Source organism: Mobula birostris, chromosome 10, assembly GCF_030028105.1.
Source record: "Mobula birostris isolate sMobBir1 chromosome 10, sMobBir1.hap1, whole genome shotgun sequence".
Lineage (NCBI taxonomy): Eukaryota > Metazoa > Chordata > Chondrichthyes > Myliobatiformes > Myliobatidae > Mobula > Mobula birostris.
This window is the reverse complement of record NC_092379.1, coordinates 33,346,602-33,418,469: the sequence shown is the minus strand read 5'-3', so window position 1 is coordinate 33,418,469 and position 71,868 is coordinate 33,346,602. Positions and strand designations below refer to the sequence as shown.

The 71,868-nt window shown below is 50.4% G+C and overlaps 1 protein-coding gene across 1 annotated transcript; it reads right to left on the bottom strand.

Moving 5' to 3' along the window:
* Positions 1-28,575: 28,575 nt before the first annotated feature.
* LOC140203564 (homeodomain-interacting protein kinase 4-like) lies at positions 28,576-58,543 on the bottom strand. The gene is made up of 3 exons (XM_072269608.1): positions 58,027-58,543; positions 44,357-45,510; positions 28,576-28,755 (listed from the first exon to the last, which is right to left on the bottom strand). The coding sequence occupies exons 1-3, from the start codon at positions 58,541-58,543 to the stop codon at positions 28,576-28,578; spliced, it is 1,851 nt and encodes a 616-aa protein (XP_072125709.1).
* Positions 58,544-71,868: the final 13,325 nt, after the last annotated feature.

Here is a 71,868-nt window from a genome sequence, read left to right as displayed (position 1 = left end):
TGTGTGGCGAGACTGAGTGACGGAGGGTTCATTACCGTGTGGGGAGACTGGGTGACGGGGGTGTTCAGTGGGTGGGGAGACTGGGTGACGAAGGATTCGGTGTGTGGGGAGACTGGGTGACGCGTTGCTCGTTACCGTGCGGGGAGACTGGGTGACGGGGTGTTCGTTACCATGCGGGGAGACTGTGTGACGGAGGGTTCAGTGTGTAGGGAGACTGGGTGACAGAGTGTTCGTTACCGTGTGGGGACACTGGGTGACGATGGGTTTGGTGTCTGGGGAGACTGGGTGACGGGGGGTTCGTTACCATTTGGGGGGACTGGCTGACGGGATGTTCGGTGTGTGGGGAGACTTGGTGACGGGGGTTTCGTTACCATGTGCGGGGAGACTGGGTGACGAGGTGTTCGTTACCATGCGGGGAGACTGTGTGATGGAGTGTTCAGTGTGTAGGGAGACTGGGTGACCGAGGGTTCGTTACCGTGTGTGGAGACTGGGTGACCGAGGGTTCGTTACCATGTGTGGAGAGACTGCATGACGGAGTGTTCATAACAGCGTGTGGGGAGACTGGGTGACGGAGGGTTCGTTACTGTGTGGGGAGACCTGGTGACGGAGGGTTCGTTACCGTGTGTGGAGAGACTGGGTGACGGAGGGTTCGTAACAGCGTGTGGGGAGACTGGGTGACGGAGGGTTCGTTGCCGTGTGGGGAGACTGGGTGACGGAGGGTTTGTTACCGTCTGTGGGGAGACTGGGTGACGGGGGGTTCATTACCGATTGGGGGGACTGGGTGACGGGATGTTCGGTGTGTGTGGGGAGACTTGGGGACGGGGGTTTCGTTACCGTGTGTGGGGAGAATGGGTGATGGAGGGATCGTTACCGTGTGGGGAGTCTGGGTGATGGAGGGATCGTTACCGTGTAGGGAGTCTGGGTGACGGGGGATTCGTTACCGTGTGGGGAGACTGGGTGACGGGGATTTGTTACCGTGTGGGGAGACTGGGTGATGGGGGATTCGTTCCCTTTGGGGAGACTGAGTGACGGGGGGTTCATTACTGGGTGGGGAGACTGGGTGACGGGGGGGTTCGTTACCGGGTGGGGAGACTGGGTGATGGGGGGGTTCGTTACCGTGTGGGGAGACTGGGTGACGGGAGGTTCCATGTGCGCGGAGACTGGGTGACGGAGGGTTCGTTACCGTGTGGGGAGACTGGGTGACAGGGTGTTCGTTACCGTGTGGGGAGACTGGGTGACGGGAGTTCGTTACCCTGTGGTGAGACTGGGTGACGGAGGGTTCATTATCGTGTGGGGAGACTGGGTGACGGAGGGTTCATTACCGTCTGTGGGGATAATGGGTAACGGAGCATTCGTTACCGTGTGGGGAGACTGGGTGACGGAGGGTTTGTTACAGTGTGTGGCGAGACTGGGTGACGGAGGGTTCATTACCGTGTGGGGAGACTGGGTGACGGAGGGTTCATTACCGTCTGTGGGGATAATGGGTAACGGAGCATTCGTTACCGTGTGGGGAGACTGGGTGACGGTGGGTTGGTTACTGTGCGGAGACTGGGTGACGGATGGTTCGGTACCATGTGTGGCGAAACTGGGTGATGGTGGGTTCGTTACCGTTTGTGGCGAGACTGGGTGATGGTGGGTTCGTTACCGTGTGTGGCGAGACTGAGTGACGGAGGGTTCATTACCGTGTGGGGAGACTGGGTGACGGGGGTGTTCAGTGGGTGGGGAGACTGGGTGACGAAGGATTCGGTGTGTGGGGAGACTGGGTGACGCGTTGCTCGTTACCGTGCGGGGAGACTGGGTGACGGGGTGTTCGTTACCATGCGGGGAGACTGTGTGACGGAGGGTTCAGTGTGTAGGGAGACTGGGTGACAGAGTGTTCGTTACCGTGTGGGGACACTGGGTGACGATGGGTTTGGTGTCTGGGGAGACTGGGTGACGGGGGGTTCGTTACCATTTGGGGGGACTGGCTGACGGGATGTTCGGTGTGTGGGGAGACTTGGTGACGGGGGTTTCGTTACCATGTGCGGGGAGACTGGGTGACGAGGTGTTCGTTACCATGCGGGGAGACTGTGTGATGGAGTGTTCAGTGTGTAGGGAGACTGGGTGACCGAGGGTTCGTTACCGTGTGTGGAGACTGGGTGACCGAGGGTTCGTTACCATGTGTGGAGAGACTGCATGACGGAGTGTTCATAACAGCGTGTGGGGAGACTGGGTGACGGAGGGTTCGTTACTGTGTGGGGAGACCTGGTGACGGAGGGTTCGTTACCGTGTGTGGAGAGACTGGGTGACGGAGGGTTCGTAACAGCGTGTGGGGAGACTGGGTGACGGAGGGTTCGTTGCCGTGTGGGGAGACTGGGTGACGGAGGGTTTGTTACCGTCTGTGGGGAGACTGGGTGACGGGGGGTTCATTACCGATTGGGGGGACTGGGTGACGGGATGTTCGGTGTGTGTGGGGAGACTTGGGGACGGGGGTTTCGTTACCGTGTGTGGGGAGAATGGGTGATGGAGGGATCGTTACCGTGTGGGGAGTCTGGGTGATGGAGGGATCGTTACCGTGTAGGGAGTCTGGGTGACGGGGGATTCGTTACCGTGTGGGGAGACTGGGTGACGGGGATTTGTTACCGTGTGGGGAGACTGGGTGATGGGGGATTCGTTCCCTTTGGGGAGACTGAGTGACGGGGGGTTCATTACTGGGTGGGGAGACTGGGTGACGGGGGGGTTCGTTACCGGGTGGGGAGACTGGGTGATGGGGGGGTTCGTTACCGTGTGGGGAGACTGGGTGACGGGAGGTTCCATGTGCGCGGAGACTGGGTGACGGAGGGTTCGTTACCGTGTGGGGAGACTGGGTGACAGGGTGTTCGTTACCGTGTGGGGAGACTGGGTGACGGGAGTTCGTTACCCTGTGGTGAGACTGGGTGACGGAGGGTTCATTATCGTGTGGGGAGACTGGGTGACGGAGGGTTCATTACCGTCTGTGGGGATAATGGGTAACGGAGCATTCGTTACCGTGTGGGGAGACTGGGTGACGGAGGGTTTGTTACAGTGTGTGGCGAGACTGGGTGACGGAGGGTTCATTACCGTGTGGGGAGACTGGGTGACGGAGGGTTCATTACCGTCTGTGGGGATAATGGGTAACGGAGCATTCGTTACCGTGTGGGGAGACTGGGTGACGGTGGGTTGGTTACTGTGCGGAGACTGGGTGACGGATGGTTCGGTACCATGTGTGGCGAAACTGGGTGATGGTGGGTTCGTTACCGTTTGTGGCGAGACTGGGTGATGGAGGGTTCATTACCGTGTGGGGAGACTGGGTGACGGAGGGTTCGTTACCGTGTGGGGAGTCTGGGTGACGGGGGATTCGTTACCGTGTGGGGAGACTGGGTGACGGAGGGTTCGTTACCGTGTGGGGAGACTGGGTGACGGAGGGTTCGTTACTGTATGGGGAGACTGGGTGACGGAGGGTTTGTTACTGTGTGGGGAGACCGAATGACGGGGTGTTCGGTGTGTGGGGAGACTTGGTGACGGGGGATTCGTTACCATGTTGGGAGTCTGGGTGACGTAGGGTTCATTACCGTGTGTGGGGAGACTGGGTGACGGAGGGTTCATTACCGTGTGTGGGGAGACTGGGTGACGGAGGGTTCATTACCGTGTGTGGGGAGACTGGGTGATGGGGGGGGTTCTTTATCGTGTGGGGAGATTGGGTGATGGAGTTTTTGGTGTGTGGGCAGACTGGATGATGGAGGGTTTGTTATCCTGTGGGGAGACTGGGTGACGGAGGGTTCGTTACCGTGTGAGTAGACTGGGTGACGGAGGGCTCGTTATCGTGTGGGGAGACTGGGTGACGGAGGGCTCGTTACCATTTATGGTGACTGGGTGACGTAGGGTTCGTTACCGTGTTGGGAAACTGGGTGACGGAGGCTTCGATGTGGGAGGAGACTGAGTGACGGAGGCTTCGTTACCGTGTGGGGAGACCGGATGACGGAGGGCTTATTACCATGTCTGGTGACTGGGTGACATCGGGTTCGTTACCGTGTGGGGAGACTGGGTGATGGAGGGTTGGTTACCATGTGGAGAGACTGGGTGACGGAGGGTTTCTTACCGTGTGGGGAGACCGGGTGACGGGGTGTTCGGTGTGTGGAGAAACTTGGTGACGGGGGATTCGTTACTGTGTGGGGAGACTGGGTGACTGGGGGGTTTGTTGCCGGGTGGGGAGACTGGGTGATGGGGGGTTCGTTATCGTGTGGGTAGATTGGGTGACGGGGGTTCGTTACCATGTGGGTAGACTGGGTGACGGGGGTTTGGTTCCCTTTGGGGAGATTGGGTGATGGGGGGTTCGTTACCGGGTGGGGAGACTGGGTGACGGGGGTTTTGTTACCGGGTGAGGAGACTGGGTGATGGGGGGGGTGGGGTTCGTTACCAGTTGGGGATACTGGGTGACAGGTGGTTCCGTGTGCGGGGAGACTGTGTGACGGAGGGTTCATTACCGTGTGGGGAGACTGGGTGACGGAGGGTTCGTTACCATGTGGGGAGACTGGGTGACGGGGTGTTTGTTACTGCATGGGGGGACTGGGTGACGGGGGTTCGTTATCGTGTGGGGAGACTGGATGACAGGGTGTTCGTTACCATGTTGGGAGACTGGGAGACGGGGGATTCGTTACTGTCTGGGGAGACTGGGTGACGGAGGGTTCGTAACGGTGTGTGGGGAGACTGGGTGACGGAGGGTTTGTTACCGTCTGTGGGGAGACTGGGTGACGGGGGGTTCGTTACCGTGTGGGGAAACTGGGTGACGGAGGGTTCGTTACCGTGTGGGGAGACTGAGTGACGGAGGGTTTGGTTCCCTTTGGGGAGACTGGGTGACGGAGGGTTTGTTACTGTGTGGGGAGACTGGGTGACGGGGTGTTCGGTGTGTGGGGAGACTTGGTGACGGGGGATTCGTTACCATGTTGGGAGTCTGGGTGACGGGGGATTCGTTACTGTCTGGGGAGACTGGGTGACGGAGGGTTCGTAACGGTGTGTGGGGAGACTGGGTGACGGAGGGTTTGTTACCGTCTGTGGGGAGACTGGGTGACGGGGGGTTCGTTACCGTGTGGGGAAACTGGGTGACGGAGGGTTCGTTACCGTGTGGGGAGACTGAGTGACGGAGGGTTTGTTACCGTGTGGGGAGACTGGGTGACGGAGGGTTCGTTACCGTTTGGGCGGACTGGGTGACTGGCTGTTCGGTGTGTGGGGAGACTTGGTGACGGAGGCCTCGTTACCGTATCTGGTGACTGGGTGATGTAGGGTTCATTACTGTGTGTGGGGAGACTGGGTGACGGGGGATTCGTTACCATGTGGGGAGACTGGGTGACAGAGGGTTCGTTACCGTGTGGGGAGACTGGGTGACGGAGGGTTTGTTACTGTATGGGGAGACTGGGTGACGGAGGGTTTGTTACTGTGTGGGGAGACCGGGTGACGGGGTGTTCGGTGTGTGGGGAGACTTGGTGACGGGGGATTCGTTACCATGTTGGGAGTCTGGGTGACGGGGGATTCGTTACTGTCTGGGGAGACTGGGTGACGGAGGGTTCGTAACGGTGTGTGGGGAGACTGGGTGACGGAGGGTTTGTTACCGTCTGTGGGGAGACTGGGTGACGGGGGGTTCGTTACCGTGTGGGGAAACTGGGTGACGGAGGGTTCGTTACCGTGTGGGGAGTCTGAGTGACGCAGGGTTTGTTACCGTGTGGGGAGACTGGGTGACGGAGGGTTCGTTACCGTTTGGGCGGACTGGGTGACTGGCTGTTCGGTGTGTGGGGAGACTTGGTGACGGAGGTCTTGTTACCGTGTCTGGTGACTGGGTGACGTAGGGTTCATTACCGTGTTTGGGGAGACTGGGTGACGGAGGGATTGTTACCGTGTGTGGGGAGACTGGGTGATGGGAGGGTTTGTTATCGTGTGGGTAGATTGGGTGACGGGGGTTCGTTACCATGTGGGTAGACTGGGTGACAGCGGTTTGGTTCCCTTTGGGGAGACTGGGTGATGGGGGGTTCGTTACCGGGTGGGGAGACTGGGTGACAGGTGGTTCCGTGTGTGGGGAGACTGTGTGACGGAGGGTTCATTACCGTGTGGGGAGACTGGGTGACGGAGGGTTCGTTACCATGTGGGGAGACTGGGTGACGGGGTGTTTGTTACTGCATGGGTGGACTGGGTGACGGGGGTTCGTTATCATGTGGGGAGACTGGATGGCAGGGTGTTCGTTACCATGTTGGGAGACTGGGAGACGGGGGTTCGTTATCCTGTGGAGAGACTGGGTGACGGGGTGTTCGTTGTGTGGGGAGACTGGGTGACGGGGGGGTTCGTTACCGTGTGGGGAGACTGGGTGATGGGGGTTTCGTTCCCTTTGTGGAGACTGGGTGATGGGGGTTTCGTTCCCTTTGGGGAGACTGGGTGATGGGGGTTTCGTTCCCTTTGGGGAGACTGGGTGACGGGGTTTCATTCCCTTTGGGGAGACTGGGTGACGGGGGGTTCATTCCCTTTGGGGAGACTGGGTGATGGGGGGTTCATTACTGGGTGGGGAGACTGGGTGACGGGGGGATTCTTTACCAGTTGGGGAGACTGTGTGATGGGTGGTTCTGTGTGCGGGGAGACTGTGTGATGGAGGGTTCATTACCGTGTGGGGAGACTGGGTGACGGGGGGTTCCATGTGCGCGAAGACTGGGTGATGGAGGGTTCGTTACCGTGTGGGGAGACTGGGTGACAGGAGTTCGTTACCCTGTGGGGAGACTGGGTGACGGAGGGTTCATTACCGTGTGGGGAGACTGGGTGACGGAGGGTTCATTACCGTCTGTGGGGATAATGGGTAACGGAGCATTCGTTACCGTGTGGGGAGACTGGGTGACGGAGGGTTGGTTACTATGCGGAGACTGGGTGACGGAGGGTTGTTTACTGTGCGGAGACTGGGTGACGGAGGGTTCGTTACCATGTGTGGCGTGACTGGGTGATGGTGGGTTTGTTACCGTTTGTGGCGACACTGGGTGACGGAGGGTTGATTACTGTGTGGGGAGACTGGGTGACGGAGGGTTTGTTACCGTGTGGGGAGACTGGGTGACGGGGTGTTTGTTACTGCATGGGTGGACTGGGTGACGGGGGTTCGTTATCATGTGGGGAGACTGGATGGCAGGGTGTTCGTTACCATGTTGGGAGACTGGGAGACGGGGGTTCGTTATCCTGTGGAGAGACTGGGTGACGGGGTGTTCGTTGTGTGGGGAGACTGGGTGACGGGGGGGTTCGTTACCGTGTGGGGAGACTGGGTGATGGGGGTTTCGTTCCCTTTGGGGAGACTGGGTGATGGGGGTTTCGTTCCCTTTGGGGAGACTGGGTGACGGGGGGTTCATTCCCTTTGGGGAGACTGGGTGATGGGGGGTTCATTACTGGGTGGGGAGACTGGGTGACGGGGGGATTCTTTACCAGTTGGGGAAACTGTGTGATGGGTGTTTCTGTGTGCGGGGAGACTGTGTGACGGAGGGTTCATTACCGTGCGGGGAGACTGTGTGATGGAGGGTTCATTACCGTGTCGGGAGACTGGGTGACGGGGGGTTCCATGTGCGCGGAGACTGGGTGACGGAGGGTTCGTTACCATGTGGGGAGACTGGGTGACGGGGTGTTTGTTACTGCATGGGGGGACTGGGTGACGGGGGTTCGTTATCGTGTGGGGAGACTGGATGACAGGGTGTTCGTTACCATGTTGGGAGACTGGGAGACGGGGGTTCGTTATCCTGTGGAGAGACTGGGTGACGGGGTGTTCGTTGTGTGGGGAGACTGGGTGACGGGGGGGTTCGTTACCGTGTGGGGAGACTGGGTGATGGGGGTTTCGTTCCCTTTGGGGAGACTGGGTGATGGGGGTTTCGTTCCCTTTGGGGAGACTGGGTGATGGGGCTTTCGTTCCCTTTGGGGAGACTGGGTGATGGGGCTTTGGTTCCCTTTAGGGAGACTGGGTGACGGGGGGTTCATTACTGGGTGGGGAGACTGGGTGACGGGGGGATTCTTTACCAGTTGGGGAGACTGTGTGACGGGTGTTTCTGTGTGCGGGGAGACTGTGTGACGGAGGGTTCATTACCGTGCGGGGAGACTGTGTGATGGAGGGTTCATTACCGTGTGGGGAGACTGGGTGACGGGGGGTTCCATGTGCGCGGAGACTGGGTGACGGAGGGTTCGTTACCATGTGGGGAGACTGGGTGACGGGGTGTTACTGCATGGGGGGACTGGGTGACGGGGGTTCGTTATCGTGTGGGGTGACTGGATGACAGGGTGTTCGTTACCATGTTGGGAGACTGGGAGACGGGGGTTCGTTATCCTGTGGAGAGACTGGGTGACGGGGTGTTCGTTGTGTGGGGAGACTGGGTGACGGGGGGGTTCGTTACCGTGTGGGGAGACTGGGTGATGGGGGTTTCGTTCCCTTTGGGGAGACTGGGTGATGGGGGTTTCGTTCCCTTTGGGGAGACTGGGTGATGGGGCTTTCGTTCCCTTTAGGGAGACTGGGTGACGGGGGGTTCATTCCCTTTGGGGAGACTGGGTGATGGGGGGTTCATTACTGGGTGGGGATACTGGGTGACGGGGGGATTCTTTACCAGTTGGGGAGACTGTGTGACGGGTGGTTCTGTGTGCGGGGAGACTGTGTGACGGAGGGTTCATTACCGTGCGGGGAGACTGTGTGATGGAGGGTTCATTACCGTGTGGGGAGACTGGGTGACGGGGGGTTCATTACCGTGTGGGGAGACTGGGTGACGGGGGGTTCCATGTGCGCGGAGACTGGGTGATGGAGGGTTCATTACCGTGTGGGGAGACTGGGTGACAGGAGTTCGTTACCCTGTGGGGAGACTGGGTGACGGAGGGTTCATTACCGTGTGGGGAGACTGGGTGACGGAGGGTTCATTACCGTCTGTGGGGATAATGGGTAACGGAGCATTCGTTACCGTGTGGGGAGACTGGGTGACGGAGGGTTGGTTACTATGCGGAGACTGGGTGACGGAGGGTTGTTTACTGTGCGGAGACTGGGTGACGGAGGGTTCGTTACCATGTGTGGCGTGACTGGGTGATGGTGGGTTTGTTACCGTTTGTGGCGAGACTGGGTGACGGAGGGTTGATTACTGTGTGGGGAGACTGGGTGACGGAGGGTTTGTTACCGTGTGGGGAGACTGGGTGACGGGGGATTCGTTACCATGTGGGGAGACTGGGTGACGGAGGGTTCGTTACCGTGTGGGGAGACTGGGTGACGGAGGGTTCGTTACCGTGTGGGGAGACTGGGTGACGGAGGGTTCGTTACTGTATGGGGAGACTGGGTGACGGAGGGTTTGTTACTGTGTGGGGAGACCGGGTGACGGGGTGTTCGGTGTGTGGGGAGACTTGGTGACGGGGGATTCGTTACCATGTTGGGAGTCTGGGTGACGGAGGGTTCGTAACGGTGTGTGGGGAGACTGGATGACGGAGGGTTTGTTACCGTGTGGGGAGACTGGGTGACGGAGGGTTCGTTACCGTTTGGGTGGACTGGGTGACTGGCTGTTCGGTGTGTGGGGAGACTTGGTGACGGAGGTCTTGTTACCGTGTCTGGTGACTGGGTGACGTGGGGTTCATTACCGTGTGTGGGGAGACTGGGTGATGGGAGGGTTTGTTATCGTGTGGGTAGATTGGGTGACGGGGGTTCGTTACCATGTGGGTAGACTGGGTGACAGGAGTTTGGTTCCCTTTGGGGAGACTGGGTGACGGGGTGTTCGTTGTGTGGGGAGACTGGGTGATGGGGGGGTTCGTTACCGTGTGGGGAGACTGGGTGATGGGGGTTTCGTTCCCTTTGGGGAGACTGGGTGATGGGGGTTTCGTTCCCTTTGGGGAGACTGGGTGACGGGGGCTTCATTCCCTTTGGGGAGACTGGGTGATGGGGGGTTCATTACTGGGTGGGGAGACTGGGTGACGGGGGGGATCTTTACCAGTTGGGGAGACTGTGTGACGGGTGGTTCTGTGTGCGGGGAGACTGTGTGACGGAGGGTTCATTACCGTGCGGGGAGACTGTGTGATGGAGGGTTCATTACCGTGTGGGGAGACTGGGTGACGGGGGGTTCCATGTGCGCGGAGACTGGGTGACGGAGGGTTCGTTACCATGTGGGGAGACTGGGTGACAGGGTGTTCGTTACCGTGTGGGGAGACTGGGTGACGGAGGGTTTGTTACCGTGTGGGGAGACTGGGTGACGGAGGGTTCGTTACTGTATGGGGAGACTGGGTGACGGAGGGTTTGTTACTGTGTGGGGAGACTGGGTGATGGGGTGTTCGGTGTGTGGGGAGACTTGGTGACGGGGGATTCGTTACCATGTTGGGAGTCTGGGTGACGGGGGATTCGTTACTGTCTGGGGAGACTGGGTGACGGAGGGTTCGTAACGGTGTGTGGGGAGACTGGGTGACGGAGGGTTTGTTACCGTCTGTGGGGAGACTGGGTGACGGGGGGTTCGTTACCGTGTGGGGAAACTGGGTGACGGAGGGTTCGTTACCGTGTGGGGAGTCTGAGTGACGGAGAGTTTGTTACCGTGTGGGGAGACTGGGTGACGGAGGGTTCGTTACCGTTTGGGCGGACTGGGTGACTGGCTGTTCGGTGTGTGGGGAGACTTGGTGACGGAGGTCTCGTTACCGTGTCTGGTGACTGGGTGACGTAGGGTTCATTACCGTGTGTGGGGAGACTGGGTGACGGAGGGTTCGTTACCGTTTGGGCGGACTGGGTGACTGGCTGTTCGGTGTGTGGGGAGACTTGGTGACGGAGGTCTCGTTACCGTGTCTGGTGACTGGGTGACGTAGGGTTCATTACCGTGTGTGGGGAGACTGGGTGACGGAGGGTTCGTTACCATGTGTGGGGAGACTGGGTGACGGAGGGTTCATTACCGTGTGTGGGGAGACTGGGTGACGGAGGGTTCATTACCGTCTGTGGGGATAATGGGTAACGGAGCATTTGTTACCGTGTGGGGAGACTTGGTGACGGAGGTCTCGTTACCGTGTCTGGTGACTGGGTGACGTAGGGTTCATTACCGTGTGTGGGGAGACTGGGTGACGGAGGGTTCGTTACCATGTGGGGAGACTGGGTGGCGGGGTGTTTGTTACTGCATGGGTGGACTGGGTGACGGGGGTTCGTTATCATGTGGGGAGACTGGATGGCAGGGTGTTCGTTACCATGTTGGGAGACTGGGAGACGGGGGTTCGTTATCCTGTGGGGAGACTGGGTGACGGGGTGTTCGTTGTGTGGGGAGACTGGGTGATGGGGGTTTCGTTCCCTTTGGGGAGACTGGGTGACGGGGGTTTGGTTCCCTTTGGGGAGACTGGGTGATGGGGGTTTCGTTCCCTTTGGGGAGACTGGGTGATGGGGGTTTCGTTCCCTTTGGGGAGACTGGGTGACGGGGGGTTCATTCCCTTTGGGGAGACTGGGTGATGGGGGGTTCATTACTGGGTGGGGAGACTGGGTGACGGGGGGGTTCTTTACCAGTTGGGGAGACTGTGTGACGGGTGGTTCTGTGTGCGGGGAGACTGTGTGACGGAGGGTTCATTACCGTGCGGGGAGACTGTGTGACGGAGGGTTCATTACCGTGCGGGGAGACTGTGTGATGGAGGGTTCATTACCGTGTGGGGAGACTGGGTGACGGGGGGTTCCATGTGCGCGGAGACTGGGTGATGGAGGGTTCGTTACCGTGTGGGGAGACTGGGTGACAGGAGTTCGTTACCCTGTGGGGATAATGGGTAACGGAGCATTTGTTACCGTGTGGGGAGACTTGGTGACGGAGGTCTCGTTACCGTGTCTGGTGACTGGGTGACGTAGGGTTCATTACCGTGTGTGGGGAGACTGGGTGACGGAGGGTTCGTTACCATGTGGGGAGACTGGGTGGCGGGGTGTTTGTTACTGCATGGGTGGACTGGGTGACGGGGGTTCGTTATCATGTGGGGAGACTGGATGGCAGGGTGTTCGTTACCATGTTGGGAGACTGGGAGACGGGGGTTCGTTATCCTGTGGGGAGACTGGGTGACGGGGTGTTCGTTGTGTGGGGAGACTGGGTGATGGGGGTTTCGTTCCCTTTGGGGAGACTGGGTGACGGGGGTTTGGTTCCCTTTGGGGAGACTGGGTGATGGGGGTTTCGTTCCCTTTGGGGAGACTGGGTGATGGGGGTTTCGTTCCCTTTGGGGAGACTGGGTGACGGGGGGTTCATTCCCTTTGGGGAGACTGGGTGATGGGGGGTTCATTACTGGGTGGGGAGACTGGGTGACGGGGGGGTTCTTTACCAGTTGGGGAGACTGTGTGACGGGTGGTTCTGTGTGCGGGGAGACTGTGTGACGGAGGGTTCATTACCGTGCGGGGAGACTGTGTGACGGAGGGTTCATTACCGTGCGGGGAGACTGTGTGATGGAGGGTTCATTACCGTGTGGGGAGACTGGGTGACGGGGGGTTCCATGTGCGCGGAGACTGGGTGATGGAGGGTTCGTTACCGTGTGGGGAGACTGGGTGACAGGAGTTCGTTACCCTGTGGGGATAATGGGTAACGGAGCATTCGTTACCGTGTGGGGAGACTGGGTGACGGAGGGTTGGTTACTATGCGGAGACTGGGTGACGGATGGTTGTTTACTGTGCGGAGACTGGGTGACGGAGGGTTCGTTACCATGTGTGGCGTGACTGGGTGATGGTGGGTTTGTTACCGTTTGTGGCGAGACTGGGTGACGGAGGGTTGATAACCATGTGGGGAGACTGGGTGACGGAGGGTTTGTTACCGTGTGGGGAGACTGGGTGACGGGGGATTCGTCACCATGTGGGGAGACTGGGTGACGGAGGGTTCGTTACCGTGTGGGGAGACTGGGTGACGGAGGGTTCGTTACTGTATGGGGAGACTGGGTGACGGAGGGTTTGTTACTGTGTGGGGAGACCGGGTGACGGGGTGTTCGGTGTGTGGGGAGACTTGGTGACGGGGGATTCGTTACCATGTTGGGAGTCTGGGTGACGGGGGATTCGTTACTGTCTGGGGAGACTGGGTGACGGAGGGTTCGTAACGGTGTGTGGGGAGACTGGATGACGGAGGGTTTGTTACCGTCTGTGGGGAGACTGGGTGACGGGGGGTTCGTTACCGTGTGGGGATACTGGGTGACGGAGGGTTCGTTACCGTGTGGGGAGTCTGAGTGACGGAGGGTTTGTTACTGTGTGGGGAGACTGGGTGACGGAGGTTACGGTGCGTGGGCAGTCTGGGTGACGGAGGGTTCGTTACCGTGTGTGGAGAGACTGGGTGACGGAGGGTTTGTTACTGTCTGGAGAGATTGGGTGATGGAGGGTTCGTTACTGTGTGGGGAGACTGGGTGACAGAGGATTGTGTGTGCGGGGAGACTGGGTGACAGAGGGTTGTGTATGCGGGGAGACTTGGTGACGGAGGTCTCGTTACCGTCTCTGGTGACTGGGTGACGTAGGGTTCGTTACCGTGTGTGGGGAGACTGGGTGATGGGATGGTTTGTTATCGTGTGGGTAGATTGGGTGACGGAGGGTTCGTTACTGTGTCTGGTGACTGGGTGACGGAGGGTTCATTACCATGTGGGGAGACTGGGAGACTGAGGGTTCGTTACCATGTGTGGCGAGATTAGGTGATGGAGGTTTCAGTGTGTGGGCAGACTGGGTGATGGAGGGTTTGTTACCGTGTGGGGAGACTGGGTGACGGAGGGTTCGTTACCGTGTGAGGAGAATAGGTGACGGAGGGCTCGTTACCGTGTGGGGAGACTGGGTGACGGAGGGCTCGTTACCGTGTCTGGTGACTGGGTGATGGAGGGTTCATTACCGTGTGTGGGGAGACTGGGTGACGGAGGGATTGTTACCGTGTGTGGGGAGACTGGGTGATGGGAGGGTTTGTTATCGTGTGGGTAGATTGGGTGACGGGGGTTCGTTACCATGTGGGTAGACTGGGTGACAGGGGTTTGTTTCCCTTTGGGGAGACTGGGTGATGGGGGGTTCGTTACCGGGTGGGGAGACTGGGTGACAGGTGGTTCCGTGTGCGGGGAGACTGTGTGACGGAGGGTTCATTACCGTGTGGGGAGACTGGGTGACGGAGGGTTCGTTACCATGTGGGGAGACTGGGTGACGGGGTGTTTGTTTCTGCATGGGGGGACTGGGTGACGGGGGTTCGTTATCGTGTGGGGAGACTGGATGACAGGGTGTTCGTTACCATGTTGGGAGACTGGGAGACGGGGGTTCGTTATCCTGTGGGGAGACTGGGTGACGGGGTGTTCGTTGTGTGGGGAGACTGGGTGACGGGGGTTCGTTATCGTGTGGGGAGACTGGGTGACGGGGTGTTCGTTGTGTGGGGAGACTGGGTGACGGGGGTTTAGTTCCCTTTGGGGAGACTGGGTGATGGGGGTTTCGTTCCCTTTGGGGAGACTGGGTGATGGGGGGGTTCATTCCCTTTGGGGTGACTGGGTGACGGGGGTTTAGATCCCTTTGGGGAGACTGGGTGATGGGGGTTTCGTTCCCTTTGGGGAGACTGGGTGATGGGGGGTTCATTCCCTTTGGGGAGACTGGGTGACGGGGGTTTCGTTCCCTTTGGGGAGACTGGGTGATGGGGGTTTCGTTCCCTTTGGGGAGACTGGGTGATGGGGGGTTCATTCCCTTTGGGGAGACTGGGTGACGGGGGTTTCGTTCCCTTTGGGGAGACTGGGTGATGGGGGGTTCGTTACCGTGTGGGGAGACTGGGTGATGGGGGGGTTCGTTACCGTGTGGGTAGACTGGGTGATGGGGGTTTCGTTCCCTTTGGGGAGACTGGGTGATGGGGGTTTCGTTCCCTTTGGGGAGACTGGGTGATGGGGGTTTCATTACCGTGTGGGGAGACTGGGTAACGGGGGTTTCGTTCCCTTTGGGGAGACTGGGTGATGGGGGTTCATTCCCTTTGGGGAGACTGGGTGATGGGGGTTTCGTTCCCTTTGGGGAGACTGGGTGATGGGGGTTTCGTTCCCTTTGGGGAGACTGGGTGATGGGGGTTTCATTACCGTGTGGGGAGACTGGGTGACGGGGGTTTCGTTCCCATTGGGGAGACTGGGTGATGGGGGTTTCGTTCCCTTTGGGGAGACTGGGTGATGGGGGGTTCATTACCGTGTGGGGAGACTGGGTGATGGAGGGTTCATTACCGTGTGGGGAGACTGGGTGACGGGGGGTTCCATGTGCGCGGAGACTGGGTGATGGAGGGTTCGTTACCGTGTGGGGAGACTGGGTGACAGGAGTTCGTTACCCTGTGGGGAGACTGGGTGACGGAGGGTTCATTACCGTGTGGGGAGACTGGGTGACGGAGGGTTCATTACCGTCTGTGGGGATAATGGGTAACGGAGCATTCGTTACCGTGTGGGGAGACTGGGTGACGGAGGGTTGGTTACTATGCGGAGACTGGGTGACGGAGGGTTGGTTACTATGCGGAGACTGGGTGACGGTGGGTTGTTTACTGTGCGGAGAATGGGTGACGGAGGGTTCGTTACCATGTGTGGCGTGACTGGGTGACGGAGGGTTGATTACCGTGTGGGGAGACTGGGTGACGGGGGTTCGTTATCGTGTGGGGAGACTGGGTGACGGGGTGTTCGTTGTGTGGGGAGACTGGGTAACGGGGGTTCGTTACCGTGTGGGTAGACTGGGTGATGGGGGTTTCGTTCCCTTTGGGGAGACTGGGTGATGGGGGGTTCGTTCCCTTTGGGGAGACTGGGTGATGGGTGTTCGTTATCGGGTGGGGAGACTGGGTGACGGGGGGGTTTGTTACTGGGTGGGGAGACTGGGTGACGGGGTGTTCGTTACCGCATGGGGAGACTGGGTTCGGGGGTTCGTTATCGTGTGGGGAGACTGGATAACAGGGTGTTCGTTATCATGTTGGGAGACTGGGTGACGGGGGTTCGTTATCGTGTGGGGAGACTGGGTGATGGGGTGTTCGTTGTGTGCGGAGACTGGGTGACGGGGGTTCGTTAACATGTGGGTAGACTGGGTGACAGGGGTTTGGTTCCCTTTGGGGAGACTGGGTGATGGGGGGATCGTTACCGGGTGGGGAGACTGGGTGACGGGGGTTTTGTTACCGGGTGGGGAGATTGGGTGATGGGGGGTGGGGTTCGTTACCAGTTGGGGATACTGGGTGACAGATGGTTCCGTGTGCGGGGAGACTGTGTGACGGAGGGTTCATTACCGTGTGGGGAGACTGGGTGACGGAGGGTTCGTTACCATGTGGGGAGACTGGGTGACGGAGGGATCGTTACCGTGTGTGGGGAGACTGGGTGATGGGAGGGTTTGTTATCGTGTGGGTCGATTGGGTGACGGGGGTTCGTTACCATGTGGGTAGACTGGGTGACAGGGGTTTGGTTCCCTTTGGGGAGACTGGGTGATTGGGGGTTCATTACCGGGTGGGGAGACTGGGTGACGGAGGGTTCATTACCGTGTGGGGAGACTGGGTGACGGAGGGTTCGTTACCATGTGGGGAGACTGGGTGACGGGGTGTTTGTTACTGCATGGGGGGACTGGGTGACGGGGGTTCGTTATCGTGTGGGGAGACTGGATGACAGGGTTTTCGTTACCATGTTGGGAGACTGGGTGACAGGGGTTCGTTATCGTGTGGGGAGACTGGGTGACGGGGTGTTCGTTGTGTGGGGAGACTGGGTGACGGGGGTTTGGTTCCCTTTGGGGAGACTGGGTGATGGGGGGTTCGTTACCGTGTGGGGAGACTGGGTGACGGGGGTTTCATTCCCTTTGGGGAGACTGGGTGATGGGGGTTCGTTACCGTGTGGGGAGACTGGGTGATGGGGGTTTCGTTCCCTTTGGGGAGACTGGGTGACGGGGGTTTCGTTCCCTTTGGGGAGACTGGGTGACGGGGGGTTCATTCCCTTTGGGGAGACTGGGTGATGGGGGTTTCATTACTGGGTGGGGAGACTGGGTGACGGGGAGGTTCGTTACCGGGTGGGGAGACTGGGTGACGGAGGGGTTCTTTACCAGTTGGGGAGACTGGGTGACGGGTGGTTCTGTGTGCGTGGAGACTGTGTGACGGAGGGTTTATTACCATGTGGGGAGACTGGGTGACGGGGGGTTCCGTGTGTGGGGAGACTGTGTGACGGAGGGTTCATTTCCGTGTGGGGAGACTGGGTGATGGGGGATTCCGTGTGCGGAGAGACTGGGTGACGAGGTGTTCGTTACCATGTGGGGAGACTGGGTGACAGGGTGTTCGTTGTGTGGGAAGACTGGGTGACGGGGTGTTCGTTACCATGTGGGGAGACTGGGTGACGGGGAGTTCCGTGTGCGGGGAGACTGGGTGACGGAGGGTTCCACGTGCGGGGAGACTGGGTGATGGAGGGTTCGTGTATGGGGAGTCTGGGTGATAGAGGGTCCGTTACCGTGCAGGGAGACTGGGTGACAGAGGGTTTGTTACCGTGTGGGGAGACTGGATGCCATAGGGTTTGTTACCGTGTGGGGAGAGACTGGGTGACAGAGGGCTCGCTACCGTGTGAGGCGAGATTGGGTGATGGAGGTTTCAGTGTGTGGGCAGACTGGGTGATGGAGGGTTTGTTTCTGTCTGGGGAGACTCGGTGACGGAGGGTTCGTTACCGTGTGGGGAGACTGAGTGATGGAGGGCTCGTTACCATGTCTGGTGACTGGGTAATGTAGGGTTCATTACCGTGTAGGGAGACTGGGTGATGTAGGGTTCATTACCGTGTGCCAGGAAACTGGGTGACAGAGGGTTCGTTACCGTGTGGGGAGAAACTGGGTGACAGAGGGTTCGTTACCGTGTGGGGAGACTGGGTGACGGAGGGTTGTGTGTGCAGGGAGACTGGGTGACGGGGGGCTCGTTACCATGTGGGGTGACTGGGTGACGGGGGGGGGTTCGTTACCATGTGGGGAGACGGGGTGACGGGGTGTTCGTTGTGTGGGGAGACTGGGTGATGGGAGGGTTTGTTATCGTGTGGGTAGATTGGGTGACGGGGGTTCGTTACCATGTGGGTAGACTGGGTGACAGGGGTTTGGTTCCCTTTGGGGAGACTGGATGATGGGGGGTTCATTACCGGGTGGGGAGACTGGGTGACGGAGGGTTCATTACCGTGTGGGGAGACTGGGTGACGGAAGGTTCGTTACCATGTGGGGAGACTGGGTGACGGGGTGTTTGTTACTGCATGGGGGGACTGGGTGACGGGGGTTCGTTATCGTGTGGGGAGACCGGGTGACGGAGGGTTCGTTTCCATGTGGGGAGACTGGGTGACGGGGTGTTTGTTACTGCATGGGGGGACTGGGTGACGGGGGTTCGTTATCGTGTGGGGAGACTGGGTGACGGAGGGTTCGTTACCATGTGGGGAGACTGGGTGACGGGGTGTTTGTTACTGCATGGGGGGACTGGGTGACGGGGGTTCGTTATCGTGTGGGGAGACTGGATGACAGGGTTTTCGTTACCATGTTGGGAGACTGGGAGACGGGGGTTCGTTATCGTGTGGGGAGACTGGGTGACGGGGTGTTCGTTGTGTGGGGAGACTGGGTGACAGGGGTTTGGTTCCCTTTGGGGAGACTGGGTGATGGGGGGTTCGTTACCGTGTGGGGAGACTGGGTGATGGGGGATTTGTTCCCTTTGGGGAGACTGGATGACGGGGGTTTCGTTCCCTTTGGGGAGACTGGGTGACGGGGGTTTCGTTCCCTTTGGGGAGACTGGGTGATGGGGGGTTCACTACTGGGTGGGGAGACTGGGTGACGGGGAGGTTCGTTACCGGGTGGGGAGACTGTGTGACGGGGGGGTTCGTTACCGTGTGGGGAGACTGGGTGATGGGGGGTTCGTTACCGTGTGGGGAGACTGGGTGATGGGGGTTTCGTTCCCTTTGGGGAGACTGGGTGACGGGGGGTTCATTCCCTTTGGGGAGACTGGGTGACGGGGGGTTCATTCCCTTTGGGGAGACTGGGTGATGGGGGGTTCACTACTGGGTGGGGAGACTGGGTGACGGGGGTTTCGTTCCCTTTGGGGAGACTGGGTGACGGGGGTTTCGTTCCCTTTGGGGAGACTGGGTGATGGGGGTTTCATTACTGGGTGGGGAGACTGGGTGACGGGGAGGTTCGTTACCGGGTGGGGAGACTGGGTGACGGGGGGGTTCTTTACCAGTTGGGGAGACTGGGTGACGGGTGGTTCTGTGTGCGGGGAGACTGTGTGACGGAGGGTTCATTACCATGTGGGGAGACTGGGTGACAGGGGGTTCCGTGTGTGGGGAGACTGGGTGACAGGGGGTTCCGTGTGTGGGGAGACTGTGTGACGGAGGGTTCATTTCCGTGTGGGGAGACTGGGTGATGGGGGGTTCCGTGTGCGGAGAGACTGGGTGACGAGGTGTTCGTTACCATGTGGGGAGACTGGGTGACGGGGAGTTCCGTGTGCGGGGAGACTGGGTGACGGAGGGTTCCACGTGCGGGGAGACTGGGTGACAGAGGGTTCGTTACCATGTGGGGAGACTGGGTGACGGGGTGTTCGTTACTGTGTGGGGAGACTGGGTGACGGAAGGTTCGATGTGTAGGGGAGGCTGGGTGATAGAGGGTCCGTTACCGTGCAGGGAGACTGGGTGACAGAGGGTTTGTTACCGTGTGGGGAGACTGGATGCCATAGGGTTTGTTACCGTGTGGGGAGAGACTGGGTGACAGAGGGCTCGCTACCGTGTGAGGCGAGATTGGGTGATGGAGGTTTCAGTGTGTGGGCAGACTCGGTGACGGAGGGTTCGTTACCGTGTGGGGAGACTGGGTGACGGGGTGTTCGTTACTGTGTGGGGAGACTGGGTGATGGAAGGTTCGATGTGTAGGGGAGGCTGGGTGATAGAGGGTCCGTTACCGTGCAGGGAGACTGGGTGACAGAGGGTTTGTTACCGTGTGGGGAGACTGGATGCCATAGGGTTTGTTACCGTGTGGGGAGAGACTGGGTGACAGAGGGCTCGCTACCGTGTGAGGCGAGATTGGGTGATGGAGGTTTCAGTGTGTGGGCAGACTCGGTGACGGAGGGTTCGTTACCGTGTGGGGAGACTGAGTGATGGAGGGCTCGTTACCATGTCTGGTGACTAGGTAATGTAGGGTTCATTACCGTGTAGGGAGACTGGGTGATGTAGGGTTCATTACCGTGTGTAGGGAGACTGGGTGACAGAGAGTTCGTTACCGTGTGGGGAGACTGGGTGACGGGTGGTTCCGTGTGCTGGGAAACTGGGTGACAGAGGGTTCGTTACCGTGTGTGGAGAGACTGGGTGATGGAGGGTTCGTTACCATGTGTGGAGAGACTGGGTGACGGGGGATTCGTTACCGTGTGGGGAGAAACTGGGTGACGGAGGGTTCGTTACCGTGTGGGGAGACTGGGTGACGGAGGGTTGTGTGTGCAGGGAGACTGGGTGACGGTGGGCTCGTTACCGTGTGGGGTGACTGGGTGACGGGGGGGGGGTTCGTTACCATGTGGGGAGACGGGGTGACGGAGGGTTCGTGTGTGGGGCGGCTGGGTGATGGGAGTTTCGTTACCATGTGGGGAGACCGGGTGACGGAAGGTTCGGTGTGTGGTGGAGGCTGGGTGACAGACGGTTCGTTACCATGTGTGGCGAGACTGGGTGATGGAGGTTTCAGTGTGTGGGCAGACTGGGTGACTGAGGGTTTGTTACTGTCTGGGGAGACTGGGTGACGGAGGGCGTGTTACTGTGTGTGGGGAGACTGGGTGACGGAGGGTTGTGTGTGTGGGGAGACTGGGTGACGGAGGGTTGTGTGTGCGGGGAGACTGGGTGACGGAGGGTTGTGTGTGCAGGGAGACTGGGTGACAGAGGGCTCGTTACCGTGTCTGGTGACTGGGTGACGTAGGGTTCATTACCGTGTGTAGGGAGACTGGGTGACGGAGGGTTCGTTATCGTGTGGGGAGACTGGGTGACGGAGGGTTTGTTACTGTCTGGGGAGACTGGGTGATGTAGGGTTCGTTACCGTGTCTGGTGACTGGGTGACGGAGGGTTCGTTACCGTGTGTGGGGAGATTGGGTGACAGAGGGTTCGTTACCGTGTGGGGAGACTGGATAATGTAGGGTTCGTTACCGTGTGTAGGGAGACTGGGTGATGGAGGGTTCATTACTGTGTGTGGGGAGACTGGGTGACGGTGGGGTTCGTTACCGTGTGGGGAGACTGGGTGATGGAGGGTTCGTTACCCTGTCTGGTGACTGGGTGACAGAGGGTTCGTTACCCTGTCTGGTGACTGGGTGACAGAGGGTTCATTACCGTGCAGGGAGACTGGGTGTTGGAGGGTTCGGTGTGTGCAGAGACTGGGTGACGGGGGTTCGTTAAAAATGTGGGGTGACTGGGTGACGGGGGTTTCGTTCCCTTTGGGGAGACTGGGTGATGGGGGGTTTCGTTCCCTTTGGGGAGACTGGGGGATGGGGGGTTCGTTACCGGGTGGGGAGACTGGGTGATGGAGGGTTCGTTACCATGTGGGGAGACTGGGTGAAGGAGGGTTCGTTACCGTGTGGGGAGACTGGGTGATGGAGGGTTCGTTACCGTGTGGGGAGACTGGGTGAAGGAGGGTTCGTTACCCTGTGGGGAGACTGGGTGACAGAGGGTTCGTTACCCTGTTGGGAGACTGGGTGATGGCTGGTTCAGTGTGTGGGGAGACTGGGTGACAGAGTGTTCGGTGTCTGGGGAGACTGGATGACGGAGGGTTCATTACCGTGTGGGGGACTGGGTGACGGAGAGTTCGTTACCGTTTGGGGAGACTGGGTGATGGAGGGTTCAGTGTATGGGGAGACTGGGTGACGGAAGGTTCGTTACCATTTGTGGAGACTGGGTGACGGAGGGTTCAGTGTGTGGGTTGACTGGGTGACAGAAGGTTCGTTACCGTGTGTGGGGAGACTGGGTGATGGGGGGTTCTGTGTGCGGGGAGACTGGGTGACGGAGGGTTCGTTACAGTGTGTGGGGAGACTGGGTGACGGGGGGGGTTCGTTACCATGTGGGGAGACTGGGTGACGGTGGGTTCGTGTGTGGGGAGGCTAGGTGACGGGGGGGTTCGTTACCATGTGGGGAGACTGGGTGACGGAAGGTTCGGTGTGTGGGGGAGGCTGGGTGATGGACGGTTCGTTACCGTGTGTGGAGAGACTGGGTGACGGAGGGTTCGTTACCGTGTGTGGAGAGACTGGGTGACGGAGGGTTCGTTACCGTGTGTGGGGAGACTGGGTGATGTAGGGTTCATTACCATGTGTAGGGAGACTGGGTGACAGAGGGTTCGTTACCGTTTGTGGGGAGACTGGGTGACGAGAGGGTTCGTTACCGTGTGGGGAGACTGGGTGACGGGGGTTTCGTTCCCTTTGGGGAGACTGGGTGATGGGGGGTTTCGTTCCCTTTGGGGAGACTGGGTGATGGGGGTTTGTTCCCTTTGGGGAGACTGGGTGACGGGGTGTTCGTTACCGGGTGGGGAGACTGGGTAACAGGGGGGTTCGTTACCGGGTGGGGTGACTGGGTGACGGAGGGTTTGTTACCATGTGGGTAGACTGGGTGACGGAGGGTTTGTTACCGTGTGGGGAGACTGAGTGACGGAGGGCTCGTTACCATGTCTGGTGACTGGGTGACGTAGGGTTCGTTTCCGTGTAGGGAGACTGGGTGATGTAGGGTTCATTACCATGTGTAGGGAGACTGGGTGACAGAGGGTTCGTTAACGTTTGTGGGGAGACTGGGTGACGGGAGGGTTCGTTACCGTGTGGGGAGACTGGGTGACGGGGGTTTCGTTCCCTTTGGGGAGACTGGGTGACGGGGTGTTCGTTACCGGGTGGGGAGACTGGGTAACAGGGGGTTCGTTACCGGGTGGGGAGACTGGGTGACGGGTGGTTCCGTGTGTGGAGAGACTGGGTGATGGAGGGTTCGTTACCGTGTGGGGAGACTGGGTGACGGAGGGTTTGTTACTGTCTGGGGAGACTGGGTGACGGAGGGTTCATTACCGTGTGGGGAGACCGGGTGACGGAGGGTTCGTTACCATGTCTGGTGACTGGGTGACGTAGGGTTCGTTACCGTGTGTGGGCAGACTGGGTGACGGAGGGGGTTTGTTACTGTCTGAGGAGACTGGGTGACGGAGGGTTCGTTACCGTGTCTGGTGACTGGGTGACGGAGGGTTCGTTACCGTGTGGGGAGACTAGGTGATGTAGGGTTCGTTACCGTCTGTAGGGAGACTGGGTGACGGAGGGTTCGTTACTGTCTGGGGAGACTGGGTGATGTAGGGTTCGTTACCGTGTGGGGAGACTGGGTGACGGGGGGGTTCGTTACCGTGTCTGGTGACTGGGTGACGGAGGGTTCGTTATAGTGTGTGGGGAGACTGGGTGACGGAGGGTTGTGTGTGTGGGGAGACTGGGTGACGGAGGGTTGTGTGTGCAGGGAGACTGGGTGATGGAGGGCTCGTTACTGTGTCTGGTGACTGGGTGACGTCGGGTTCATTACTGAGTGTGGGCAGACTGGGTGACGGAGGGTTTGTTACTGTCTGGGGAGACTGGGTGACGGAGGTTTCGTTACCGTGTCTGGTGACTGGGCGATGGAGGTTTCATTACCGTGTGTGGGGAGACTGGGTGACTGAGGGTTCGTTACCGTGTGGGGAGACTGGGTGATGTAGGGTTCGTTACTGTGTGTAGGGAGACTGGGTAACGGAGGGTTCGTTACTGTCTGGGGAGACTGGGTGATGTAGGTTTCGTTACCGTGTGGGGAGACTGGATGACGGGGGGGTTTGTTACCGTGTCTGCTGACTGGGTGACGGAGGGTTCATTACCGTGTGTGGGGAGACTGGGTGACGGAGGGTTCGGTGTTTGGGGAGTCTGGGTGATGGGTGTTCTGTATGTGGAGAGACTGGGTGACGGAGGGTTTCGATACAGTTTGTGATGTATATTCTGACGTATTTCTGTGTACCCTTTTATACAAAGGCAGCCTTTAGGTCTTAGCAAGAGGTTTGAGGTGCAATGATGTTAAGGATCTGACCTGAGCTTTGTCCAATGAGCATCCCAGTCTCCACTGCTCATGGCCTGCTACATCTGACCCCCCCGCAGCTCTCCATATTGTCACTTCATCCTACCACCACCCCTACAGCACTGCCCCACCCCCCCAATCCAGACCCTTCTCCCGCTCTACTGCGTATGTCTCTCCCAGTCTACCCCTTTTCTCACTCCTGCCGCTCCCCCCACTCCCCCCACTGATCTCTGAGATCCATTCCGTTTCAACCCAGTGGGAGGGTGTTTTTGTCTACCCAACGGATGCCTTGGGTCATGCTAATCGTAACAAGATTGGGCAATGTGTGACAGGACAGTGTAGAGAGCTTTACTGTGACTAACACCCCACCGTCAGAAGTCACACCAAAGGAAACTATTTTGCTTTGACATTGAACAAAATTATTCTTTCTGAATTCCAGGCTCCCTTTGGATATCTGCTGTTTGAGAGAAAGTGTGTAGGCTAGTTTAGTTCATGAAACTTGTACAAGAATTGTTGGTATTTGAATAAAAAGGTTATGTGCCTCATGTACTGCAGTCTTTGTGAATCTGTCGGGCACCAGGTAACTGCCAAAATTTCACTGCAGCGATGGTCATAGATGGTTCAAATAAATATCATTTACTCAGGAAGTCTTGAAGCAGGAAAGCTGGGTGGGGGGGGGGGTGTAAAAGCAGACCCAGGAGCAGAGGGGACCTCCAGAATTCATTAAGAGAGGTGGAATTGGGGCAGAATATCCTGCTGATGCTAAACCTGATTTTTGGGAGGCTAGTTCTGTATGAGGTAAATTATAACTTCATTGCAAGGCTGGAGTAGGGGAGCCGACCTACGTCACACTTCTGATCTGACCCTTCTCTGGGACAGAGTAAACACTGGCCCTGTCAGGTCTGAAGGACATGTGCCTCAGACTGACATTAATCACCCTTGCCCAAAGATCTTGAAGATCCTTAGCTTTGACTATAAAGCATGCTTCTTATTCCTTCCCACCCCATTCCACCCAGGCTGAATTTAGTTCAGCTCACCCGAATCCGATGTCAATCCCACCGCTGTTAGTTCATGGGCTTGGTGTGTCTTCCACCACCCACTACCCCCCTCGACCCTCTACCCCCTACCCCCTCGACCCTCTACCCCTCGACCTTCTACCCCCTCGACCCTCCACCCCCCTCGACCCTCTACCCCCTCGACCCTCCACCCTCCACCCCCTCTACCCTCCACCTCCCACCCCCCTACCCCCTACCCTCTCCCCTCCCATTCCTTTTCCACGTTTCAAAGTACACGTACGTCACCATAGACTACCCAGAGGTACATTTTCTTGTGGCATTCACAGTGCAACAAAGATGCGATAGAATCAATAAAAAAAACTAGATGTAAACACAGACAGACAGCCAATATGCAAAAAAGACGAACTGTGCAAATACAAAAATAACAAATAATGAAGTAAATGATGGATACTGAAAACGGGGTGTAGGAACGGTAGAGTCCACACTGACCATCAGCCACCTATTTATAATCCTGCACTAATCCCATTTTATTCTCTTCCCACTCCCCCCCCCCCCCCGTCACATTAACCTCCCCCAGTTTCTACTGTGCACGCACATACTAGGGACAGTCTCCTTGGGATGGGAATGGAAATTGAATGGTTGGGAGAGGGGAAACCATGATGTCACGGAGTGTGCAAACTTTACGCAGAGGCCGTGCCGAACCTGGGCTGCGGAGTCTGTGGGACATTTCTACCAGCTGCAATACTCCAGGGAAATGGGTGTGTTTCTAAGGGAGTGCCCCCTTGTGTATGTGTCCCTCCCAGAGCAAAGCATAAAGGTCCAGGCAGCCATTTTAGTCTGCAGTAGATGTAATGTGAGAGGTGCCCAACTGGATGAGATATCAAACACAAGGCAGTATCTGAAGATGAGGAAATTCCTTCCTACCTGTGCTGGTATTTGTCTGTCGATTGGCTGACTTTGTACAAACATTCCCAACACTGATTTGATGCCTTTCATGTTGCTAAATATCCCAAATTAAACTTTATTTGGTCATTGATCACAGGGCGTCAGAGTTCAATTCCAGTGTCATCTGAAAGGAGTCCTCCCCGTGGAATGTTCCGGTTTCCTCCCACAGTCCAAAGATGTACCGGTTAGCAGGTTAGTTGGCCCTATGTTTAGGCTAGGGTTAAGTCAGGGTTGTTGGGGTAGCGAAGCTTAGAGGGACTGTATCCCAATCATCAAATGCATTCAATGTAAAGGGCGATGGCCAAAAGCGTCATCACAGAGGTGAGTTTTCACAAATGTCTTGAAGGAAGGATGAAAGGTGAGGAGTTTCAAAATTCCAGCAGCTTGGAGCTTACCTTTAAGAGATGCGACCATCAAGTTTTTAAAGACTCCAGATTTATTAGACAGAACAGTACAGCTCAGGAGCGGGCCCTTTATCCCATAATGTTTGTAATCAAATTCCCTCCTTTAATGCCTTCTGCCTATACAACGTCTGTATTATTCAATTTCTTGCCCCTTCAAGTGGTAATAAGCCACCTTTACTTGTGTAGCAACTCCTGAGGAGATATGAACTTTAACCCCAAGATCCCTCAGCACATGAAGACTGTCGAGGGTTTGTACGTTTATTGAAGATGATGGGAGGGTGGCCATAAGTTGGAACAAGGTAACAAGGCTTTGAGCTGTGAATGAGCAGCAGCCAATGTGGGTGAAGCCACAGAACTGGAGGTGTGATGTTTGTTATTTATTTAGAGATACAGCACAGGACAGACCCTTTGAGCCACACCACCAACCAACCCCCAAGTTAACCCGAGTTTAACCATTAATCCACCAAGCGATTCGTGTTTGGACTGTGGGAGGAAACCGGAGCTCCAGGGGAAAACCACACAATCCACAGGGAGAACGTTCAGACTCCTTACAGAGGACGCCGGGGTTGAATGGTGAACTACGATGCCGCAAGCTTTAAAAGAATTGAGCTAACCGGTATGCACAGTGTATGGGCAAAATTTCAACTCCAGTCTTGGCACAACACTGAACCTACTTGCAGTCCAGTGACTAGGGAGCAGATTGCCACAGGGTGAAGGAAATGGGAATCTTTATTTGGAAGTAATTGCTGAATGTTGAGTATGCAGTCTGATGAGTAGCTCATGGGGCAGAGAGATTGGTGAGCACGCTGGGCGCTGCTGCGCTGCAGAGAATTGCACTGTCTTTGGAAGGGCTGCCGAGGAATAAGGCCAATGGTAGAGGAGACAAATGCCCGTGTAACTGCAGGAAGGGAGGAGAGAAATCATTGTTGACAAGACTTCTGTATATATGGGATTCTGCAGATGCTGGCAATCCTGAGCAATGCACGCAAAGTGCTGGAGGAACTCAGCAAGTCAGGCAGCATCTATGCAGAGGAATAAAGAGTCAACATCTTGGGCTGAGACCCTTCAGGACCGGAAATGAAGGGGACAGAATTCTAATCAGCCCTGCCTTCACCAGGGGGTAAGTGGCTTTAGAGAGATACAGATGGAGGGGGAGGGAAGGTTTGCTTTGACTTTGGAGAAGGTTAATGCAAGCTCTGGGAATAGTAGCTGATCGGTTTGGCACTTTGCAACCCTTTCACCCCCTAAAGAATTCTGCCATTTCAGATAACCAGCGTCAACATGAAATCAGAAACATGAATTTATTTTCTCTCTCCTCAGATGCTGATATCCCAGCATTTCAGGAGACAAGAGGATAAAAGCAGGGAGTTTGTACGTGAACAGATCATGAGCAGGTTCAAGCAATAAAGGAAGAGTCTGCTGGGTCAGTCCTGCTTGTGGGACCTGGGAGAGGAGGGAGAAGTGGGTTGGACATGGATGGAAGATTTCCCAAGTCTATGGGGTCACTCTCAGTCTGGGAGACAATGGCCTAGTGTCCAGGGGTGGGTTTGAGGTCCCAAGAGAAGTGTGAGGAGTTTTTCGGGAGATAATATTTGTCCTCTGCAGAGTAGAGGTAAGATCAAATCACCCTCCAACTGGTCAGGATCCACCAGAGTCCTCTTACTCCATCCTGGACGCAGTTCAGATGCAATAACGTACTAGGTTTCTGCTAGCTTTGGCAGTACATACCGTGTACCTTGGATGTCAGCGGCCCTCCGGCAAAAAGGGTTCTGTGCACCTGAGGTCAGTCATTTTCCTGCATCGTACCTTATTCAACTCAACAAATCCGGTTGATTTTCAAACAGCTTTATTAACAATACAAAATACAGAGTGCTTTAATTGGATAACAAATCAAAACTCTTTTTCCAAAGTTTCAGAGTATTAAGGAAGTCACTTGCAGAAATAGACTGCATATATTAAACCAGCCATTTTGCATGTTCTTAATAAAGGCCTCCCACATCTTCCCTGTTCCACTTCATCTCCTGACTGACCATGGTTTTGAATTCAGGCCTGGCGTGTTTTAGCACAATATCTATTTTTGAATTCCTTTCAATATGATCTGAGAGATCTATTTTCACGTTCCTTTATTATAAATAAAATGATGCTTACAGTTGAAGATTTAAACGGTTTATTTTGTGGCAAACATCCGAGGCATTTGTCACATTGTAAAATCTTTTGGAGTTTTTTTCTGGTCAGCAGGGGGCGCTCACTGCAAGACTAACAGAACAAGGCAACTAATGATGGTTTTCCATGTGCAGGTAACTCTGGTAGTTGCTACTTCGGGGCTGTATGTTCTCGTATTCAATGGAGACCGAATCTGTGCTATCAGGGCTCCAAGTCTCGCTGCCGATGTTTAACCATTCGTTGTCAAAGCTGTCAGAGCGTTCGGAATCCTGTTGACTTGGTTGAGATCTCTGGATCAAGTAATAAATAAACTGAAGTCAGCATATGTGGAAAACAGTTCCGATCGGAATCAAGTTTAAGGAAATAACAAGCAGGATAGCTGAAGGAGAATAGGTGGATGCTGTGTACCTGGATACTCAGAAGGCCTTTGACAAGGTGCTGCACGTGAGGTTGCTTAACAAAACAAGAACCCATGGGATTATAGTTTCCTCCCTCATTCCTGGAGATTTGCAGTTTAGCAGGTTAATTGGCCACTGTAAATTATTTCCCAGTATATAGGTGAGAGGGGAACCTGTGGGGGAGTTGGGGAGAACAATGTTGAATAGTGTTGATGAGCAGAGGGACCTTGGTGTCCAAGCTCATAGCTCCCTGAAAGTGCTACTCAGCTTGATAGGTTGGTGAAGAAGGCTTCCCTTTATTAGTTGAGGCATTGAGCTGAAAAGTCAGGAAGTTATGTCGCTGCATCTGAAGCACTGCATGCAGTTGTGGTCACCCAGTTGTAATAAGGTTTTGAAGAGGGTGCAGAAGAAGTTTACCAGGATGTTGCCTGGCTTAGAGGGCGTGTGCTTTCACAAGAGGTTGGGCAAACTTGGGTTGGTTGCTCTGGACCAGCAGAGACTGAGGGGAGACCTAATAGAGGTTTATATGATTAAGAGCTGCATGGATAGAATAGACAGACAATATCTTTTCCCAGGGGTTGAAATGGCTAGTACCAGAGGGCATGCACTTAAGGTGACAGGAGGTAATTGTAAAGGAGATGTGAAGGGCAAGTTTTTTTTTTACACAGTTGTGGGTGCCTGGAAGGCATTGCCTGGAGTGGTGGTAGTGGCAGATACATTAGAAACTTTCAAGAGACGTTTAGGTAGGCACATGAATGTGAGGAAAGTGGAAGGATATGGACATTGCGTAGGCAGAAAAGATTAGTTTGGCCATTTGATTGCTAATTTAATTGGGTCAGCACAACATTGTGGGCAGAAGGGCCTGTACCTGTGTTTTAATAGAAGGTGCAGCTGACGGTGGGCTGAAAGGCCTGTTTTCCTGCTATATCTGTCTCTGACCTCTGCCCACCTGTCACTCCAGCCTCTACACAACGCTTCCCCATCTTCCTCATTACCATCCAATCATAAATTGTTCGAAACCTTGGACATCCCACACTTCTCCATAGTTATCCTTCAGGAAGTGATGGGGAGTGCCCACAGTTCCATTGAGGATGAAGTTCTGGGCGCCACGGTAACGTAGCTGTTGGCATGATGCTATTACAGCTCGGGCCATCGGTGTTCGTAATTCAATTCCGATGTCAGCTACAGGAGTCTGCACATCCTCTCCGTGACCATGCAGGTCTTCTCCAGGTGCTCTGGTTTCCTCCCTCAGTTCGAGGATATATTGGTCGGTAGGTTAATTGGTCATTGTAACTTGTCCCGTAATTAGGTTAGGGTTAAATTGGTGGGTTGCTGGTGGCACAGCTCAAAGGGCCATGCATCCCAATAAATAGCTAAAATTTAGACCCAGACTATTAGGAAACAGAGATTTATAGTATTTCCAAGTCTGGATGATATATGGTTTGGAAGGAAATTGAAATTGGTTTATTATTGTCACGTGTACCAAAATACAGAGAAAAAAAAAGCTAGCCTTAGCTACTGTTCATACAGATCAAATCATTGCATGGTGCATTGAGGTAGAACAAGGTAAAACAATAATAATGCAGAATCAAGCGTTACAGCGACAGGAAAACTGCAGTGCAAGTAAAGTCTGCTGCAAGATCATAATGAGGTAGATTGCGAGGTCAAGAGTCCATCAAGGAAACCATTCAACAGTCTATAGCAGTGGGGTAGAAGTTGTCCTGATGTTCCCATGTTCCTGCCGCCTTTTGTCTTTCCTGGGGGTAAAGGCCATGGGTTTGTGAGAAGCTGTTGGAGCAGAGTAACTGGTGTGCATTTTATGCACGTTGTATATGCAACATTTGTGCTCTGGTGATGGGTTTAGGAATGTCTTTGTAAGTCCTTGAGTTTTAGGGGAGGGGTTGGTTCAGGAATTAGTCACTGTATATGGGACACTCGTCTTCAGACCTACCCTTGTAGATGAGGTTTCTGGTGATGGGTTTAGTGTCTGTGTCTCTGTGTGGGTTTTAGAGGGGAGGGGGTGGTTCAGGAATTAGTCACTCTATATGGGACGCTCATCTTCAGACCTACCCTTGTAGGGGAGGTTTCTGGTGATGGGTTTAGGAATGTCTCTGTCAGTCTGTGAGTTTTGGGAGGGGAGTTGTTCAGGAATTAGTCACTCTGCATGGGGCACCCATCCACTGATCTGCCCCCGTAGGTGAGGTTTCTGGTGATGGGTTTAGTGTCTGTGTCAGTGTGAGAGTTTTTTTTGGGGGGGGGGGGGGTGGTTCAGGAATTAGTCACTCTGCATGGGACATCCATCCTCTGAGCTGCCCCTGTATTTGTTCTTTTGCTCCAGATTCTAAACAACTGTAGTCTCGTATCTACATGTCCATTGTTCGTTTTCTATTATATAACCATATAACAATTACAGCACGGAAACAGGCCATCTCGGCCCTTCTAGTCCGTGTCGAACTCTTACTCCCACCTAGTCCCACCGACCTGCACTCAGCCCATAACTCTCCATTCCTTTCCTGTCCATATAGCTGTCCAATTTAACTTTAAACTACAACATCGAACCTGCCTCAACCACTTCTGCTGGAAGCTCGTTCCACACAGCTACCACTCTCTGAGTAAAGAAGTTCCCCCTCATGTTACCCCTAAACTTTTGCCCTTTAATTCTCAATTCATGTCCTCTTGTTTGAATCTCCCCCACTCTCAATAGAAAAAGCCTATCCACGTCAACTCTATCTATCCCCCTCATAATTTTAAACACCTCTATCAAATCCCCCCTCAACCTTCTATGCTCCAAAGAATAAAGACCCAACTTGTTCAACCTTTCTCTGTAACTTAGGACACGAAACCCAGGTAACATTCTCGTAAATATTATCTGTACTCTCTGTATTTAGTTGACATCTTTCCTATAATTCAGTGACCAGAACTGTACACAATACTCCAAATTTGGCCTTACCAATGCCTTGTACAATTTTAACCAGGAGCCGCGCATCACGGTGAAGGGCCAGAACCTCCAGGCAGTCGACAACTTCACCTACCTGGGCAGCATACTGTCTCGCGCAGTGAATATAGACGCTGAGGTCAACAACAGGATTGCCAAAGCCAGCGCCGCCTTTGGGAGACTCCGTGAGAACATCTGGGAGTGGAGAGGACTCAGCCTTACCACCAAGCTGAAGGTCTACTGTGCAGTGATCCTTACCACCCTCCTTTACGCCAGCGAGACCTGGACTGTCTACAGCAGACACGCCAAACAGCTCAACCACTTTCACCTGAGCTGTCTCCGCAGACTCCTCCACATCGGGTGGCAGGACAAAGTCCCCGACACGGAAATCCTGGAACGAGCTGGGCTCTGCAGCGTCTACACCCTCCTGCTGAAAGCCCAAGCCAGGTGGGCTGGACATGTGGTCAGAATGCCAGACAGCCGATTGCCTAAGCAGCTGCTGTACGGAGAACTGTGTCAGGGCAAGCGCTCAGTCGGGGGGCAGAAGAAACGTTACAAAGACTGCCTGAAAGCGTCCCTCAAAGGCCTGGGTGTCGACATCAACACGTGGGAGACGCTTGCCCTCGACCGTCCAGCTTGGCGCAGCAAGATCACCACAGGAGTTCGTGCAGCTGAAGTCAGGCGCATCATCGAGGCGCAACGAAAGCGTGTTGTGTACAAGGCCTGAGCAGCATCCACTGCCACGACAGCACCTACCCACTTGTGTCCCACATGTGGGCGAGCCTTCAGGGCCCGGATTGGCCTCATCAGTCACCTCCGGACCCACAGCCACCAATCTCCCATTTGACTTTGAAGCCATGGTCATCTTCGACTACGAAGGATGAACAACAACAACAACAACAATTTTAACATTACATCCCAACTCCTATACTCAATGCTCTGATTTATAAAGGCCAGCATACCAAAAGCTTTCTTCACCACCCTATCCACATGAGATTCCACCTTCAGGGAACTATGCACCATTATTCCTAGATCCCTCTGTTCTACTGCATTCTTCAATGCCCTACCATTTACCATGTATGTCCTATTTTGATTAGTCCTACCAAAATGTAGCACCTCACATTTATCAGCATTAAACTCATTTTGCCATCTTTCAGCGCACTCTTCTAACTGGCCTAAATCTCTCTGCAAGCTTTGAAAACCTACTTCATTATCCACAACTCCAACTATCTTAGTATTATCTGCATACTTACTCATCCAATTTACCACCCCTTCATCCAGATCATTAATGTATATGACAAACAACGTTGGACCCAGTACAGATCCCTGAGGCATACCACTAGTCACCGGCCTCCAACCTGACACACAGATATCCACCACTACTCTCTGGTGTCTCCCATCCAGCCACTGTTAAATCCATTTTACTACTTAAATATTATACCTAACAATTGAACCTTCCTAACTAACCTTCCATGTGGAACCTTGTCAAAGGCCTTACTGAAGTCCATATAGACAACACCCACCGCTTTAACCTTTTCAAAAAATCAATAAGATTTGTCAAACATGACCTTCCATGCACAAATCCATGTTGACTGTTCCTAAACAGACCCTGTCTATCCAGATAATTATATATACCATCTCTAAGAATGCTTTCCATTAATTTACCCACCACTGACGTCAAACTTACAGGCTGTTAATTGCTAAGTTTACTCTTAGAACCCTTTTTAAACAATGGAACAACATGAGCAATATGCCAACCCTCGGCACCATGCCTGTTTCTAATGACATTTGAAATATTTCTGTCAGAGCCCCTGCTATTTCCACATTAACTACCCTCAAGGTCCTAGAGAATATCTTGTTAGGACTCGGAGACTTATCTACTTTCATATTCCTTAAAAGCGCCAATACTTCCTCTTCTTTAATCATCATAGTTAACATAACTTCCCTACCTGTTTCCCTTACCTTACACAATTCAATATCCTTCTCCTTAGTGAATACCGAAGAAAAGAAATTGTTCAAAATCTCCCCCATCTCTTTTGGTTCCACACATAGCCGTCCACTCTGATTCTCTAAGGGACCAGTTTTATCCTTCACTATTCTTTTACTATGTGGTCAGAATGCCAGACAGCCGATTGCCTAAGCAGCTGCTGTACGGAGAATTGTGTCAGGGCAAGCGCTCAGTCGGGGGGCAGAAGAAACATTACAAAGACTGCCTGAAAGCGTCCCTCAAAGGCCTGGGTGTCGACATCAACACGTGGGAGACGCTTGCCCTCGACCGTCCAGCTTGGCCCAGCAAGATCACCACAGGAGTTCGTGCAGCTGAAGTCAGGCGCATCATCGAGGCGCAACGAAAGTGTGCTGTGCGCAAGGCCTGAGCAGCATCCACTGCCACGACAGCACCTACCCACTTGTGTCCCACATGTGGGCGAGCCTTCAGGGCCTGGATTGGCCTCATCAGTCACCTCCGGACCCACAGCCACCAATCTCCCATTTGACTTTGAAGCCATGGTCATCTTCAACTATGAAGGCCGAACAACAACAACAAACTATTAATATAAGGGTAGAAACCCTTGGGATTTATTTTCACCTTACTTGCCAAAGCGACCTCATATCTTTTCTAGTTTCTGTCTTAAGATTCTTTTTACATTCTTTATATTCCTCGAGCACCTCAGTTACTCCATGCTGCCTATATTTATTGTAGATTTCTCTCTTTTTTCAAACCAAGTTTCCAATATCCCTTGAAAACCATGGCTCTCTCAAACTTTTAACCTTTCCTTTCAACCTAACAGGAACATAAAGATTCTGTACCCTCAACATTTCACCTTTAAGTGACTTCCATTTCTCCATTACATCCTTCCCATAAAACAATTTGTCCCAATCCACTCCTTCTAAATCCTTTCGCATCTCCTTAAAGTTAGCCTTTCTCCAATCAAAAATCTCAATTAGTTACTCTGCATGGGACACCCTCCTCTGAGCTGCCCCAGTCGGTGAGGTTTCTGGTGATGGTGATGCATGCACTTCAAAGGCAGGGAGTTGGACTGGGAGGGTTCCCCACCAACCCTCCCCCTCCCGGCACCTGTGTGGCCTGAATGCCTGTGTCCTGTGTTCTTTCATTTACATTCAGCATGGAATAGGCCCTTCCGGCCTTCCGAGCTGTGTCACCCAAAAGCTCCCAATTTAACCCTAGCCTAATCACAAGACAATTTACAGTTGAACCTACTAATTAGTACGCCTTCGGATTGTGCAGGGAAACTGGAACACCAGGAGTAAACACACACACATTTTACAGGGAGCATACGCAGATCCCTTACAGATGACTTCAGAAATGAACTCTGAACTCTAATGCCCTGAGCTGTAATAGTGTCACCCTACCATGGTGCCCCTGCATGTTACCTGGGTCTAGCTGCACATAGTCATGGACTGCTTCACAGTCAGTGAATATCCCCTCTTCTGAACTTCTGATGGGAGAGCATTGATGATATGTGGGCTGAGGACACTGCCCTGAGGAACTCCTATAATGGTGAGCTGGGTCTGGGATGGTGGAGCTCCTACAACCAGAAACACCTTGTTTCAGGACTGATGCAATCACCTGAGTGTTTCCACTTGATGCCCATTGACTCCAGTTTCACCAAGGCTCTTTGGTAAGAAGCCCGATGCTACCTTGAGGTCGAGCAGAAACACTAGAGATTCTGCAGATGTTGGAAATCCAGAACAACACACACACAAAATGTAGTGTATTTGACATCTCAGTAATATTTGAGTAATACTGTAAATATATTGCTTGATTAAGCATTCTTTCCATAATCATCATGGTTGTATGTAAGCAGCATATGCATGGCTTATGTCAGACTGCTGTTTATTGACTACAGCTCAGTGTTTAACGCAATCATTTCTATAATTCTGATCAAAAAGCTCCAAAACCTGGTCCTCTGTACCTCCCTCTGCATCTGGATCCTTGACTTCCTCACCAGAAGACCACAATCTGTGCAGATCTGAAATAACATCAACCCTGGTGCACCTCAGGGACGCGTGCTTAGCCTATTGCTCTACTCTCTCTACACCCATGACTCTGTGACTAGGTACAGTTCAAATGCCATCTATAAATTTACTGACGACACAACTATTGTTGGCAGAATTTCAAATGATGACAAGAAGGCGTACAGGAGCGAGATAGATCAGCTGGTTAAGTGGTGTCACAGCAACAACCTTGCACTCAACCTCAGTAAGACCAAAGAACTGATTACAGACTTCAGAAAGGATAAGGTGTGGGAACACACGCCCGTCCTCATAGGGGGAACAGAAGTGGAGAGAGTGAGCAATTTCAAGTTCCTGGGTGTCAAGATCTCTGAGGATCTAACCTGGGCCCAACATATCGATGCAGCTACAAAGAAGGCACAACAGCAGCTATATTTCATTGGAGTTTGAGAAGATTTGGTATGGGGGCGGGGGTTTACTACTGCACAGAATGGAAAGAAGCTGCAAAAAGTTGTGAACTCAGTCAGCTCCAAATCATAAACACAAGAAAGTCCAAAGTAAAACACACAAAATGCTGGTTGTTCTCTGCATGCCAGGCAGTATCAATGGAAATGAATAGAAACATAGAAAACCTACAGCACAATACAGGCCCTTCAGCCCACAAAGCTGTGCGGAACATGTCCCTACCTTAGAACAACCTAGGCTTTACCCATAGCCCTCTATTTTTCTAAGCTCCATGTACCTATCCAGGAGTCTCTTAAAAGACCCTATCATTTCAGCCTCCACCACCGCCACCGGCAGCTCTTCTACACCCTCACCACTCTCTGCATAAAAAAAAACCTACCCCTGACATCTCCTCTGTACCTACTTCCAAGCACCTTAAAACTATGCCCTCTCATGCTAGTCATTTCAGCCCTGGGGAAAAGCCTCTGACTATCCACACAATCAATGCCTCTCATCATCTTATACACCTCTATCAGGTCACCTCTCATCCTCCGTCGCTCCAAGGAGAAAAGGCCGAGTTCACTTACCTATTCTCATTAGGTATGCTCCCCAATCCAGGCAGCATCCTTGTAAGTCTCTTCTGCACCCTTCCTATGGTTTCCACGTCCTTCCTATAGTGAGGCGACCAGAATTGAGCACAGTACTGCAAGTGGGGTCTGACCAGGGTCCTGTATAGCTGCAACACTACCTCGCGGCTCTTAAACTCAACCCCCGATTGATGAAGGGCAATGCACCGTATGCTTTCTTAACCACAGAGTCAACCTGTGCAGCAGCTTTGAGTGTTCTATGGACTCGAACCCCAAGATCCCTCTGATCCTCCACACTGCCAAGAGTCTTACCATTAATACTATATTCTGCCATCATATTTGACCTACCAAAATGAACCACCTCACGCTTCTCTGGGTTGAACTCCATCTGCCACTTCTCAGCCCAGTTTTGCATCCTATCAATGTCCCGTTGTAACCTCTGACAGCCCTCCACACTATCCACAACATCTCCAACCTTTGTGTCATCAGCAAATTTACTAACTCATCCCTCCACTTCCTCATCCAGGTCATTTATAAAAATCACAAAGAGAAGGGGTCCCAGAACAGATCCCTGAGGCACACCACTGTTCACCGGCCTCCATGCAGAATATGACCCGTCTACAACCACTCTTTGCCTTCTGTGGGCAAGCCAGTCTAGATCCACAAAGCAATTTCCCCTTGGATCCCATGCCTCCTTACTTTCTCAATAAGCCTTGCATGGGGTACCTTGTCAAATGCCCTGCTAAAATCCATATACAAGGGGTGATTGATAAGGTCGTGGCCTACAGTAGAAGGAGTCAATTTTAGAAAACCAAGCACATTTATTTTTCAACATAGTACCCTCCTGCACTTACACACTTAGTCCTGCAGTCGTGGAGCATACGGATTTTGGACCTCCAGAAAGTGTCCACAGCAGGGGTGATTGATAAGTTCGTGGCCTAAGGTAAAAGGAGATGAGTTATACAGCTCTCGTTACATGCACATGTAGTTTAACTCTTTGAGTGATTATGCAGAAAGTTTACAGTTAATAACTCATCTCCTTCTACCTTAGACCACGAACTTATCAATCACCCTTGATGAGTTATTAACTTCAAACTTTCTGCATAATCACTCAAAGAGTTGAACTGCATGTGCATGTAACGAGAGCTGTATAACTCATCGCTGTCTACAGTAGGCCACGAACTTATCAATCACCCTTGCTGTGGACATTTTCTGGAGGTTCAAGATCCGTATGCTCCATGACTGCTGGATTAAGTGTGTAAATGTTAGAGGGGACTATGTTGAAAAATGAATGTGCTAGGTTTTCTAAAAATGACTCCTTCTACCTCAGGCCATGAACTTATCAATCACCCCTCGTACGCTACATCTATGGCTCTACCTTAATCAATATGTTTAGTCACATCCTCAAAAAATTCAATCAGGCTTGTAAGGCACAACCTGCCTTTGACAAAGCCATGCTGACTGTTCCTAATCATATGATGCCTGTCCAAATGTTCATAAATCCTGCCTCTCAGGATCTTCTCCATCAACTTACCAACCACTGAAGTAAGACTCACAGGCCTATAACTTCCTGGGCTATCCCTACTCTCTTTCTTGAATAAGGGAACAACATCCTCAACCCTCTAATCCTCCAGAACCTCTCCTGTCCTCATTGATGATGCAAAGATCATTGCCAGAGGCTCAGCAATGACCTCTCTCGCTTCCCACAGTAGCCTGGGTTACATCCCATACGGTCCTGGTGACTTATCCAACTTGATGCTTCCCAAAAGCTCCAGCACATCCCCTTTCTTAATATCTACATTCTCAAGCTTTTCAGTCCACTGCAAGTCATCCCTACAATCGCCAAGATTCTTTTCCGCAGTGAGTACTGAAGCAAAGTATTCATTAAGTACCTCCGCTATTTCTTCCGGTTCCATGCACACTTTTCCATTGTCACACTTGATTGGTCCTATTTTCTCACGTCTTATCCTCTTGCTCTTCACATACTTGTAGAATGCCTTGGGGTTTTCCTTAATCCTGTCTGCCAAGGCCATCTCATGGTCCCCTTTGGCTCTCCTAATTTCATTCTTAAACTCCTTCCTGCTAGCCTTATAATCTTCTAGATTCCTATCATTACCTAGTTTTTTTGAACCTTTCATAAGCTCTCCTTTTCTTCTTGACTAGACTTACAATAGCCTTTGTGCACCACTGTTCTTATACCCTACCATCCTTTCCATGTCTCATTGGAACGTACCTACTCAGAACCTCATGCAAATATCCCATGAACGTTTGCCACATTTCTTCCGTACGTTTCCCTGAGAACATCTGTTTCCAATTTATGCTTTCAAGTTCCTGCCTGATAGCCTCATAGTTCCCCTTACTCCAATTAAACATTTCCCTAACTTGTCTGTTCCTATCCCTCGCCAATGCTATAGTAAAGGAGATAGAATTGTGATCACTATCTCCAAAATGGTCTCCTACTGAGAGACCTGACACCTGACCAGGTTCATTTCCCAATATAGAAGTCAGCGTTTCAGGCCGAGACCCTTCTTCAGGACTGAGAAGGAAGGGGAAGATGCTAGAATAAAAATAAGTGGGGGAGGGGTGAGGTTAGCTGGAATGTGATAGGTGAAGCCAGATGGGTGGGAAAGGTCAAGGGCCAGAAAAGAAGGAATCTGATAAGAGAGGAGAGTGGACATAGAAGAAAGAAAATGAGGAATGGGCCCAGGAAAAAGTGATAGGCAGGTGAGAAGAAGTAAAAAGGTCAGCGTGGGGAATAGAAGAAGGGGGGGGAGGGAGTTTTTTTTAACTAGAAGGAAAAATGATAATCATGCCATCAGGTTGGAGGCTACCCAGATGGAATATAAGGTGTTTCCCCTCCACCCTGAGGGTGTCTCATCTTGGCACCAGAGGAGGCCATGGACAGTCAGCTTGGAACAGGAATGGGAATGAATTAAAATATTGAGCCCCTGGGAAATCCTGCTTGTGGCAAATGCAGTGGAGGTGCTCGACGACGGTCTCATTAATTTATGATGGGTCGCAGCAATCTAAGGGAGGCTGCAGAATAGATGACCCAAGCAGATTCGCAGGTGAAGTGTTGCTTCACCTGGAAGAACTGTTTGGTGCCCTGAACAGAGGTGAGAGAGGAGGTGTATAAGCACTTGGGCCACTAGCAGGGGTAAATGCTGGGAGGAAGAGTAGTGGGGAAGAGTGAAGCGAGTACTTCCTATGGAGAGGGGAAAGTAAAGATATGTTTGGTGGTAGGATCTCTTTGGAGATTGTGAAGGCTGTGGAGACTCATGGTGGTAGTTGGGACAAATGGAAATCTATCGGATGTGAACACGGATGTTCGGGAAACAGTGGAGATGTGGGTGAGGGCAGCATCAATGGTGGGAAAAGGGAAACCCTGTTAGACCATAAGATACAGGAACAGAAGTAGGCCACTCAGCCCATTGAGTCTGCTCTGCCATTCAATCATGGCTGATTCAAATCTTCTAGTCATCCCAGCTCCCCTGCCTTCCACCCATACCCTTTGATGCCCTGGCTAATCAACAACCTATCTATCTCTGCCTTAAATACACCCAATGACTTGGCCTCCACAGCTGCTCGTGGCAACAAATTCCACACATTTACCACCCTCTGACTAAAGTAATTTCTCCACATCTCAGTTCTAAAAGGACGTCCTTCAATCCTGAAGTTGTGCCCCCTTGTCCTAGAATCCTCTACCACAGGAAATAACTTTGCCATATCTAATCTGTTCAGGCCTTTTAACATTCGGAATGTTTCAATGAGATCCCCCCTCATTCTCCTGAACTCCAGGGAATACAGCCCAAGAGCTGCCAAACGTTCCTCATACGGTAACCCTTTCATTCCTGGAATCATTCTTGTGAATCTTCTCTAAACCCTTTCCCAATATCAGCGTATCCTTTCTAAAATAAGGAGCCCAAAACTGCACACAAAACTGTTCTTTGAAAAAGGATATCTCTGAACAGAAAGTCACGTCCTAGTAACAGATACCCCATGCTGCACAGAACATCGCATATCATTTGTGAAAGAAGGCTCCAAGTCAAGGGTGTACAGCACAGGCTCACGATCAAGCATACTTTCTTCAGCCATTGATTGGGGAGTCAAGGCCGACTGGATGGGAAAGGCAGTTTCCCGGAGCAAATAGCTTTCACCACATTGCATCCAGATATAATCGTATGGTCTGACACCAGTAGAAAAGTGGTTATTGGTGAACTCACAGTCCCCTGGGAAGACAACATCGATGAAGCCCATGAGCGCAAGTTAACCAAGTATGCAGAATTAAGATCAGAGTGCAGAGACAGAGGGTGGAAGGTCTCATGCTATCCATTCGAAGTAGGCTACCGTGGATTTATTGTGTTCACTCTCCAGAAGTGGTTGCATGACCTTGGCTTCACTAGAAGAGAGATCAAGTCAACCAGCAGGGCTGTAGCTGAGGCAGCAGAGAAAGGATCAGCATGGGTGTGGACCAAGTATGTCCAGAGGGGCAGATAGTCAGACAGTGTATACATATCTTGCAAACCCTTCAGTAGTTGCACAGACACCTGAAGAGCAGACCTTCTGTTGGATGGAAGTAACCAACAACTCTGATAGAGGCAGATGCCAAGTTTTTAAGCTCACCAGTGGGAGGTGGTGCTTTAGCACTGCTGGCCCACCACCTCGAGGGAGCCTTGATCATAAGTGGGCCAAAACTCCTGAAGACAGGTGGCAGATCAACTGATGATCCCACTGGTGATAGCACAGGACAGTTAACATCTTAGTCCACGTGTAGTTTCAATTCTCTGAACAGAAAGTCACATCCAAGTAACAGATGCAGCAGAGGCAAAAAAATTGAGAAAAAGAAATAGCATTTTTACAGGAGGTGGTAGGAAAAGATATAGTCAAGATAACTGTGGAAATCAGTAGGCTTATAAAAGATGTTGGTCGACAGTTTGTCTCCAGAGATGGATACAGAGAGCAAGAAAGGGGAGGGAGGTGTCAGAAATAGACCAACTGAATTAAAGTGCAGGGTGGAAGTTGATAAAATTACTTATCTCAGCACGGGTGTGTGAAGTGGACCAATGCAGTCATCAGTTTAGCGGAGGAAGAGTTGGGGAGTATAATTAGGGAAGGTGTCGAACATGGACACTTCTGCAAAGGCAATGAAGAAGCAGGCATAGCTGGGGCCCATGCGAGTGCCCATGGCTACCCCTCAAGTTTGGAGAAAGTGGGAGGAGCTAAAGGAAAAATTGTTCAGGGTGAGGACCAATTCTGTCAGAAGAAGGAGGGTGGTGGTGGAAGGGGATTAGTTGCTTCTTTTGTCAAGAAAGAAATGGAGAGCTTTGAGGCCTTCCTAATAGGGGAATACAAGTGTATAGAGACATCCATGGTGACAATGAGGTGGTCGGGGCTAGGGAATTGAAAAGTTACTGAGGAGATTGAGGGCATGAAAAGTGTTGCAGATGTAGGTGGGAAGAAGCTGTACCAAGCGGTACAGAATGCAATCGATATACGAGAACACGGGTACAGTGGGGCAGGAGCAGGCAGAAACAATTGGCCTACCCCGACAGGACAGCCCGGTTTATGGAACTTGGGTAGAAGGTAGAAGCGAGCCATGTAGGTAAGGGAACTATGAGTTTGGTGACAGTAGATGGGTGTTCTCCAGAGTAAATGAGGTCAGTGATGGTGTTGGAGTTAGTTCCATCATGGGCACTAGCCAGGATATCTTCAAGGAGTGAAGTCTCAGAAAAGCGCCATCCATCATTAAGGGCATGCCTTGGTCTTATTGCCACTGTCAGGGAGGAGGTACAGGAGCCTGAAGGCACACACTCAGCGATTCAGGAACAGCTTCTCCCGCTCTGCCATCTGATTTCTGAATGGACACTGAACCTCACTGCTCTTTTTCTCCCTTTTTGCAATACTTATTTAATTTAACTTTTATATTTCTTACTGAAATTCATTCTGTATTGCAGTGTGCTGCTGCTGCATTACAACAAATTTCATGACGCATGCCGGTGATATTAAACCTGATTCTGATTCTGTTATTCTGAAGGATTTGCTTTCACCTCCACTTCTATCTACTCTGACTGCAAACCTCATAAATCAGGATTGTATGAAACACATTCTCATGCTTCATAACATCCAGACTGACTGAAAGGTCGGAATAATTAAGGATCTCTCAAACAGCAGGGATCTCAAATCTCCATATAGATCATGAAGTTATGTCTGAGCTGGATCCAGGGCAGAAAGTCCTAAGTCTAAACAATGAGAATCATAGCCTGCAGATGCTGGAAATCTGAAATAAAAACTGTAACTGCTGGGAGCACTCAGCAGGTCAGGCAGCCTCCATGGAGAAGGAAGTAATGCTGGCAATATTAATAACAGAGGATCTTCAACGTGAAACATCAGTTCCGTATTTATTTCCACAGGTGCTGAATTACTTGCTGAGTGCTTACAGGATTTTTCTGTTTTTCTTCCAAGGTCCGGTGAAGAAATGGAGACTGCTTTGAATGCAAATCCAAAGCCAAGAGGTCTAAAAGCATGTTCAACATCAAAACTGGTGAAAGGGATCGGGGAGATTCTGAAAAATGGGATTGGTTTGGAGTCATTCATTTAAAAGAGAGGCATTGATAACTTGTATGTTTATGATAAGTATTCAACACCACTGTAGCATGGCGGTTACTTTTTTTTTAGCGTGTCGCACCAGTCAGTCATTCTTGTCTGGCACGCAGTGTTAGGATTGGTCTCCTTTCGGATTAACCAGGTCACGATATGAACGTTCCTGACTCAACCCTTTTTTTTTTAATGAGGCCGAGTGGCTAACTCGCCGCTCAACCCGGCACGGATGGAAAGCGTGCTCGGGGGGTGACCCAACTTGGATTTGAACTCAGGAGCCTTCACTCCGGAGTCCGGCGCTGATGCCATTGCGCCACCAGCCGGCCCTGGCGGTTACTGTGACGCTATTAATGCTTGGGGCACTCCGAGGTTTGGAGTTAAATTCCGGTTCCGTCTGTAAGGAGTTTGTGTGTTCTCCCTGTGACCGCATGGGTTTCCTCCGGGTGCTCTGGTTTTCTCCCACAGCCCAAAGACACACTGGTTAGTAGGTTAATTGGTCATTGTAAATTGTCCTGTGTTTAGACTAGTGTTAAATCAGGGGTTGCTGGGCCATTGGGCTCGTTGGGCTGGAAAGGCCTGTTTCACACTGTATCTCTAAAATTAAAACATTGTCAAATTGTTACTGAGCACACAAACAGGCCCTTCACCCCACTGAGTCTGAGTGCCACTGTGGAAATAGAAACAGGAATCAAAACAGATAGTGCCAGAACACTTGGCATGCCAGGCAGCATCTGTGGAGAGAGAAACGGAGTCAGTGTTTCAGTTCTGGTATCCATTGTCAGGACTGGGAAGGAGTTTTCAGTAGGTGAGAACGAGGAATGGATAGAATGAAGGGAATATCTTAGATAGGGTGAGACCAAATGGGTTAATGAAGGCAATCGGAGGGTCAGTTAAGACGCTCTGCTTTCTTGTCTTGGTGTGGTAAGGCTGTGTGATTAAACCATCAGGACCTTACCTCAGGATCTAAAGGTTTTTTATGGACCGTAACCTCCTCAACTCTCTTTGCCTCTTGTGCCAGGAAAGAAGATGCCGGGAAGATGGCCTCCACATCTTCCTCCTGCCAGCTGGAGATCTCCGGGGTGGGTTCCTGTCCAAGCAGGATCACGTTGCTGAATGTCGGATCTGACATGGAATGGTGGGGGGCCTTCTGCTGCTTCAGTCCACACCAGCTGCCATGGTAACTGGCAACCGACTCGTTCCTGTGCCGCTGTGTGGGGTGTTTGGACCTGAAGCAGGCTGCATGGTGGTACGAATGGGGCAGGCAGCTGGGATTGCCCGCCCTAGAGGTAGAAGGCAGATACCCCCCGTTACCTGCTCCCTCGGCCCACATGCTGACGCCAAACTCCTGTCCCGGCTCCTCAATAGTCAAGCTATCCATCTTGTCAATTGCCCTCTGCATCGAGGCAACGCTAGGGATATGGTGGGCCTGCCTGCACTCGTAGTAATCGGAGCTGGTGCAGTAAGTCTCGTCGGCCGCGCTGTAATAACGTTGCTCGGCCAGGACCCGTCTGTCGCCATTGAGGGCCGCATTGAGTGCCTGCACAGACAGGTCGTAGTACTTGGTGTGCTCGTGGGTCATTTTGAGCTGCTGGATGGTGACGAAGGGATGCTTGAGGGCGGCGCTGGGGGTGATCCTCTCATGGGACTCTAGGGTTAACATCCTCTTGATGAGCTCCACCATGTTCTTGCGGTCGTGGAACTCGGCGATGACCTCATCGTCCGCGAAGGTGTTCTTGGTGATGTGGATGGTCTCCAACTGGTCCAGCGATTTGAGCATGTACTTCCTCCTCTCCATAGGCTGCACCATGGTCCCTGCCTGATAGTCGGAGACCCCCTTGAGCTGCCACTGGGAGCCAGCGTGCTGGCATGGGCAGCGGCGGAAGAACTGGCATGCCTTGGTGGCTGCGTTGAGGAGCTGGTCCTTCGGCAGCCCCTGCGTTTCCACGATGTAGCGGATCTGGTCGTACTCACTGTTGCCAGGGTAGAGGGGCCAGCCCAGGTGCAGCTCAGCCATGACGCAGCCTAGTGACCACATGTCCACCTTCTCACAGAAGGGAAGGCCAAGGAGAATCTCAGGCGAGCGGTAAAACCTGGACTGGATGTAAGGTTCTGTAGGAAGGCGGAAAGAACAGGTCAGTGACGAGGGAAAGGGGGAGACCCCAACAAACTTCTCACAGGCTGAGTCCTGAGGGTGTTGTCCCTGGTCAGGACCACCCAGATGAGAAAAAGTTTTATTTTCAAAACCCTAATGCACAAGGTATAAATGCCATGACAATTAGCACGCTTTAGTGCAACATGATTAAGGTAAGGTAACATAAATTATGCAATTCACACAAAATGCTGGAGGAACACAGCAGAGCAGGCAACATCTATGGAGAGGAATACACAATCGATGTTTTGGGCCGAGACCCTTCATATGGACTGGGGAGGAAAGGAGCAGGTCCCCCCTTCTTGGTGGTGGGGTGGGGAGGGATAGGAGTACAAACTGGCAGGCAATAGGTGAAGCCAGTTGAGGGGAAGGGTGGGTGGGTATGAGGGGAGGGAAATGAAATAAGAATTTGGGAGGTGATATGTGCAAGAGATAGAAGGAATCTGATAGGAGGGGGCAATGAACTATTATTAAATTATGCTAAACTTCGACAACAAAATAAACAACAATATCAGTGCAAGTTGAGAGAGAAAAAAGGATGTTATTTAGTTGGCTCTTCCATGGGTCAACTGGACAGCAAAGGTGCATGCATCAGGATGCTCTTTATCAACTACAACTCGATATTTAATACTATCATCCCCTCCAATCTAATCAATAACCTTCAGGATGCTGACCTCAATACCTCCTTGTGGAATTGAATTCTCAATTTCCTCACTTGCGGACCCTGGTCAGTTCGATTTGACAACAAGATCTCCATCAGCACAGGTGCACCACAAGGATGTGTGCTCAGCCCCCTGATCTACTTGCTTTAAACCATGTGGCTAACTACAGCTCCAATGCCATATTTAAGTTAACTGGCGACACCACTTTGTAGACCGAATCAAAGGTGGTGATGAATCAGCATATTGGAAGGAGAATGAAAATCTGGTTGAGTGGTGCCGCAACTCAATGTCAGCAAGGCCAAAGAGCTGATTATTGACTTCAGGAGGAGGAAACCAGAGGTCCATGAGCCAATCCTCATTGTGGGATCAGAGGTGGAGAGGATGAGCAACTTTAAATTCCTCAGTGTTGTCATTTCAGAGGATCTGTCCTGAGCCCAGCAGGTAAGTGCAATTATGAAGAAAGCAAGGCAGCACATCTACTTCCTTCAAAGTTTGTGGTGGTTCGGCATGGCATCTAAAACTTTGACAAACTTCTATAGATGAGTGGTGGAGCATATATTGACTGGTTACATCATGGCCTGGTATGGAAACACCAATGCCCTTAAATGAAAAATCCTACACAAAATGATTAATATGGCCCAGTCCGTCACAGGTAAAGCCCTCCCCACCATTGAGCACACCTACACAGAGCATTGTCACAGGAAAGCATCCATCATCAAGGACTCACACCACCCAGGTCAACCACCAGGCTCCTGAACCAGAGCGGATAACTTCACTCAAATTCACTCGTCCCATGACTCAAATGTTCCCATAACCTATGGATTCACTTTCAATGATTCTTTATCTTATGTTCTCTATAGTTATAGCTTATTTATTTATTATTATAACTTTTCTCTCTTTTCGTATTTGCACAGTCTGTGTCTTTTGCGCTGTTTGTTTGCCCAGTTGGTACAGTCTTTCATTGATTCTATTATGGTTATTAGGTTTACTGAGTATGCCCACAAGAAAATGAATCGCAGATTTGTATATGGTAATATATATCTACTTTGATAATAAATTTACTTTGAACTTTGAATATCATCCAAGTAAAGTTAGGGCTTTTCAGGTTGGTTCAAGACCGACAGGAGCTGCTGTTGCTGTCTTCAGGCTTCCGTACCTCCTGCCTTGTGGCAGCACCAAAAGGAGGGCATGGCCTGGACAGCAGGGGTCTCTGATGATGAGTGTCACCTTCCCGAAAAATTTCCTCAGTAGTGGGGAGAGCTGTACCTATGAGTCAGTCTGGCTGAGATAAAGTGTTTAGGACTTGGATGAGGAGAAATTTCTTCTCTCCGAGGCGGTGAATCTGAGATTCCGTGACCGGGACCTGAGATTCCGTGAACGGGGTCTGAGATTCCGTGTCCGGAACCTGAGATTCCGTGTCCGGGACCTGAGATTCCGTGACCGGGACCTGAGATTCCGTGACCGGGGTCTGAGATTCCGTGAACGGGGTCTGAGATTCCGTGTCCAGAACCTGAGATTCCGTGAACGGGTCCTGAGATTCCATGACCGGGGTCTGAGATTCCGTGAACGAGTCCTGAGATTCTGTGAACGGGTCCTGAGATTCCGTGACCGGGGTCTGAGATTCCGTGACCGGGGTCTGAGATTCCGTGACCGGGTTCTGAGATTCCGTGACTGGGATCTGAGATTCTGTGACCGGGGTCTGCGAAGGCTTATTCAAATCACAGCTCAATAGATTTCTGATTGCTGTCGGGGATAGTTATGGAAAAAATTGCAGGGTTAGAAGTTGAAACACTGTGTGCAGATCCATCCACCACAATGTAGAAATGATATGGAAGACAAACAAGGAGCTCAGCAAGTCAGACAGCAACTGGATGGTCAAAGCCTTCATCGTGACAGGAGATAGAGGGGAGTTGAGATAAAAGGAAGAGACTGCAAGGATCCAATTGAGGTGCTGGGAAAATGGAGAGGGGAAGAGCAGAGAAAGAGTTGGAAGGTGAGGGGTGGAGGCAACAAGGAGCTACAGCGGATGGGATCTGCTGGGAGAGGAAGGGGGGGGCATGGAACCAAAGGATGGAGGTGGGGAGTGGAGATGGGAAGAGTGAGAGGATTGAATTGAATTGACTTTATTTCTCATATCTTTCACATACACAAGGAGTAAAAATCTTTACGTTATGTCTCCATCTGAATATGCAATGTGTAAATTATAGTAATTTGTAATATAGTATGGATGAGGGAATTAAATGCAACATCTCCAAGTTTGCGGATGACACGAAGCTGGGTGGCAGTGTTAGCTGTGAGGAGGATGCTAAGAGGATGCAGGGTGACTTGGATAGGTTGGGTGAGTGGGCAAATTCATGGCAGATGCAATTTAATGTGGATAAATGTGAAGTTATCCACTTTGGTGGCAAAAATAGGAAAACAGATTATTATCTGAATGGTGGCCGATTAGGAAAAGGGGAGGTGCAACGAGACCTGGGTGTCATTATACACCAGTGATTGAAAGTGGGCATGCAGGTACAGCAGGCGGTGAAAAAGGCGAATGGTATGCTGGCATTTATAGCAAGAGGATTCGAGTACAGGAGCAGGGAGGTACTACTGCAGTTGTACAAGGCCTTGGTGAGACCACACCTGGAGTATTGTGTGCAGTTTTGGTCCCCTAATCTGAGGAAAGACATGCTTGCCATAAAGGGAGTACAAAGAAGGTTCACCAGATTGATTCCTGGGATGGCAGGACTTTCATATGAAGAAAGACTGGATGAACTGGGCTTGTACTCATTGGAATTTAGAAGATTGAGGGGGGATCTGATTGAAACGTATAAAATCCTAAAGGGATTGGACAGGCTAGATGCAGGAAGATTGTTCCCGATGTTGGGGAAGCCCAGAACGAGGGGCCACAGTTTGAGGATAGAGGGGAAGCCTTTTAGGACCGAGATTAGGAAAAACTTCTTCACACAGAGAGTGGTGAATCTGTGGAATTCTCTGCCACAGGAAACAGTTGAGGCCAGTTCATTGGCTATATTTAAGAGGGAGTTAGATATGGCCCTTGTGGCTACGGGGGTCAGGGGGTATGGAGGGAAGACTGGGGCGGGGTTCTGAATTGGATGATCAGCCATGATCATAATAAATGGCGGTGCAGGCTCGAAGGGCCGAATGGCCTACTCCTGCACCTATTTTCTATGTTTCTATGTTTCTATGTACAGTAAGATCTACAACAGAATAGTCAATATACTTAGAAGTACAATTGTGTCAGTGTGAATTAATCAGTCTGATGGTCTGGTGGAAGAAGCTGTCCCGGAGCCTACTGGTCCTGGCCTTTATGCTGTGGTACCATTTCCTGGATGGTGGTAGCTGGAATAGATGGTAGTAGTTGGGATGACTCAGGTTCCCAATGATCCTTCGGGCCCTTTTTACACACCTGTCCTTGTAAATGCCCTGAAAAGTGGGAAGTTCACATCCACAGATGCGCTGGGCTGTCCGCACCACTCACTCAATCAGTCCTGCGATTGATGAAGTACAGTTCCTGTACAGGCATGATACAGCCAGTCAGCATGCTTTCAATTGTGGCCCTGCAGAAAGTTCTTCAGATGTGGGGACTCATGCCGAGCTTCTTCAGCTGTCTGGGGTGAAAGAGGTGCTGTTGTGCTTTTTCACCACACAGCTGATATGTACAGACCACGTGAGATCCTCGGTGATGTTTGTGCCGAGGAACTTAAAGCTGTTCACCCTCTCAACCCCAGATCCATTGATGTCAATAGGGACTAGCCTGATTCCATTCCTCCTGTAATCCACAACCAGCTCCTTTGTTTTTGCATCGTTGTTTTCTTGACACCATTGTGTCAAGGTGATGAATTCTTCTCTGTGGGCTTCCTCGTCATTATTTGAGATAAGGCCAATTAATATAGTACCAACTGCAAATTTAATTAGCAGATTTGGAGCTGTGGGTGGTGACATAGTCATGGGTATACAAAGCGTAAAGGAGGGGACTCAGGACACAGCTCTGGGAGCTCTTGTGTTGAGGGGCAGAGCTGAGGGAGCCCACTCTTACCACCTGCTGGTGATCTGACAGGAAGTCCAGGATCCAGCTGCACAAGGCAGGGTGAAGGCCGAGGTCTCTGAGCTTCTTGTCGAGCCTGGAGGGAATTATGGTGTTGAATGCTGAACTGTAGTCCAAGAACAGCATTCTCACATTAGCATCCTTCTTTCGCAAGTGTATAAAGTGTGTAGAGCAGTGGCAATTGCATCATCTGTTGATTGGTTGTGTCGGTAGGTGAATTGTAGGGGGTCCAGTGTGGGTGGTAGCATGCTGCAGATGTAGTCCTTGACCAACCTCTCAAATCATTTGCTTATTATTGAGGTGAGTGTGACAGGACGCCAGTTGTTCAGGCATGTTACCTTGGTCTTTTTAAGTACAGGGACAATGGTGGATGCTTTGAAGCAGGAGGGCACTCTACACTGGAGGGGACCCAGTGGACGGAGGATGTGTGTGCGTCCAGTTTCTAGCATCAGTGGTCACTTGTGTCTCCACAGGGTGGACATGACTGCACTAGAGATTGGTTAGTTGGACTAGACCCACTCTCTTTCTAAATGTTAGAGCCACACCCTATCATCTCTCACTATTACTTTCCACTCAATCTGTGTAAAAGGTGACTCTTTACTTAACGCTCACAAATACCTCCCCATCTTGATAAAGTTTTATCCACTCATACCGGGTCAGTGAATGAATTGCTTCAAACTTTTGTATCTTTAATCATTTTATTTCCTGTTGGCTTCAAGTTTCATGATCACTATATTAATGTCTTGTAAACTTAACCAAAAACAATTAAATAGCATTTCTGCATTTTCACTGTCACTGGGATTAGTTACCATTAACAAAACCAGGATTTATTGCCTATTCATAACTCCTGGTTTTGTTCATGGTAACTAATCCTAGAAAATAAAAATACTGTGACAGTGAAAATGCAGAAATGCAATGTGACATGGGCCCTGTTCTGAACCTTTGCTGTCTGCGTTTTGAATTGTTTAAACAGCAATTTGTGTACAGAACTTTCAGCAGGTGACACCATTCTGCAACCTGTGTACAGAACTTTCAGCAGGTGACACCATTCTGCAACCTGTGTACAGAACTTTCAGCAGGTGACACCATTCTGCAACCTGTGTACAGAACTTTCAGCAGGTGACACCATTCTGCAACCTGTGTACAGAACTTTCAGCAGGTGACACCATTCTGCAACCTGTGTACAGAACTTTCAGCAGGTGACACCATTCTGCAACCTGTGTACAGAACTTTCAGCAGGTGACACCATTCTGCAACCTGTGTACAGAACTTTCAGCAGGTGACACCATTCTGCAACCTGTGTACAGAACTTTCAGCAGGTGACACCATTCTGCAACCTGTGTACAGAACCTTCAGCAGGTGACACCATTCTGCAACCTGTGTACAGAACTTTCAGCAGGTGACACCATTCTGCAACCTGTGTACAGAACTTTCAGCAGGTGACACCATTCTGCAACCTGTGTACAGAACTTTCAGCAGGTGACACCATTCTGCAACCTGTGTACAGAACTTTCAGCAGGTGACACCATTCTGCAACTTGTGTTCAGAACTTTCAGCAGGTGACACCATTCTGCAACTTGTGTTCAGAACTTTTAGCATGATGGCCTCCGCCGGTCGGAGTCAAACGTAGATGTTGAGATCTGGCTGTCGAAGTGATACACAAGCCAGGGCAATAAGGGAAGGCATCACACTAAACAATGTAATGAAAAAGGCACAGGATCATAGTCCATGTCAGAGGTGAAAACAGAAACTGTTGGAAGTACTCAGTAGGTCAGGCAGAATCTGTGGACAGAGAAGCAGTTAATGCTTCCGAATGGTTTGGCAATAACTCTGCCCAGGACTACAAATTGTGAACGCAGCTCGGCCCATCACTCAAGCATGTCTCCCCTCCAATAACTCTGAATACACCTCCCACTGCCTCAGCCAATGTAGTCAAAGACCCTTTCCATCCTGGGCATTCTCCCCTCCCCCAAAACCTCCAAATGACGAAAGATTGACAACACAATGCCAGGCTCAAGGACAGCTTCTATTCGGCTGTTGTAAGATTTTCCATACTGTGGTCCCTGCACTTTCTATGGACCACCTTGATGTACGTAATAGTCTGTCCCAATGGTGTACAAATCAAAACTCTTCACAGTACGTGTAACAATAATAAACCAGTTCTTGTTGGCTGCCCGTCAAACTGCGCAGGTCACCCTGCAGCTGTTCCTCAGGACAGGGACCTTGGCCCAACATCTTCACCAGTCTAAACTGGGGTGTTTAACAATGTTCTCTTCAGTTCTGCACTTCCACAGAGAGTGGAACCAACATGCAGAGACCAAGACAGAATTCTGGCAAAGACAGATAAGCTGGAAGCACAAATGCACTTCATGATGACCGTCTCCAACAAGAGTCCAACCATCTACCAGTAGCTTTCAGTGGCAGTGCCATCACAGAATTAGTCTTAGAGCATTAGAGCACAGAACCAGATCCTTCAGCTTATCTACACAATGCTGGGTTGATTTTCTGCCCGGTCTCATCTACGTGCACACAGATCATATTGCTTCAAATACTTCCCATCCACATACCTATCAAAACTTTTCTTAAATGTTACAATTCAACCCACATCTATCACTTGTGCTGGCAGCTCGTTCCACACCCACACCACTCTCTTCTGCATGAAGACATCCCCCACTAAATTCCCCTTAATTATTTCACCTTTTACTGTAACCCTATAACAGATGGTGACGAGAGGCCGTACAGGAGCGAAATATACCAGCTAGCTGAGTGGTGTCACAGCAACAATCTTGTACTCAATGTCAGTAAGTCCAAATAGCTGATTGTGGACTTCAGGAAGGGTAAGACGATCCTCATAGAGGGATCAGAAAAGAGCAATTTCTAGCTCCTGGGTGTCAAGATCTCTGAGGACCTAACCTGGTCCCAACATATCAAAGCGGCTATAAAGAAGGCAATACAATGGCTATATTTCATTAGAAGTTTGAATAGATTTGATTTATCACCTAAAACACTGGAAATCTTCTACAGATGTACCATGGAGAGCATTGAGACTGGCTACATCACTGTCTGGTGTGGAGGCAGTTGGGGAGGGGGATCACTGCACAGGATCAAAGTAAACTGCACGGTGGCACAATTAGTTAGCTCTATCATGGGCACTAGCCTCCTCAGTATCCAAGGAGCAGTGCCTCAGAAAGGTGGCGTCCATTATTAAGGACCCTTGCCATCCAGGACATGCCCTCTTCTCATTGTTTCCACCGGGAAGGAGGTACAGAAGCCTGAAGTCACACGCTCAGTGACTCAGGAACAGTTTCTTCCCCTCTGCCATCCGATTCCTAAATAGATATTGAACCCATGAACGCGACCTCACTACTTACTTTATTTTTGTTTTTGCATGACTTATTTTAACTATTTAATATACATATATATTTACTGTAATTGTTTTTTTCTGTATTTATCAGTACTGCATTGTGCTGCTGCCACAAAGTTAACAAATTTCATGACATACGCCCGTGATATTAAACCTGTTTCCAATTCTCTGGTTCCAGTCTGACCCAACCTGAGGGGAAAAGCCAGCAAGCATTCACCCATCTTCACTTTGTATACCTCTGTAAGATTGCCACCATAAATAAACTGGAAAACCCCACTGACCACAATATCGACAGAAACTATCATAACAATGGCATCCCTACAAGAGCAGGGAGGGCAAGAGGCTGGGTATTCTGCAGTGAGGGACTCACCTCCTACCACCCCCATTTACGAGGCATGTCAGGAATGTGACGGAATGCTTTACATTGTTCTGTATATGTGCGGCTCTCAGCAACTCTCAGCAAGCTTGACACCAACCAAAACAAAGCCACCCACTTGGTTGGCAACACGTCAACTATCCTAAGCATTCATCCCTCCAACACTGGTGTAGTGTGTACCAGCTACAGACTGAACTGGCCAGGACATTCCCAAACCTCCAAGAAGGACAAAGGCAACAGGTGCAAGGAAGCGCTCGAACATGCAGCTTTCTAGCCAAAGTTCCCAGTAAACTTATTATCAAATTGCATATGTATCACCATGTACTATCTTGAGATTTATTTTTGACCAGACATTTACAGTAGAATCGCCGGCTGGTGGCGTAGTGGCATCAGCGCCGGACTTCGGAGCGAAGGCTCCTGAATTCGAATCCAGCCAGCTCCCTTGCACGCTTTCCATCCATGCTGGATTGAGCGTCGAGCTAGCAACTCGGCCTCATAAAAATGAGAAAGCCTGCTATAAAAAGCGCTGTCATGACAGCGTCCCGATGATTCCACTCGGAGTTAAGGGCTTTCTTCTTCTTCATTTACAGTAGAATAAAGAAACACAATGGAATCAATGGAAATTGACACACAAAGGCTGAAGTGCAAAAGAGGCAAACAGAAAATACAAAAAAAACTAATAATAATAATAAGTTAGTAAATAATACTGAGAAGATGAGTTGTAGGGTCTTTGAAATTGAGTCCATAGGTTGTGGGATCAGTTCAGTGTTGGGGTGAGTGAAGTTATCCACACTGGCTCAGGAACCTGATGGCTGAGGGGTAATAACTGTTCCTGAACCTGCTGATGTGAGTCTTGAGGCTCCTGTACCTCCTGCCCAATGGCAGCTGTGAGAAAAGAACCGGGTCACACACCATCCTGGTTTGGAAGTATACAACTTTTCTTCTGTCATTGCCTGGTCTAAATCCTGCAACTCCCTCTGCAGCAACGCCTCAGGAACACCTTCATCAGAAAGGTTGGGGTGGTTCAGGGAGAGAGCCCAATCCTGCTTCTTCAGGGGCAGTTGGGGATGGTCAATAAATGCTGGCCTTGCTCACAGTACACAGACCCTGAAAACTATACAGAGCAAAACCTTTCTTCCCCTCCCCCCGAAGTGACTACAGTAATCAAAATCACTGCAATGCCGTGACATTCTTTGTTTTTGTGGCAGCAGGGTAGTGCAAAACATGAAAAACTGTTATACATTACAATAAAACTTAAATTAACAGTACAATACAGAGACAGTGAGCTGATGTTCGTGGAAATGTAATCTGATGGTGAAAGGGAAGAAGCAGCTCCAAAGACATTGAGTGTGGGTTTCAGGCTCCTGTGCTTCCTACAGTATTCAAAGTTTATTCTATTTATAGTCAATAGTTCCAAATTATTGACTATTATAATGGGGTCATAGAGAAGTACAGCACAGAAACAGGCCCTTCAGCCCATCTAGTCCATGCTGAAACCATTTAAACTGCTTACTCCTGTCAACCTGCACCAGGACCATAGCCCTCCATACCTCTACTATCCATGTACCTATCCAAGCTTCTCGTAAACATTGAATTCGAGATCTGATGAAGGGTATCGACCCGAAACCTTGACTGCTTATTCCACTCCATAGATGCTGCCTGAACTGCTGAGTCCCTGCAGCATTTTGTGTGTGTTGCTCCAGATTTCCAGCATCTGCAGATCTTCTCTTGCACAATCAGCTGCCTGGTGGCTATGAGTAGGCACACAGTGGGCTCAGCCTTTCAAAGCTGGGCTTCCAGAGTTGGCAGCTATTAACCAGCCCAACGTCTTCTCGGGTACCTGGCCACGGCCAGTCTGCACCCAACACACTCTGAAGGGTTGCTGGGTTGAATGGTCACTGTATGTCACCCCTAGGGTATGGGTGATTAAGAGGAGTTGAAGTGAAAGTAGGTAAAATAAAATGGCATTATTGTAGAAATAATATAAGTGATGGTCAGTATAGCTTCAGGGAGCTGAACGGCCTGTTTCTGAGCAATGCCACTTTATGAGAAGATATTTTTGACAGGAAGTTGGGTTGCGTCAGGCTGGGCTAAAGTTGCATTGCACTGTCCCTGCCTGGAATAGCTCTGCTGGTTCCATTACTATTCCAGAGATTCACAGACTAGAGTAAAAGTACAAAGTAAATTTATTATCAAAGTACTTATATGTTACCTTGTACTACCTTGAGATCCATTTTTTGCAGGCATTTACAGGAAAAAGAGAACTACTACAGATTTTTTCAAAAGACTACATCAAAACAAAGACTGAGAGACAATCAATGTTCAAAAGAAGACAAACTACAAATAAAAAATAATAGTGAGAACAAGAGTTGTAAGGTGTCTTGTAGGTATTGTGGAATCAGCTCTGAGTGGTGGAGAGTGAAGCTATCCATGCCAGTTCAGGAGCCTGATAGCTGTAAACTAAGAACCGTTCCTGAATATGGCGGAGTGGGGCCTAAACCTTTTGTACCTCCTGCCTGAAAGCAGCAGAGAAAACAGATATCCAGGCATGTCCTGCATGGTGCGTTCTTTGGTGATGGCCGTTGCTCTTTTATGGTAGCACTCCATGTAAGCATCCTCATTGGTGGGGGAGGCTTCGTCTGTGTTGGACCACCACTCTCTACATACTTTTCTGTTCCTGAGCATTGTGTTTCCATGATGCAACCACTTAGGGCACTGTCCACCAGGAAAGCACTGTGAACGCATTCTGTTATTCTAAATTCCCTGACAAGCTGAATTTTAAACCGGCAATAGGTATAGTAGCCTCCTTCCCTCCCTTGGTGGAGGGAAGAAGAGCCACTGCACACATTGTCCTCTGCGACAACAATCTAAAAATATTCTTACACCACCACCACAGTCATACCTCAATCCCAAACTATTCCTCCCTTGACCTTCCCATATTATGAAAACACTATGAAACTCTTCCCACTCCCTCATCTTTCCATATTCATCAATTCACCAGCAATGCTCTCTTGTAAAACATCCCATCTTTCTCTCTTCCCATTCTTCTAACTCAGTTGCAAACTTTTCCCACTGGTAAAGAAACATCTCCTCTACTCACTCTGAGCATATGACCGATAGCTCAGCCCCCATCCTGAGCCAACACACTTCTCAATTTCACTTGGGTAAAAATCCTGCATAAACCTATTGGACCACTTCCTGGACAAGGCCTAACATACAGGTTACCTTGTCTTTCATTAGGTAGAGTTGTACCTCGAAGCATAATTCTACATTTGAAAAACATCTGAACAAGCACTTGAATCACCAAGCTACCAACCAAGTACATGTACTTGGGTTCAGTGTAGTTGGGTACTTGATGGCCAGTGTCAATGTGGTGGACCAAATGACCTGTTTCTGTGCTGAATCACTCTGTCTCGATTAGTTTTATTGATCGAGGAAGGAGAGACTGGGATAGAAGAATCTACTGAGGGAGATAGGGAAATGAAGTAGGCTGATTTTGACACTGAGGATGGATCAAGTCTAATATTTACTGTTCTCACCGGAGTTTTCACATCACCTAGTGCCTGCATCCTTCCCATCTCTAGGGGCCCTGCAATCCACAGAGACCTCTGTTTTCCTCATATTCTGACCCTTCAGTATCCTTAAATTTGATTATTCCATCACTTATGGGCATGGCTGTAATAACCATGACCCTGAGCTCTGGAATTACCTCTCTTAGCCTTTCCAACTCCCTCTTATATGATCCAGTAATATTTTCCTTCAAACCTACATCTGTGACTGGGTTTTCTCAATGTGTGAATATTTCTTTACATTGCTTGCTTATTGTAACATCTGATGAGGTTCCTGTGAAATGTCTTATGACCTTTCACTCTGTTAATGGCACTATCTAAGGGCAAGTTGGTTTTGAGAGAAAGCATGCTCTCTTGGTTCTGTGAACAGTTGGCATGGCTCTGGTTGGTAGTCCAGCCATTTTCCCATTTAAATTGAAGTCAATAATACGGACAAAGCACACCTTCCTACCTTTGACATACCGCACCTCGTGAAATATGCTTGCCGATCCAAAATCAATCAGTTTTACACGGAAGGGGAACCGCTTCTGATCAATGATCATGATGTTCTCAGGCTTGAGATCAGCATGAATGATTGACAGGTCCTTCAGCTTTTGGAGGGCTCTCAGAACTTGAGTGGTAACAGTCCGAATGTGCCTGGCTGGGAGGAGGGCAAAGTTGTTCTCCTTCTGAAACTCAAAAATGTTCTGCTCTAGAAGCTCAAACACCAAGTATGACTTGATATCGTCATGGAAACATTCAAAGAATCGGATGATGTGGTACTGGTCGGGATCCACTGTTCCTAACACTCTCAACATCTTTAACTCATTTTTGATGATTCGGGCACGGTAGGAATCACTTTTGAGGATCTTAATTGCTACAAAATGGCCAGTGCTCCTCTTCCAGCACTTTGCCACCTCACCAAAAGTACCCTTGCCCAAGATTTGAATAATATCATAGGTGTCTGTTTCAGAATGGATGACAGACATCTTCAAGGATCTTCTGGCCTTCACCCGCTGCCTGGAGTGGAAGATTAACCAACTGGTATCCAACAATAGAAGCTTTAGGGTGTAACAATGGGGGGTGTCATTGTTACCAAACCAAGCTCTGAGGTTGCTGTCTAAAAGCCAGAGCTTGAGGAATACGTACACAGGGAGCAGCCCCAATGTGACAATTTAACCTCCTTTAGCAGACTGAGCTCCCACTTCACCTCAAAATAGTTGCATCCTTCTTAAATATTGACTAGACAGGAACATACATCTCTGCTGTGCTTCCAGATTGCTGCATCACTACCAAGCAAGGCCAAAAAAAGACTGTGGGAATGCTTCCTTTGAGGGAGAGCTTTGATCAACTTATTCCACCAGATTTTGTTGAAAGACTAACAGTTTCTGATATTGCTTGCTGTTATTAAGTTGCCCAGTTACTTGCAATGAGAGAGAAACCCAGGAATTGCAAATCCTCCAATAGCTAAGGTATCGGTGACCCCTGTTTCCATCCAGGGGGTCAGTGTGGACATGGTGGAGGATTACAAATACCTGGGGATACGAATTGACAATAAACTGGACTGGTCAAAGAACACTGAAGCTGTCTATAAGAAGGGTCAGAGCCGTCTCTATTTCCGGAGGAGACTGAGGTCCTTTAACATCTGCCGGACGATGCTGAGGATGTTCTACGAGTCTGTGGTGGCCAGTGCTATCATGTTTGCTGTTGCGTGCTGGGGCAGCAGGCTGAGGGTAGCAGACACCAACAGAATCAACAAACTCATCCGTAAGGCCAGTGATGTTGTGGGGATGGAACTGGACTCTCTCACAGTGGTGTCTGAAAAGAGGATGCTGTCCAAGTTGCATGCCATCTTGGACAATGTTTCCCATCCACTACATAATGGACTGGGTGGGCACAGGAGTACATTCAGCCAGAGACTCATTCCACCGAGATGCAGCACTGAGCGTCATAGGAAGTCATTCCTGCCTGTGGCCATCAAACTTTACAACTCCTCCTTTGGAGGGTGAGACACCCTGAGCCAATAGGCTGGTCCCAGACTTACTTCATAATTTACTGGTGTAATTTACATATTACTATTTAACTATTTATGGTTCTATTACTATTTATTATTTATGGTGCAACTGTAATGAAAACCAATTTCCCCCGGGATCAATAAAGTATGACTATGAGTATGACTATGACTGATGGCAATTATATACAGGCCTCCAAGGGAAGTGGACCATAGATTACAACAGGAAATAGAAAAGCCGTGTCAAAAGAGCAATGTCATGATAGTCATGCGAGATTTTAACATGCAGGTAGATAGGGAAAATCAGGCTGGTAAAGGATTTCAAGAGAGTGAGTTTGTTGAATGGCTATGAGGTGGCTTTTTAGAGCAGTTTGTCGTTGAGCCTACTAGCTATACTGGATTGGGTGTTATGTAATGAACCGGAGGTGATTAGGGAGCTTAAGGTAAAACTTGACATGCCAAGGATGCAGCCTAAGAGCTCAGCTCACCTTTGGAGCGCTGAGATCTCGTGGCTCTGGTGGATCGAAGGTTGGTGTCCCAGCAGAAGATCGGTGTGTCGTGGGAGATGGAAGATCTCTGGCTGTGTGCCCAGAGACCCGAGATCTTTGGGCACAGAGCTCGGAAAAGGCAATGCAACGGACTTTTAACATCGTAAATCAGCGAGTTGTTTGTTATGTCTCCCTTCTCACTGTGAAACGGAGACATCCCTTTTTCCCTTATTAGGGAGAGAAAGAGCCTGTGGTATGTCGAATTACCAGGTGAACAAGTAGTCTTTGGGGTACTGCAAAGTCTGTGGCTTTATTGTTGCTTTGCTGCACACTTGAGTGCTCAGTGGTGGGTGCCGATGCATCTTTTTGCTGGTGGGGGGAGGGGGATCATTGCTCGCTGCTGCTTACATGTGGGAGGGAGGGAAGCTGGGGGGGACTTTGGGGTTTCTAACATTTGACTTTCATTCATTCTTTGGGGGCACTCATCTGTTTTCGTAGATGGTTGGGAAGATAAAGCATTTCAGGATGTATATTGTATAAATTTCTCTGACATTAAATGTACCTTCGAAACCTTTGAAGTACTCTGAGGAACCAGTGATCACAATATGATTGATTTCAACTTGAAATCTGATAGGGAGAAAGTAAAGTCTGACATAGCAGTATTTCAGTGGAGTAAGGGAAATTACAGTGGTATGAAAGAGGAGTTGGCCAAACTAAATTAGAAGGAGATGCTGGCAGGGATGTCAGCAGAGCAGCAATGGTGTGCGTTTCTGGGGAAAATGAGGAAGGTGCAGGACATGTGTATTCCAAAAATGAAGAAATACTAAAATGGCAAAATAGTACAACCATGGCTGACAAGGGAAGTCAAAGCTAATGTAAAAACAGAAGAGTGGACATATAACAAAGCAAAAGTTAGTGGGAAGATACAGGATTGGGAAGTTTTTTAAAACCTACAGAGTGCAACTAAAAGAATCATCAGAAGGAAAAAGATGAAATATGAAAGCAACCTAGCAAATAATATCAAAGTGTATAGTAAAGGCTTTTTCAAGTATGTAAAAACTAAAAGAAAGATGAGAGTGGATATAGGACCACTAGAAAATGACGCCAGAGAAATAATAATGGGGACAAGGAGGTGGCAGGTGAACTAAATGAGTATTTTGCATCAGTCTTCACTGTGGAAGACACTAGCAGTGTGCCATGTTGTAGTGTGTGAAGGAAGAGAAGTGTGTGCAGTAACTTCTACAAGGGAGAAGGTGCTCAAAAGGCTGAAAGACCTAAAGGTACATAAGTCACCCAGACCAGATGCACTGGTTCTGAAAGCAGTAGCAATAGAGATTGTGGTGGCATTAGCAATGATCTTTCAAAAATCATTGGATGCTGGCATGATGCCAGGGGACTGGAAAATTGCAAATGTTACTCCACTCTTTAAGAAAGGAGGAAGACAGCAGAAAGGAAATTATAGACCAGTTAGCCTGATCTCAGTAGTTGGGAAGATGTTGAAGTCAGTTGTTAAGGATGAAGTGATGGAGTACTTGGTGACACGGAACAAGACAGTAAAAAACCAGAATGGTTTCCTTCGGGGAAAATCCTGCCTGACGAACCTGTTGGAATTCTTTGAGGAGACTACAAGTAGGATAGATAAAGGGGATGCAGTGGATGTTGTATATTTGGACTTTCGGAAGGCCATTGACAAGGTGCCACACATCAGGCTGCTTACCAAGTTAAGAACCCATGGTTTTACAGGAAAGTTACTAACACGGTTAGAGCGTTGGCTGATTGGTAGGAGGCAGCAAGTGGGAATAAAAGGATACTTTGCTGGTTAGCTGCCAGTGACTAGTGGTGTTCCGAATGGGTCGACTTCTTTTTATGCTGTATGTAAATGATTTAGATGATGAAATAGATGGCTTTGTTGCCAAGTTTGCAGATGATATGAAGATTGGTGGAGGGGTAGGTAGTGTTGAGGATACAGGTAGGAGGCAGAAGGATTTAGGCAGATTAGGATAATGGGCAAGAAAGTGGCAAATGAAATATAATGTTGGGAAATGCATGGTCACGCACTTTGGTAGTAGCAATAAATGTGTCGACTATTTTCTAACTAGGGAGAAAATCCAAAAATCTGAGATGCAAAGGGGCTTGGGAGTCCTTGTGCGAAACACCCTAAAGGTTAACTAGCAAGTTGAGTCGGTGGTAAGGAAGGCAAATGCAATGTTAGCATTCATTTCAAGGGGTCTAGAATGCAAGAGCAGGGATGTGATGCGGAGGCTTTATAAGGCACTGGCGAGGCCTCACCTTGAGTATTGTGAACAGTTTTGGGCTCCTCATTTTAGAAAAGATGTGCTGGCATTGGAGAGGATCCAGAAGAGGTTCGCAAGGATGATCCAGGAATGAAAGAGTTATCATATGAGGAACATTTGATGGCTCTGGGTCTGTACTCACTGGAATTTAGAAGGATGGGCTGGGGGATCTCATTGAAACCTTTCAAATGTTGAAAGGCCTAGACAGAGTAGATATGGAAAGGATGTTTCCCATGGTGGGAGAGTCTAGGGCAAGAGGACACAGCCTCAGGATAAAGGGGCGTCCATTCAAAACAGATGCAGAGAAATTTCTTTAACCAGAGGGAGGTGAATTTGTGGAATTTGTTGCCACATGCAGCTGTAGAGGCCAGGTTGTTAGGTGTATTTAAGGCAGAGATTGATAGGTTCTTGATTGGACATGGCATCAAGGGTTATAGGGAGAAGGAGCTGGGGTTGAGGAGGAGAAAAGAATGGATCAGCCATGATTGAACAGCAGAGCAGACTCGATGGGCCAAAAGGCCTAATTCTGCTCCTATGTCTTATGCTCTAAAGGCAGTACAAAGGAAAACAATAACAGAATGCAGAATATTACAGTTAGAGAGAAAGTGCAGTGCAGGCAAACATATAAGGTACAAGCTTATGATGAGGTAGATCGTGAGGGCAAGAATTTATCTTATAGTTTGATTAATTCTGTTTTCTGTGCTACTTTCATGGGGAACAGTCAAGTTGCATCTCTGTCCCTCCCTGAGATCTACGATCTTACCTGTTCAGGGTCATGGCCACCCTCAGCTTCTCAGCCTCAGGACCATTCTGGGCCACTGCTGCTGATCTCTGCTGCACCTCCCAGTTTGATCTTTGTGGGTACATTAATCTCCCAAAGTCTGTGTTCAAGCCCGAAGGAGCAAGAATGTTCAGAAAGCATGGCAAATGAAAGCAGGAGTAAACCATTCTGTCTATCATTTCTTCTATCCCATTCAATAGCACCATGGTGTCTTTTACCTTGGTGCTGGTTTACTGCACTGACCTTTTAATCCTCAATTTCACAAATGGCTAAATATGCATCAATCACTGCCTTAAATGTACTTAGTGACAGTCTTCATGGGCCAAGAATTCTAGATTGCACATTAATCCCCACCCTGAACAGCTAACCTCCTACTCTGAGGCCTTGACCTCTGGCTCAGGACTGCATTGCCAAGGAAGCACTAACTCCACACATCAAGCCCCTTGAGAGGTTTGGTCCTACTCCAATGCAACACAATGGTGCTGCAACCTTACAATTCCAGGGGCCCGAGATGTCTGCAGCTGCACATGTGAAGTTTACACGTTCTCCCTTTCACTGACCACAGGAAAGAATTAGGCCATTGGTCCCATCGATTCTGCTCTGCCATTCAATTGTGACTTATTTATTTTTCCTCTCAACCCATTCCCCTGCCTTCTCTCCATAACCTTTGACAGCTATCATCATCAAGAACCTATCAACCTCCGCTTTAAATATACCCAACGACTTGGCCTCCACAGCTGTCTGTATCAATGAATTCCACCACCCCCTGGCTAAAGAAATTCCTCCTCATCTCAGTTCTAATGGAACGTGCTTATATTTCTGGGACTGTCTTGCTACTGGAAACATCCTCTCCACATCCACTCTATCCAGATCTTTCAACATTTGATAGATTTCAACAAGGTCCTCACTCATCTTTCTAAGCTCCAGCGAGCACAAACTCAGCCGTCAAACATCCATGTATTAAAACCTTTATATCCCTTGATCGTTCTTGCAAACCTGGGGATCGTCTCCAGTGCCAGCACATCTTTTCTTAGATATGGGGTCCAAAACTGCTTACAATACTCCAAGTGCGGTCATACCAACGCCTTATAAACTGCTCACGATGCTCATAATGCAGTCAGACCAACGCCTTATAAAGCCTCAGTATTACATCCTCAGGGATGGTCTGTATGGATTCAGTGTGGTATCTCTCAATGCCTCTGCAATCCTTTCCTTTTTTGTCTCTATCTCTTCCTCTGACAATATCTAACTAATCACTGTGTTGGAACTGCTCTCTCACAGGCAGCAGATCTGTCTCCTCACCTGTCCAGCTCACTTCTCTAAAAGTCTTGCTGGGCTTGCTCCTTACTGAGTCACTTCTTTCTGAATGCTATTGAAGAATGCTACACTATTCACACTGACCATATCACAATGACAACAGTAGTGTAGCAGTTAGCATGATGCTATTACAACTAAGGGTTTCGGAGTTCAGAATTCAATCCCAGTGTCCTCTGTACGAAGTCTGCACGCCCTCCGCATGGAATGTGTGGGTTTCCTCCTGGTGCTCCGGTCTCCTCCCACAGTCCAAAGGCATACCAGTTAGTAGGTTCGACAGGAGGAATTCTGCAGATGCTGGAAATTCAAGCAACACACATCAAATTTGCTGGTGAACGCAGCAGGCCAGGCAGCATCTCTAAGAAGAGGTACAGTCGACGTTTCGGGCCAAGACCCTTCGTCAGGACTAACAGAAGGACAAGCTAATAAGAGATTTGAAAATGGGAGGGGGAGGGGGAGATCCGAAATGATAGGAGAAGATGGGGTGGGGGGAGGGATGGAGCCAAGAGCTGGACAGTTGATTGGCAAAAGGGATATGAGAGGATCATGGGACAGGAGGCCCAGGGAGAAGGAAAAGGGGGAGGGGGGGGGAAACCCAGAGGATGGGCAAGGGGTATAGTCAGAGGGACAGAGGGAGAAAAAGGAGAGAGAGAGAAAGAATGTGTGTATATAAATAAATAACAGATGGGGTACGAGGGGGAGGTGGGGCATTAGCGGAAGTTAGAGAAGTCAATGTTCATGCCATCAGGTTGGAGGCTACCCAGACGGAATATAATGTGTTGTTCCTCCAACCTGAGTGTGGCTTCATCTTTACAGTAGAGGATGCTGTGGATAGACATATCAGAATGGGAAATGGATGTGGAATTAAAATGTGTGGCCACTGGGAGATCCTGCTTTCTCTGGTGGAAAGAGCGTAGGTGTGTGTAGATGAAGCCACACTCAGGTTGGAGGAACAACATCTTATATTCCATCTGTGTAAATAAATAAATAAGTCATAAGGCGAAGTTGTAGGATTAAATGGTTTTACTCAGTCACGTCAGCCACTGTACACGCTGGCCATCTTACTGTGTGGGAGCGATTAACTGGGCCTGCCAAGGTGAAAATGAGCACATTTGAAAGCCTATGATAAATGAGTGAGTCTCCCATGCATAGGAGGCCCAGTCGATTCCCTGCTCGACCAATTGACTGCATGGGCATTTGTCATATTTTCGTAATCGATCTCATGTAGTTCATCCCTCTCTCCTATAGATGGCACTGCAGAGGAGGGCCTAAGTGAGATAAACTCAGGAAACTAATGATATGTTTATCCCACTTGGTTCCAATCAATCGGCTGTGTGCACACTTGCCATGTTCTCATAATCGATCCAATATGCTTCACTATGAACAAGGCACATGTCACCAGTCTGGTGTAATACTCCTCACTTGCCCGGCTGAGAACAGCTCCAATAATTTCAACAACCCATCAACTGGATGACCTCAACAACTTACCTCCGTCACAAGCTTGGCATTGTCCTACAAGAAATATTCCAGTCCCTTATCCATCCCTCCTCCACCTCTCTCTTTCCCCCCTTCTCAGAAAAGTTAGTTCTGCTTCTCTCTCCCCAGATGCTGCTTTATTGCTCGCATTTTCTGTGTATATCTTATTGTCAATGTCTGCGTTGTTTTTAAATTTTCAATCTCCTGGTGGGATACCTAGCATGACAACAAATCTCTGATCTAGAATCTCTTCAACGTGGTAAAATGTTCTAAAGTCTTTTGCTAGATTGTCGTCTGACAACATTTGACACAAGGTGGCAATCAGTTTTCTGGATGTTTTAAAGATGAGGTGGGGATTTTGAGAACTTCTTGATTGAAATTCTGGAGCTTAAGGTACAGCTCCCGATGGTTTAAGGGTTAAATTGTGTCGGTGCTAAAATAGAGTGTAAACGCAATGGTGCACTCTGCCAGGTGTGGTGGTATAGACTGATACAAGAGGGATTTATAAAAGACTCTTAGATTGCCACATGGATGTAAGAAAAATGAGGGTTATGGGCAGTGTGGGAGGGAAGGGTTAGATAGATTATGGAGTAGGTTTTATATCAGTTGGCACGATGTTATGGTCTGAAGGACCCATACTGTGCTGTACTGTTCTGTGTTCTATGAAAGTGGGACTGATGGAGGTTACAGAGAAAGCAAAGGTTGAGGTGTGGAGAGATTTGACCACAGGGATGTAATTATTGCAGAATTCTGGGTTTTCCTAGATTGTCCCCTGTTCAGCCCTAACCTCAGCAACAGTAGTCACCATGTCTGCATGGTTCTTATATCTTAAAAACAGAGTCTAGTAACGTTGGAGGAGCTGCAAAGTAGATTGATCAAGCTAATTTTCATGATTACCCCACCAATAGAGGTCAAACAAGCTGGATCTGTATTCATGGAGGTTCAGAGGAATGCTTTAGTGAGACGTAAAACCTGGGGTAGATATCAAGATGTCTAGATGTTTCCACTAGAGGGAGAGACTTAGTAACAAGATAAAAGGCTGGCCATTAAAAATAGAAGTGCAGAGAACGAACTTCTCACCGACAGTGAACTCCTCCATTCCAGTGGAGGCTCGACCATTAGAAGGGTATTTAAGGAGGAGGTAGCTGCATCTTTGAAAGATCACAGAGCTGTGGCAAAGAAGGGGGACACAAGCTCGGGGTAGATCAGCACTGATCATACAGAATGGGAGGTCAGGTTTGGAGAGCTGAGTGACCTACTTGCACTCCTCCTTTCCTGTGGCTGTTGTGAAGAGGATACAGTGACGATTCAGCAGGTCATGACGTTGAGCAGGCTAACTTCCTGTCCTTCAGCTTCCGGCCTGAGACATCACTCAGTGCTGTCTGCTCAGTTTAGTCACATCTCCACATTCCAAAACAAGGACAATAGAATTCAGCTATGGGAGATTTTAGTAACAGGAAGAGACTATTTATCGCAAAAGTTCATCTACACTTCTGCTTGTCCCCAGCTTCCTGCTTTCTTTACTGGCCAACCAACCCAGAGACTCTTAATTTATCTCTGCTGTCCCCTGCTTCTGTATGCTTAGCCTTATCTCTCCCGATTAATGAACTACCGTACACTCAGTGGCCACGATATTATGTACCTCCTGTACCTAATAAAGTGGCCACCGAGTGTACGTTTATGCTTTTCTCCTGCTGTTGTCCTTCCACTTCAAGGTTCTACCTGTTGTCCGTTCAGAGATGCTCTTCTGCACACCACCATTGTACTGCATGGTTATTTGAGTTACTGTCGCCTTCCCGTCAGTTTAAACCAGCCTGGCCATTCTCAGGATATGAATCAGAAGCACATTTAACATCACTGGCATATGCCATGAAATTTGTTTTTTTTTGCAGCTGTACATTGTAACACCTAATAATAAGAAACTATGTTACAATAAGTACTATATCAATTAAATACGTAGTGGAGAAAGAGAGGAAAGTAGTGAAATAGCGTTCATGGGTTCAATGCCCATTCAGAAATCGGATGGCAGAGGGGAAGAAGCTGTTTCTGAAATATTGAGTGTGTGTCTTCAGGCTCCTGTACCACCTCCTCACTGGTAGTAATGAGAAGAGGGCATGTCCTGGGTGATGGGGGTCCATAATAATGAATGCTGTCTTATTGACACATTGTTTTTGGATGGAGTCCTGGATCCTGGGAGGTTAGTGAGCATAATGGAGCCAGCTGAGTTTAAGTTGACACGATTGGAAAAAGTTATAAAATGAAGAACAAAGCTTCCATATGTTTCCAGAATTATACATGTATAACTATCAGAGGCATACTAAACTGTTTTAAAATACAAGCAGATAATTAATTGTTAAACTGCAAAGGAAATGCCAATTAATCAGCCGGAGTCAACACTGGCAACAGATAGTGGATGGGAGGGGAGGGTTTCCCCTCTCCTGAAACGTGTGGGCTGAAATCTTGCCCTTCAATGGGCCAGGATCATCCAGATGGCTGCAGGAGATCTCTTCTCTCACTCCCATTTGTACGGGATGAGGTTGGAGTCTGGAGGAGGCTCCAAACTTTCAGATGGGTTTGACCTCTGCAGCAGGGAGCAGCAGCTGCTCAGTGTGAGGGTTTGGGGTGGTGGTGATGAGACATAACCCCGAGGCAGGGGGAGTAGGAGGGTTGTGGTGAGGGGGTGGCTGAGAACCTGCAGAGAGGAGGCTCCTTTGTGTGAGAAGAGGGGAAGGAAGCACTCCTGGATGAATGAATGGAAAGGAAGCCTCCTGTTTATAAAGGAGGCAGGAGGAGAGGTTTCTTGGTGTGAGGGAGTGGCACAGAGGCTTGTGAATTAACCTTGGGCTTCCAGTTTTGTACCCAGATGCATCCCAACACATTGGGTGGAGTCTTTGAGCACTGTATGTCTAAGTATTTCTTACGCCTAGTCTTCCTAGCACTAATGATCAGATTTCTGTGAACATATGGTTGGGAATTGCAGAGACCTGGAAGCCCACTGTCCACATCACATTTTTGGCGTCACCAGATAACAACAGGGAGACTTAACCACCAGGATTCAACCATGCCGAGATCGCGAGGCACAGCTGGTAGAGCAGCTGTCCCCCAGCGCTAGAGACCGAGTTTCCATCCTGACCTCCGGTGCCGTCTGTGTGGTGTTCACACCTTCTCCTCGTTACCATGTAGGTCTCCCTTGGGTGCTCTGGTTCCTTCCCACGTGCCAAAGGAGAACAGGTCAACAGGTTAGTGGGCCTCTGCAACATGCCCCTGGTGTGTGGGTGAGCGGTGGAATCTCAGCGCTGTAGGAGAATAAAAATGGAAGTGAATTGTTAGGAGTCAGCATGGGTGCAATGGTCGGAAGGGCCTGATTCTATGCTGTACCTCTCCATGGGATGTACAGTTTTGTTTCAAAAATATGTTTATATAAAAATATACACAGGAAATACAATACAATCAGCACATATCTATCTTTGTATTTATTGTGCCATCAAACTAATAATTATGGTCCATTGAATTTCAGAACAATGCGCTGATTTTAGCAACACTGCTGTTCCAGCCTCACTGACTGCACTATGCCAGCCCTGGAGTAAAGGCTAGTCCCAGTTTAGAAACTTAGCATCTGGCTCTTTGTCGAACAGTCACAGAAACAACAGCCCATGGGAGTGACCACTCCCCGGTGCATCAGTCAGGGGGAGGTATGTGAGGATTCATGCACGCCATCGCCTGCAGCAGGTAAGCCGGCCATGTCCAGTCCCAGGGGAGGGGAGACCGACAAACAGCACTGGCATTTCCTGAACTATTTATACTCTCGTGGTTACAGGACAAGCCGTATTCATGGTGGACTTCTCCACTGGTGAAAAGATAAACAGTAATAAACGCTATTGTCTTGAGGCTCCTGAGCACCCGAGAGGACTGAGGTAAACAATAAGATCGTGTGGGGGGACACTGACCCACCCTCCCTGATGCTGCTATGACTTCCTCCTGACCTCAGCACCCTGAAATCCTGCTTTCCGCCTGAGTCCCCGCACTACTCGAAACAGCAGATGCTGACATCTAGAGCAACAAACAATCTGCTGGAGAAATTCAGCGGGTCGAGCAATGACTGTTGGGGAAGAAAAATTGTTGGATATTTCTGGTTAAAACCCATAAGACCATAAAACATAGCGGCAGAATTAGGCCATTCAGCCCATTGAGCCTGCTCCACTATTCCAACATAGCAGATTTATTCACCCTCTCAACCCCATTCTCCTCATGACTTCTGACAGCCTGCCTAATCAAGAACATATCAAACTTCTTCAGCGGATTGAATGGGGCACGACTGTGCAAGTGTGTGGAGGTCGGCCAGTGGGAAGAGTCTAAAAAGAAGACAGATTTACAGAGCAGGTGTCAGAGGAGTGGGAGACAGAGTAGGAAGGCTTTGGCTCAATGGGGCTTAGGCAATAAGGGGTCGAGGCCAGGTAGATTATCTGTTGAAAATAAAGACAGAAGGTATGTGTGTGAGTCCGGTTTTCTGTGTTCGGTGTCAGATGTGGGAGGTCCTACAGATCGCCTCCCGGACGGCCACATCTGCACCAGGTGCGTCCAGCTGCAGCTCCTTAGAGACCGCGTTAGGGAACTGGAGCTGCAGCTCGATGACCTTCGTCTGGTCAGGGAGAGTGAGGAGGTGATAGGGAGGAGCTATTGGCAGGTAGTCACCTGGGACCACAGGAGTCAGAGAAGTGGGTAACATTCAAGAGAGGGAAGGGCAAGAAGCAGATGCTAGAGAGCACCCCAGTGGCTGTCCCCCTTAACAATAAGTATTCCTGCTTGGGTACTGTTGGGGAGGATGGCCTACCTGGGGGAAGCAACAGTGGTTGTGCCTCTAGCACAGAGTCTGGCCCTGTGGCTCAGAGGGGTACGGAAAGGAAGAGGATGGCAGCAGTGATAGGGGACTCTATAGTTAAGGGGTCAGATAGGCGATTCTGTGGACACAGGAAAGAAACGCGGATGGTAGCTTGCCTCCCAGGTGCCAAGGTTTGGGATGTTTCTGATCGTGTCCATGATATCTTGAAGTGGGAAGGTGAACAGCCAGAGGTCATGGTACATATTGGTACCAATGACATAGGTAAGAAAAGGGAGGAGGTCCTGAAAACGTACTAAGGGAGCTAGGAAAGAAGTTGAGAAGCAGAACCTCAAAGGTAGTAATCTCGGGATTACTGCCTGTGCCACGTGACAGTGAGTATAGGAATAGAATGGGATGGAGGATAAATGCGTGGCTGAGGATTGGAGCAGGGGGCAAGGATTCAGATTTCTGGATCACTGGGACCTCCTCTGGGCAGGTGTGATCTGTACAAAAAGGACGGGTTGCACTTGACTCCGAGGGGGACCAATATCCTGGCAGGGAGGTTTGCTAAGGCTGTTGGGGAGAGTTTGAACTAGAATTGCTGGGGGGTGGGAACCAAACTGAAGTGATGGAGGAAAGGGAGGTTGGCTCACAAATAGAGAAAGCCTGGAGACAGTGCAAAAGGGAGGATAGACAGGTGATAGAGAAGGGACGGTTTGGTTTGAGATATGTCTATTCTAATGGGAGGAGTATCATGAATAAAGCGGATGAGCTTAGAGTGTGGATCAGCACTTGGGGTTATGATGTTGTGGCCATTACAGAGACTTGGATGGGGCAGGGGCAGTATGGCTACTTCAAGTGCCAGGCTTTAGATGTTTCAGAAAGGAAAGGGAGGGAGGCAAAAGAGGTGGGGGTGTGGCACTGTTGATCAGAGATAGTATCACGGTTGCAGAAAAGGAAGAAGTCATGGAGGGGTTGTCTACGGAGTCTCTGTGGCTGGAAGTTAGGAATAGGAAGGGGTCAATAACTCTACTGGGTGTTTTTTATAGATCACCCAATAGTCGTGTTGGCACATGGCCAAGTGGTTAGGGTGTTTGTCTAGTGATCTGAAGGTTGCTAGTTCGAGCCTTG

Bases quoted from the DNA above. Each gene is read 5' to 3' on its own strand.
- LOC140203564 (XM_072269608.1), bottom strand. From the start codon at position 58,543: ATGTCTGTCATCCATTCTGAAACAGACACCTATGATATTATTCAAATC. The intron at 45,511-58,026 runs GTAGGAAGGTGT...GCCTTCCTACAG, and splicing joins CGAGGTGCGGTATGTCAAAG to AACCTTACATCCAGTCCAGG. The intron at 28,756-44,356 runs GTAAGGTCCTGA...TACTTGATCCAG, and splicing joins AAAAACCTTTAGATCCTGAG to AGATCTCAACCAAGTCAACA.